The 71,255-nt window shown below is 40.6% G+C and overlaps 3 protein-coding genes and 4 pseudogenes across 10 annotated transcripts in view; 2 read left to right on the top strand and 5 right to left on the bottom strand.

Annotated features, from left to right (window-relative positions):
- The window catches only part of PM20D2 (peptidase M20 domain containing 2), a 10,483-nt gene extending 5,371 nt beyond the window's left edge, over window positions 1-5,112 (bottom strand). For both annotated transcript variants that reach the window (XM_087817505.1, XM_087817506.1), the window contains exons 1-2: window positions 4,610-5,112; window positions 1,906-2,054 (exon numbers count right to left, since the gene is read on the bottom strand). In XM_087817505.1, the coding sequence (XP_087673631.1) occupies window positions 1,906-2,054; window positions 4,610-5,074 (614 nt within the window). In that variant the 5' untranslated portion in view covers window positions 5,075-5,112. The remainder of the gene's footprint in view (window positions 1-1,905; window positions 2,055-4,609) is intronic.
- An 8,295-nt stretch (window positions 5,113-13,407) lies between these two features.
- Window positions 13,408-43,566, top strand: SRSF12 (serine and arginine rich splicing factor 12). Of its 6 annotated transcripts, none has more exons than XM_087817502.1 (6): window positions 13,408-13,518; window positions 22,139-22,245; window positions 23,501-23,602; window positions 23,763-23,904; window positions 30,364-30,752; window positions 42,805-43,566. In XM_087817502.1, the coding sequence occupies exons 1-5, from the start codon at window positions 13,454-13,456 to the stop codon at window positions 30,731-30,733; spliced, it is 786 nt and encodes a 261-aa protein (XP_087673628.1). In that variant the 5' UTR covers window positions 13,408-13,453; the 3' UTR covers window positions 30,734-30,752; window positions 42,805-43,566. The 6 variants fall into 6 exon arrangements, with proteins under 6 accessions (XP_087673628.1, XP_087673627.1, XP_087673626.1 ...); XM_087817501.1 differs by lacking the exon at window positions 42,805-43,566 and adding an exon at window positions 35,138-37,116; XM_087817500.1 differs by lacking the exon at window positions 42,805-43,566 and having other exon boundaries at window positions 30,364-32,111.
- Window positions 40,833-44,874, bottom strand: PNRC1 (proline rich nuclear receptor coactivator 1). Its single transcript, XM_016208122.2, has 2 exons — window positions 44,181-44,874; window positions 40,833-42,200 (listed from the first exon to the last, which is right to left on the bottom strand). Exons 1-2 carry the CDS (start codon window positions 44,718-44,720, stop codon window positions 41,757-41,759), a joined length of 984 nt encoding a protein of 327 aa, XP_016063608.2. The 5' UTR covers window positions 44,721-44,874; the 3' UTR covers window positions 40,833-41,756.
- Window positions 44,875-48,857: 3,983 nt separating this feature from the next.
- On the bottom strand, window positions 48,858-51,606 carry LOC148093089 (ADP-ribosylation factor 1 pseudogene; annotated as a pseudogene).
- A 1,775-nt stretch (window positions 51,607-53,381) lies between these two features.
- Window positions 53,382-56,580, bottom strand: LOC107533436 (ADP-ribosylation factor 1 pseudogene; annotated as a pseudogene). The gene is made up of 2 exons (XR_015714533.1): window positions 56,525-56,580; window positions 53,382-54,711 (listed from the first exon to the last, which is right to left on the bottom strand). The product of XR_015714533.1 is annotated as an ADP-ribosylation factor 1 pseudogene (transcript).
- A 2,235-nt stretch (window positions 56,581-58,815) lies between these two features.
- LOC148093088 (ADP-ribosylation factor 1 pseudogene) lies at window positions 58,816-60,055 on the bottom strand (annotated as a pseudogene).
- Window positions 60,056-62,294: 2,239 nt separating this feature from the next.
- On the top strand, window positions 62,295-64,202 carry LOC107533424 (RNA-binding protein with multiple splicing 2 pseudogene; annotated as a pseudogene).
- The last annotated feature ends 7,053 nt before the right edge of the window (window positions 64,203-71,255 follow it).

Raw genomic sequence — 71,255 nt, 5'->3', positions numbered from 1 at the left:
ACCTCTAAAAATCAGATTATACTCGCATGATAAAATACTCTAGGATCAAGTCAGTTGTTCCTGACCAATATTTTATTAATGTTCCAAAATACCTGTATCACTGATATCTTAAAATTTTAAAAATTGTTATTCCACTTCAAATATTTCTCATACCAGTCTAACTACACAGATACAATTAAAAAAAAAAAAAAAGGTTTAGAGAAAGGATTGCATATTAGTTATTTATAAAGATGACTTGTTTATAAAATATTTTAAAGCCCAACTGATTAAATTTAAATTACAAAATTATAAAAAAGCCACTCAACTTTTTTAAAAATGGGCTAGATTCAGGAGTGTAAGAAATGCTCATGATACTTCCTGACTGATTTCAAACATTTTGTTAGCAAAACAAAAATAAATAAAAGCAACCAAGTATATTTTTAAGATTTTACAATATTTGTTATTTCATATATATATATATATATATATATAATCACCATCAACCTGAAACTGGAATTTTACCGAAACTGTGATAAATTTATAGAATGGAAAAGTATGTCCTTTATGAAAACTCTAGCACCACTTCTACGGTTCAGATCTATGTTCAATTAAAGTACAATGAACTACAAGAAAATAAGTGTCAGTGGTTGTTTTGTATCAGCATTAGTATTTTAGACTTTAAACAAAATGATATGGAATGATTTTCAAGACATGTTGTTTAATTTTATGATCATGGTATCTCTGCTGCCAGGTAGGTATGGGACATATTGCTTAATTTTAAAAAGCAAAAAGCAGGAGACCCAAGATGTGGTGGATTGAGTGGAAGCTACACTGACATTCTCCCAGGAACAAACTGGAATTACAGATAAAATACAGCAAAACCATCCTGAATAACCAACTATAACTGATGATGAGTAGCACAGTACTTCAGGGTAGAAATCCTCCTTTAAAATGTAATTTCTTTTTTTTAATATGTCTTTATTGATTTCAGAGAGAGGGAGATAGAAACATCAATGATGAGAGTCATTGATTGGCTGCCTCCTGCACATCCCCCACCGGGAGTGGAGCCCGCAACCCCGGCATGTGCCCTGACCAGGAATCAAACCTCAATCTTCTGGATCACAGGTGGACGCTCAACCGTTGAGCGACGCCACTTGGGCTAAAATTTAATTTCTACATGTACCTACTTATGTCTATAAATATAACCAAAAGTCTTGGAAGAATACATACCTCTACAGAAGGGACTAGATGTGGGAAAGGTGATCAGTAGGGACATAGTGCTTTATCTTATTTATTGTTAGAGATATTTAGGATGAACACATTAGTAATTCTTTAAATTTTAATTTTTGTTCCTGTTCTCTTTTCCATCTGAAAAGATGGCCAGTGAAAAAATCTAAGAAGTCAGACGGTTAAAAAGAGAACATGTGTCAACATATTCTGTTTGCTATTCTTACGCTTTTTAGGCACTACTTAATAGTCCAATTATGAACACCGTATTAAATCTCAATTAGAAGAGGCTTACCAAATATGATTCAATGGAAACCAAGTAAGGCATCATTATCTTTCAATTTACTTTTTAAATGTATAAATACGGAGTTTCAGTTTCCAGTTAAGACATGAAAATATTCTAGAGACATAAAGGAAAGACAATGTGGAGAGACAGAGAGAGCCATGTGAAGACAGAGACAGAGATGAGAATTAGGCTGCCATAAGCCAGGGAAATGTCTGGTGCTACCAGAAGCTGGAAGAGGCAGGAAGAATCCTCCCCTATAGGTTTCAGAGGGACCTTGGCCCTGTCACCTGATTTCAGACTTCATGTCTCCCGAACTATAAGACAATACATTTCTGTTCTTCTTTAAGAAAAAACATGAAAGTATTCTAATAGTCTGTTTCCACCAAGAAGTTTATTTCAACTTGATTACTTACTCATGCTCAGCCACATCAGGGAGATAAGCAGCATTCTCTTGGGATGGATGGGCCATAAAAACAACATCAAGATTTTTAAAAGCCCCTGCTTCAATTAAATCAATTTTGCCACCACCATCTTCTTCTGCAGGAGTTCCCAGGACAATCACCTAGAAGGAAATACCTCTGTCAAAACAAAATAACAAAAAATCCTAGTAGGAAACCTTCAAACAAGTTCTCTTGCATACATATCCACAATGTACATTAAAATGCTTAAACTATGGAGAGATGTTTTGTTCTCTGACACTTAATAATGCAGTGGGCATAAATCTATGATGCTAATCACCCGTTTTAATTTACATTATTACACCAATTTGGTGTAAAGTATGTACTAAAGCTAGCACAGAAAACTTTTCCTAATTTTACAACTCAATTTTATATAACTAGTGGCAAAGATGGAAAAGATAAATACTATATATAAGTTCCTTAAAATTCTTTAAGACTCCTTTCTTTAAAATCTTTTATTTATTGATTGATTTTAGAGAGAGAGGGAGAGAGAAATATAGATTTGGTGTTCCACTTATTTATGTATTCATTCGTTGATTCTTGTATGTGCCCTGACCGGAGAACAAACCCGCTGATCTACCTGGCCAGGGCCTAAGACTCCTTCCTTCCTTCCTTCCTTCCTTGACTCCTCCCTTCCTCCCTTCCTCCCTCCCTCCCTCTCATTCTCTCTCTCTTTTTTTTTAAATCCTCACCCGAGGATATTTTTTTGCATTGCTTTTCAGAGAGAGAGGAAGGTAGGGAGTGAGAGAAATCAACTCTAATTTGAGAGAGACACATCAATTGGTTGCCTCCTGCACTTGCCCGAGCACCCCAACTGGGGCTTGGGGATCAATCCTGCGAATGAGATACTGCCCTTGGTCAAACTCAAACCCAGGACCCTTCAGTTCAAAGGCTGATGCTCTAACCACTCAGCCAAACCAGCTAGGGCATCATTTCTTACAGCATCTTCTTGACTAAGTCTTTTGGTATAGGTACTTAACTATTCATAAGCACTTTACTTGTAAGGAACTTTCCAGTACTTATTAGTTCTTCTCACAACAACCTTGTGAGGCAAGTGATCGATCTATAACATCATTTTAGGGAGGGTTGTTTTGCCCTAGGTCACAGAGCAAGTCTTCAGGAAGAGCTGGGATTAAATATTCAGGCCTGTTCCTTACTGAGCTACCTCATTCAAAGATCTTAATTCATTAATCCTTTATGAAGAGCATTAAACAAATCTTAAGACCATGGTTAGAAACGGCCAACTATTACACAAACTTACTAATTCGATTCCACCAGTTCAACCAGGCAGATTTATTGGTCACCAAACACCTAATTAAACAAAAAAGAACTTTGCAGAATAAACATTTTACTTTGATATTTCAGTTTAACTTCTTCAAACAATTTTTAAAGCAAAGAAAAATTATCTATAAACAACTAATATACTTTCAAGATCATGTATAAGAACACAATGGAACAAGTTGGAAAAAGTCTTGGCTTGCAAAGGGAATTGACATAAATTTCATTTTCAGGTAGGACAGATAACCTTGCTAAAAAATTCAGCTTACTATTCAAAATCAGAAGTGTATACATTTCCCAAAGTCTAGCTTTCTTTAGAAGTTGTAAAGCACCCAAACTCTTAAATTAAGCTGCTTTAAACTCTTAACCCTTGACTAGTTAAATCTGATGACTTCTCAAGTTACATATTGCTGACTTCTATGAACTTTTCATAAACCTGGTTAAAGCTAACTCTCCAGTGTTGCATGCAATGGCAAAGGATGCCCCACGCAATACAAAACAAAAACCTAGTCAGATGCAAAAACAAGCCCTCAGGGGCAGAAAAGAAAAGGCAGGTAAACAGAAAAAGTCACAAATGATGAAACTGTTAGAGTAAAAGTAAAAGGTTACTGACATTGGAAAAAAAGGACTAAAGACGAAAACATTTGTTTTCCCCTTAACCTGAATGGTGAAGACTGCATCTTAGCTCACAGAATGAAGAATATACCATCTGGAAAAAGAGAGTACACCAGATTAAACTTGCCCTATGACAAACATAAACGACATTTCCCCGACTGAGGAACTCAGATATTTTACTTTAAAACCATGAAATAAACATTTAGACTCCAAGATGAACTACATCTATGCAGTAAATGTTCATTCGCTTCCCAATTTTTTGTATACTTCTACGACTGATAATACCCTAACCAAACACCAGTGACTCAAATCACAACAGCTCCTATGACTGCCACAAACAAAAGACTGGGGGGGGGGGGCTAATGAAGAGGGGCTGTAGGTTTCCCTACAATACCCACTTCCTTCAGAGATGCCGCGACCTTGTCAGCAAATTGAGGTGGCTACTGTTACAAAAAATAAGCCATAACGAAAAGCAGGCTTGGGGCTAAGTTCTTTCGTACGGGGAAATCCACTCAACTCTTTACAACTACGTAAGAGGAAACAAACCCCCCAAATCTGCAAAGTGTCGCTAGGTCGGCAACTCATGAAGTTTTATCCAGCGGTTCTGCCTCGGACCGGGACCAGGCTGGGACGTCTCGCGCCGTCCCTACACCGGCCCCGGGGCGGGAGGACACAGGTGCGCGCGGGAGGCGCCGGGCCCGGCCATTCCCGGCTCGGTACCGGCCGGGGCAGGTGACGGGAGTCCCGCGCCCGGGCCCCACCTCACCTTCACCGGCGGAGGCGGCCCGGGGAGGTCCTCCAGAGCCCCCTTCACGCCCAGCGCCGCAGCCGCCCCGACCTCGGCGATGAGGTTGTGGCCGCAGGCGTGCCCGAGGCCGGGCAGCGCGTCGTACTCGCAGAGAAAGCCCAGGTGCAGCGGGCTGCGCGCCGAGCCGGCCCCCGGCGGCGCCCACTCGGCGCGGAAGGCAGTGGCCAGCTGGTAGTGCGGCTGCACGGCCCACGAGGCGGCCGGCGGCTCGCGCTGGAAGAAGCGCGTGAGCGCGCCGTGGGCGCGGTGCTCCTGGTAGGCCAGCTCGGGCTCGCTCCAGATGGCGCGGCTCAGGGCCCCCAGGCGCTCGGCCGCCTGGTCGATGCGCTCGGCCGCGCGCAGCTTCAGCAGCTCCAGCAGCTCCAGGTCCGGGGCGCCGCCGCGGGCGCCCGCCTCCACAGGGCGCTCCTCTCCGGGTCTCATCGTCCCCGGAGCCGGGCACCGGTCAGCACCCCACTCGAACGCCACCTCGATCGCTCCCTCCGGGGCACCCCGCGCCTGCGCACGCTCCCGGAGTCCGCGAGAACTGGTGCGGCGCGCGCTGCCCGGCCCCGCACGCCGCCGCACACCCGTCCTCAGCCCCTGGGACCCCGCCTCCAGCGCCGCGCGGGACTGGGGTGCGCCCCCCCTGCAGCCGCAGGTGCTCCGCCCCGGGAAGAGCTGGGGGTGGGGGCTCCTCTCCCGTTTCCTTAGCTGTCCTGACAACCGAATCAAGCTCTAAAGTTATTATTACTTTTCCGTTGTTGCTTATTTCCCACAGCAGCGGAATGAGTACGGTTTTACTGGTTGACGGCATCAGAGACAGACCAAGTGGAACAGAGTCCCCTGAAAAACGCCGCTCGCCTTTCTAGAACAGTAATAAAAAAGTTATACAAGGTTTTTAGTTCATAAAACTATACAAAGAACACTGGTTTGTAGACTCTATATACGTTAGTTTTCGGTATTGCTCCCAACTTTCTTCTCCTTGAGGTTGCTGTATTATTGAAAAGCTGCAACTAACTGCTCTATGAAGTATAGTGTTCTCAGAATAAAAAGTTACTAGTATAGCAAGTGTCCAGTATAGCATCTGGAATATAGTAAGCACGCATGTATTGGCTACTGTAGTCTATTTGAGTAGAGTAGAACTAAGAATTTGAAATGAGTTTTTTAAAAGCCCAAACCAGAGAGTTAGTAAAAAGATTTATGGTCATAATTATTCACATTATTTTGTTGATTTGGGTGTTTGTTTTGAATAGCAACAGCTTTGAAAGAACATATGACTAGTTTTGTTTATAACTTTGATGCTGAACTCAGGTAACATGATATGTGCAGCTGGTGTTCACATAACTGGGTTCTAAGTTACCCAATGAAGAAATTCAAGATGCCATACTCTTGTTTTCCTCCAGAGTGAAGCACAAAGTCTGAAAAACTGTCCTTGATGCCATGCCTATTAATAGCACTGCAGAAATGTATATCCTAAGGTGTCCCACATTGTGGAAGAGAGACTGTTCCATTACCACATTCCTGCAGTCTGACCCATGAGCTGGCCCCAGCCCAGAAAGGAGATTTCTTACCACCAACTCTCCAGAGAGACTGTCTGATTGTAATCCATGTTCATTCTGACTTACAAGACCCCCTTCCCCTGCCTCCTGCTAGGTGCTCCTTCCTGGAGCAGGTTGTTGTTCTGACCTGGTTAAGCCCGTAATTTCCATACCCGGTAGCATTTATGCACTAGTATTCGTGACTAGCCCACCTTGTTCTATGTAATTCTCTGGCATATGCTATGACTCTCCTCATATGTAAGTTTCCCTTAATAAGCTCTATTAATTATCAGGCTGGAGTGGCCACCTTTCCCTACTGCTTAAGGAGGCAGATTTTCAGTCCCTAGATTTTTTCTAGGGTCTTCCTGTGCTAACACACACATTAAAAGCTTCCACAAACTTTTCATGTTCTATCTTATTCCTTAATTTGTCACAATTAGGTTAAACGGTATACAATACACTGAGATAAAAAGACAAATGTATTTTTTGAAAATAAGTCTAAAGGAAGTTAACATACATGAGGACTACCTACTATACAGCTTTTAACTACTACGTAAGCTAACAATATCAGAGTAAATGTCACATTCTAAATCTGAAAATACTGTCATTCAGTTAAGACTAATAAAATTCATCGCTAAAGACAGCAAATGTGGTATTAAATCCCTGGGCCCCCTTGTCTATACTTATTAAATCTTTCCTGGTATGCTTCTGACAAAAATAGCCCATACTCAAAAAATAATATTGAAATTTAATACTGTGTTCAGTTAGTTGTCTAAAAAAAAAAAAAAAGACCCATGTGAAGAAAACCAATCGGTATGTGACATTTGTAGAACACTTCCTCTGTGGCAGGCACTTAACATGTGCTAAGTGCTTTACCTGTATTCCCTCATTTAACCCTATGACAACCTATGTAGTTGTTAATGTGATTATTTATCTTCACTTTACAGATGCAGTATCCAAGATCACAGAGTGAGTAAGTAGCACACTCAGTATAGAACAGAAGCCAGTCTGGCTCCAGTGGCCTGCTTTTATTTTTATTGTTATTTTTTTCAATCCTCACCCGAGGATATTTTTCCCATTGCTTTTCAGAGAGAGTGGAAAGGGGAGAAAGAGAGGGAGAGAGAAACCTGAACAATTTCCTCCAGACCCACACCCTGGCACTGCATGATTTTGGGGCTGCCACTGCCAGCACACAGAGCAAGCAAAATACAGCGCCACTTTAGGATACTGTTCGTGCACAACATCCCCCTAGCCTTCCCCCTAAATACTTACAGGTATCTCCAGAGATATATCTCTCTAGCTGATACCATGTACTAGATAGTACATTAAGAAATCACTTCTGGCCCGGCTGGGCATGGCTCAGAGGTTGAGCATCAACCTAGGATCCAGGAGATGGCAGTTAGATTCCCCGTCAGGGCACATGCCAGGATTGCTGGCTCGATCCCCAGTCGGGGGCGTGCAGGAGACAGCTGATCAATGACTCTCTCATCAATGTTTCTGTCTCCCTCTCTCTCTCCCTTCCTCTCTCTGAAATCAATAAAAATATATTAAAAAATAATAATAATAACTTCTAGGCTAAGGTGTTAAAAAAAACTAGCTGTCATTTGTCAGAAAGCAGCAAACTAAGAAAGTAGGTTTGCCAAAAAGTGAATTTTGATCAGGGGTGAAGGGACATAGAAGAATTGTGTACACATTGTTAAGGAATTAAACTTTGTCCAGACAATGGGTATTTTCCAGATGGTATTAAGCCAGGGAGAGGTAAAACCAGGCTTTTTTTTTCTGTAAGAATAACAATGACCACATGGAGGGTGAATCAGAAACCGAGATTCTGGCCTGAGACAATCTAAAAGGTTAAAGGTGGTGACACCCACCCTTTAATAGACTAGAGGCAGTGATAAGGAAAGAGGAGGAGATAAAGAAACTTCGGTTCCACAATATCTACTATATGAATGATTATACCTGGAGGAGAAATAAACCACCCAAGGAGTGAGTGACTAGGGGGAAGAAATTTAAGCTGAGGAAGAAACTCTGGAAAATAAAACAAAGGAGTTGATTTCATTCTTTTTTGTGGCTGAGTAATATTCCATTACATATATATATATATATATATATATATATATATATATATATATATATATATATATATATATGCCACATCTTCTTTATTCATTCATCTATCGATGGATGCTTAGATTGCTTCCATATCTTGTCTATTGTGAGTCAGACAGAGAAAGACAAATACCATATGATTTCAAAATAAACAAACAACAGAAACAAACTCATAGATACAGAGAACTAGTTGACGGTTGCCAGATTGGAGGGGTCAGGGATGGGGTATGGGTAAAAAAGGTGAAAGGGAGCAAGAAGCACAAATTACCAGTTATAAAAATAGTTACAGGGATGCAGAGTACAGCACAGGGAATATAGTCGATAATATTGTAATAACTATGCATGGTGTCAGATGGGTACTAGACTTATCAGGGTGATCACTTCGTAAGTTATATAAATGTCTAATCACTATGTTGTATACTTGAAACTAATATAACATTGTATGTCAACTGTAATTGAAAGATAAATTAAAAAACAAAAACAAAGGGATTGAGCAAAAATGTCTGGCAGAAACTTGTTTCTTTTGGGTAAGGTTTCATTACTAAGTTCTGTTATGGCTATCTCCAAATGGCCCACGAGGTGAAGGCAGCTATTTTGAAGACTGGAATGTCCTGGTACTCAGTTACTTGAGGCTCACTTTGGCTTCCCTCCCTCCTGGCAGTGGGATTAGCTGCTCTGCTGGCCATAGCCATTCCTGGAAATGCAGACAGTGAGGTTCTTGTAGAGGAGAGGCTTCGCCTCTGACCTGATTCCCTAGGGCTTGTATTTTACAACACTGTGAAAATGTAGCCCTGCCTGTGCTGGATGAGAATATTTTTCTCCTAAGGTTATGGTTCAAGAAAATGGAGAGGACTTTCATGGCTCCCCTGCCCTCATTGATACAACATTTAGACCTTGGAACCAATCCCCTGTTTGAGGGTCCTTCAAGAAATTCCTCTCTCAATGTGTACACCTTGACCATGGGAACATCATTATTAACCATGGTTAATAATGACCTTTACTACAGAGTCACTTCTCAAACTTCTTAGTTATTTTGGTGCTACATATTTTTAAGGTTGCTAGCAGGAATGGATGGCATAGTCAGAGGGTGCTTAAAATACTTAAGATGCTTTATAAAAGATGTAGTAATGAAGAGTCATTAATAAATAAAAAATGTGTGGTCTAAAATTAATAAACACCTAGTCATTGGAGGCATGATGGAAGATGAAACAGGAAGCAAACTACAAATTTCCAATAAAACTGATTAGGAAAATACTATTACAATGTTCAGAAGGTCTTGTGCATGAAGTGCCTTTCCTACAAGGTGGAAACAGAAGAAGGAAGGAAGAGACACTGGAGGAAAGTTCTGGCTGTCCAGAAGAGATGGGAGAGCCAAGCCAAGTCTTTCTTACGCGTTAACATTTAAAAATATGTCCTGTTTGTTACTATGACACAAAATAAGTCTCTGACCATTAATTATGTTTAAAATGGAGCAGTGCTAGTTGGTTCAATGGCTGGAGAGAAATGGTCAATGGGTATAAAGTTTCAGTTATGCAAGATGAGTAAGTCCTAGAGATCTACTGTATAGCATAATGCCTACAGTTGATAACATTAAACGATTGCTATGAGAGTAGACCTAATTTTAAGTGTTCTTATCACAAAAATAATAATAATGAGGACTGGACACTTTTGGAGGCAATGGATACAGTATTTGAAGGGGGAATGAAAGGTCCTCTGTATTTCCTGAAAACTGATAGAGCTAGAGCTGTTACCAGCCACATGTGGCTACTGAGGAGTTGAAATGTGACTAGTGTGACTAAGTCATAAACTTTTAAATTTTACTTTAAAGTTAAATAATCCCATGTACAGTGGTACCTCGGTTTTCGAACATCTCAGTTGACGAACATCTCGGTTTATGAACGCCTTAAACCCAGAAGGAAATGCTTCAGTTTTCAAACACGCCTCGGAAGTCGAACATGCCCCGAGGCTCCCGCTCAGGGCAAGACCCTAGAAAAATATTTTTTTAATTTAAAAAAATTTATTTATTGATTTTAGAGAGAGAGAGAAAATCACACACATCCATTTATTGTTCCTCTTATTTATGCATTCATTGGTTGATTCTCAGATGTGTCCTGAGTGGGGATTGAACCTGCAACCTTGGCATACTGGGACAACACTCTAACCAACTGAGCTACCCGGCCAGAGCAAAAAAATCTATTTATACATGAACATGCAGATACATATATTTTAAACTAAATAGTTCATAGTTACATAGAGTCTAATGAATTTTTATGCCACTTAACATGTCAGGGAATGGGTATATTAATAACTTTCACTTCCCACCAAATCAACTCTCTTTCCTCTGCAAAGTCAATGTAGTGGATTGAATGGTGGACGGAGAAAAGATCTGCCCAAGTCCTAACCCCCCCATATCTGACCTTATTTGGAAAAAGGGTCTTTGCAGATAAAATTAAGGATCTGGAGATGAGATTACCCTGGATTACCTGGGTGGGCCCTAAATCCAATGACAAGTGTCCAGTCTCATTTTCCTGTTCTTTAGCTTTATGCTCCTGTTTATCTCCTTTCATGTGAGATAGAGGCAGAGATGAGAGGTATGCAGCCAGAGTCAAAGAATGCCTGGAGGCACCAGAGATGGAAAGAAGTAAGGATGCTCCTCTAGTGACTTCAGAGGGAGTGTGGCCCTGCCAACACCTTGATATCAGACTTCTGGCCTCCAGAACTGTGAAATAAATTTCTATCATTTTAAACCACTGATACTGTGGTAATCTGCTACAACAGCCCTAGCAAGCCAACAGTCAGCGTTCCAGGCTTCCCTGCTATAAACTCAGCCTGCTCTCCAGTCTCCTTTTCCTGTTCTCTAGCTTTATGCTCCTGTGTACCTCCTTTCATTTCCTATACTGCCTTTGCACATCTGTTCCAGTGCATGGATTGCTTTTCTTCTTCAAATCTCTCTCCAAAACTTCTTCAGGGAAAAGTTCAGTGATGCTCTAGCCAGTGATACTGCGTAAGGTTCCCTCTTGTCATAGCTTATCTCTTTACTAGTGGGATTTGATTCTGCCTCCCAGCCAAATTTAAATTCCATGAGAACAGGAACCATGCCCCACCCCCATTATATTCCTGGTCTAGCCCCGTGCCTGCTGTGCCATAGCAATTCCTTTCTGAATGAATGGCCACTCTTCCAGGCGTGTTTGCAGACCTTGGGACTCACAACTTGTGAGTGGACTGTGGGCTAGGTAGGGTGACCACCATATCATTTATCCTACAAAATGGAGCACTTCTTAGAACAAAAGGGGGCACTATTAGTAATTGCAAGTTGCCCCAATTACAGTCCTGGGTAACAGGCTATGACAATCACAGGAGCAAAAGATAACTAGAGAGGGCTGGACTACAACATTTTGGAACAAGGGGGAGACGCTAATTTAAATTTGCTTACTTGCCACTGCATTTTTATTACTTTCTTCTACATCACATATTCATTTGTTCATTCTTTTACTGTCCATCCTTCTTTGAGGGTTGGAGACTTTGACCTGTTTTCTTTGGTGCTATATCCCACACTTAGAACAGTTCCTGGTATATAGTAGATGTTTAATAAACATCTGAATGAATGATACTATTGACTGAATAGCATGCTCTAGGGAATATAGTAGTCGCCCTATCTACGGTTTTGATTTCCACGATTTCGATTACCAACAGTCAACGATGGCCCTACAAATACAGTATTAAATTTCCCCAACCAAGCCCGGCCGGGCGTGGCTCAGCTGTTGAGAGTCAACCTAGGATCCAGGCGATCGGGGTTCGATTCCTGGTCAGGGCGCATGCCCGGTTGCGGGCTCGATCAATGACCCTCTCATTATTTGATGTTTCTGTCTCTCTCTCCCTCTCCTTTCCTCTCTCTGAAATCAATAAAGATATATTTAAAATAAATAAATAAATAAATTTCCCCAACCATCCACATCATCCGCTCCTGACTGCCAATCATGACATCCTCACAGCTTGATGATCCAGGACCCCAGCAGCAGGTGATCCTTGCCCTGACATGGTCAGAAGGTCAACAGCAGCTGTAAGTTACCTCAAGGTAGGCATTTTATCAAAGGGTGATACAGTACAACACGATATTTTGAGAGACCAAATTCACAAAACTTTTATCACAGTATATTATAGTCCATTTTATTAGCTATTGATGTTAATCTTACTGTGCCTAATTTAGAAATTAAACTTTATCATAGGTATACATATATAAGAAAATACAGTATATACAGGGCTTGGTACAACCCCGGCTTCCAGGCAACTGCTGGGGGGGGGGTCTTGGAAGTACCCTCCCCATAAGGGGGGACTCCTATATTGGATGAAGGCTCAGCACACACACACACTCATAGTTTGAGAACATATTAAGGTTCAAGACTGAAGGGACAGAGGCAGAACGACTGTCAAGGTCCAGGCTGAGGGCCCGGGGGGGGGGGGGGGGGGGGGGGGGGGTGACAGCCGCAGCGCCCGGGGCTGCTGCGCGGTCCAGCGCCGCCTTCGCCTCCACCCGCCCCCACCCTGGGTGCTAAGTCTGGCTCCCCCGCCTCAGCACCCAGGACCCCTCTGGCCTCCGCCCCCCGGGGCTCTGACACCCGGGCTGTCCCCACCTCAGGCTCCTCCGGCCAGGCCTCCAGCGCGGCCCCTTCCCGGGAAACGCGCCCCGCGCACCCTGCGGATGCCGCCGGCGCCCCGGACACCAAGGCAGCCCCCAGTCTAGGACCCCTCCTACCCCGGCCTCCTACACCGCCCCCTTCCCAGATGCCCCCGAGCCCCGGGGCCCCGCGCCGCCCCCTTCCCTTCCCCTCCCCTCGACTTGGGCCTCGAGCGCCACCCCCTCCCGCATCCCCACGCACCCTCGGCTGGCGCACTGTCTCCCTGTTAAGATCCCGCGGACTCCGGGACCCCGTGCCCCCCACCCGCATCCCCGCCCAGGGCCCCCGCGCCGCCCCCCGGGATCCCGGCGGCCTCGGGCCCCACCCCGCGCGGTCCGCTCGGCCGGGCTCGCGCCGCCGGCCCCCGCCCGCCTCTGCGGCTGCGCGCTGGCGGGGCCGAGGCCGCGGGGAGGGGGTCGCGCGGGGGGCCGGCGGAGCGGCGGCGGCGGCGAGGACGGCGGCCGCGGGCAGGCCCGGAGGGAACGGAGGAAGCGGACATGTCTCGCTACACGAGGCCCCCCAACACCTCCCTGTTCGTTAGGAACGTCGCGGACGCCACCAGGTGAGCGGCGGCGGCCGCAGGTTGGGGCGCGGGGGAGGGGCGGGGTAACGGCCGCGCCTGGGAGCCCGCCCGCCGCCCGCCGGGTCTGCCTCGCGCCTCTCCCCCGGCCCGGCCGGCGCTTCCCGGGGGGCGGTGTGCGCCCTGCGGCTACGCGGGGCTCGGGTGGGACTCGCGCCTCCGCCCTCCGGGCCTGCGTTCTGCCGGGCGCTGCGCTGACGCGCGTCTGCGCCCCGGTCCCCGCCCCCGGTGGGTGCCCGTCCCCTCCTGGGGAACCCGCGGGGCGCGGGCCGCGTCCTCCCAGGTAGCCCAGGGCCCTTCCGTCTCTGGCCGCGCGTGTTTTGCTCGAGCGGGTCCCTGCGGTTCGGCCCCTTTGTCGCCGAGCCCGATGCGGATGAGGGGGGACTGGGCCGGGAGAGAACGTGCCGCAGGGAAGGCGCGCCTGGGGCCTTCCAGCTCCCCTCTCGGTCCGCTCTACTTACAGGGGTGCTGGTTACATTTTGTTTGTTACTGAGTTTTATATTACACACAAAGGGTAACTTCAGTAATGAGATTTATATGGGTTTCTTTAAAGTTCTGAATACAGTATAAACACACCCACTATAACGGTTTGTATAGACTTCGCTGGTCGATTTTCGATGCTCTCAGTCTACACCCCCCCCCCTTGAGGATTCTGTTCACATAGTGCCTAAACATAGATCCTAAGGAATAACTTCCTCATATAGCACTTTCTCCCTTAATGGGAGCCGGAGGGAATGACTAGGGGGCGGGAGCATGAGGAAACATTTTCATTTCCCTGGGCTTACTTAGTTTACACTCCCCCGCCCCCAGCCTCCATAGGTATGCAGTATTATCTTACTGTTCATAAGGGAAAGCTGAAGCCCAGAGTTTTCATGACTTACCCAGGGCTTCACAGCTACAAATATATTGGAGTCCTTAACTCCAGAACCATCTGTTGTAATCATAATGTTAAGTATTTTTTTATTTGGTCCCTACTTTTATATGTGTCACAACTATAGACTGTGAATTAATATACCTTAGTTAACATCTAAAAGATGCCTGTGTTTACATTTCTTCTCTCAACCTGTTTATCAATTTATTACATAGAAAACAAGCAAAATTTATAATTTGGGTATGGTAAAAAAAAAAAATTCCTACATTTAAACAAAGCACTTGAATACTGAATAAGCATTATGCTTCTCCAGAGAGTGTGTCTACAAAAAATGAGGTTCCCAATTCTAATGGCCACAGGGGCCAGCCAGGGAATAGGAATGAGTGAAGTTGTCAGGTTATAAGGCACAACAGGATGGTAGGGACTGTAGCAAATGGAAGGGAATATGTGCCATCTAATGGGGACAGCAGTTGCTACTAAGCTCCCGCTGATAACTAGTATGCGGACATTTGGACTTGTTGCCATATCTTCCTGATTTTCAAAAGAAGTCAGAAACCTGTATTTTGTGTGTGTGAGTGCTCTGTTTCAAAATGTTAGCATTTATTAAGTTAAATAATGATTCCAATTTTTGTAGATTTAAAAGCTGTAAAATATTGCATTTGAGATCTTGCCTCCTGGCAATTGTTTCCTGTATGGCAGGAAAAAAACTCATAAAAATTCAAAAAATAAAAGCTCTATAATATTGGCAGTTTTGTTTTAACACTTTTTTTTTTTTTAATATATCTTTATTAATTTCAGAGAGAACGAAGGAAGAGGGAGAGAGAGAGAGAGCTAGAAACATTAATGATAAGAGAGTCATTGATCTACTGCAGCCTGCAACCCGGGCATGTGCCCTGACCGGGAATCGAACCCCCATCTCCTGGATCCTAGGTCAATGCTCAACCGCTGAGCCACGCCCGGCTGGGCAACACTTTTTTTTTATGTTTAAACATTGTGCAGGCGAAATTAAACACATGATACAGGTGACACACGACCTGCAGGTGACACATGACCTCTAACCTAGGTAATCCACCTCTGAGTAATCAAGACTGGTAATTGAGGTTTATTGATTTCCATTTTTTACCACGTACACTGTATGTGGCATACAGTGTGTAAGTTAACTAGCAGTATGGCAACTAGACATTAAAATTAGCTTTAACATTTAGGATGCTTATAAAAAAATCATTGGGGTAAATGTGAAAACAAAACAAACAGGGTATAAAATGATACATACTGTATGATTTCAATTACCTAACAATGAAGCAAGGAAAAACCAAACAGCGGTACCTCGGTTTTCGAATGTGATCCGTTCTGGAAGACCGTTTGAGTTCTGAAACTTCGAAAACCGAGGGATCAACAGCCTACAGCTAGGCCTCAGGATCTTGCCCTCAGCGGAGGCCATGTGGCATGTTCGACTTCTGAGGCATGTTCGAAAACCCAAGCATTTCCTTCCAGGTTTAGGGCATTCGTAAACTGAAATGTTCGTCAGTGGAGACGTTCGAAAACCGGGGCACCACTGTATAAAATTGAGCCTGGAAAGAAATCCATTTGAGTGATTTTCCTGTTTTCAAATTCCCTGGCCAGTTTGGCTCAGTGGTTGGGGCATCGACCTGTGGACTGAAGTTTAAAGTCGTGGGTTTGATTCTGGCCAAGGGCGAGTTAACCTGGGTTGCAGGCTCGATCCCCAGCCCTGGTCAGGGTGTGTATGGGAGGCAGCCAATTGATGTCTCTCTCACATTGATGTTTCTCTCCCTCTCTCTCTCCCCCCCATTCTCTTGAAAAGCAATTGGGAGGGGGGAGAGAAAGACTTAAAAATACATCTCACAATTTTGTTAGGTTTCTTTTCACTAGTAAAACAAGAGGTAGATCAGGAAGAATATTAATTTTAATATCTTTGCTTTTTTACTGTGTAGAAGGGTAATTTAAAAAAAACAACAACTCAGTTTTCTAATGGAACGAAGTAATGTCCAAATCCCAAATATAACATTTCTGTTTTGATGCATATCATATTAGGTTGGAGAGCAAGGATGAGTACCTCTCTTAGACATACTTAGTAATAGTCTTTGGTTACAGTGTATATGAGACTATATTGATGTTAACATTGATGGTGATGTAAAAAAAGCATTAAAATTCAACAAGACTTCATTAATTCAACAAGTCTCAGCAAACTAGGATTAGATGGGGACTTCCTCAGCCTATGAAAAAGTTAACGCTAACACCATACTTAATGGTAAAAACTAAATGCCTTCTTCCGAATATCAGAACAAGACAAGGATGCCCACACTCACAACCTCAATTCAGCATTTTATTGCAGGTCCTAACCAGTGCAACAAGGCAAGAAAAATAAAAGGCATACAAATTATAAAAGTGCAAGTAAAACCTGTCCCTATTCTTAGGTGACGTGTTTGTTTACATAAAACTCTGGTAGTAACTTATCAGGATACAAGGTAAACTTAATGAAATTCTATTTCTATATATTAACAGCAAACAATTGAAAATAATAAAATATTTTTAAAATTCCATTTACCTTAATATCGGAAACATACTTAAGAATAATTTAACAACAACAAAAAACCAAAATGTTAAAACCTTTCCACTGAGCCCTGGCCAGGTAGCTAGGTTGGTTAGAACATGTCTCCATACACCAACTTGTGGGGTCCATCCCCAGTTGGGGCACTTACCTAGGTTGTATGTTCAATTCTGGTCTGGCTCCTAGACCCACTGATGTCTCCCTCCCTCCCTCCCTCCCTCCCTCCCTCCCTCCCTGTCTCTCTCTCTCTCTCTCTCTCTCTCTCTCTCTCTCTCTCTCTCTCTCTCTCTCTCTCTCTCTCTCTCACACACACACACACACACACACACACACACACACACACACACACACACACAGAGAAATCAATAAAAAACACATCCTCTGGCCCGGCCAGGTGTGGCTCAGCGGTTGAGCATCAACCTAGGATCCAGGAGATCACAGTTCGATTCCTGGTCAGGGCACATGCCTGGGTTGTGGGCTCAATACACAGTGGGGGACGTTCAGGAGGCAGCTGATCAATGAGTTTCATTATTGATGTTTCTTTCTCTCTTCTCTCCCTTCCTCTCTCTCTGAAATCAATAAAGATACATAAAAAAAGTTAAAATAATAAAAAAACACAAAAAAAACATATCCTCTGGTGAGGATAAAAAAAAAAAAATCAACCAATGAATGTGTAAATAAGTACATAAGTAGAACAACAGATCCGTGTTTCTCTCAAAATCAATAAATAAAAATTAAAAAACAAAAACCTTTGCACTGAAAACCACAACATATTGCCAAGAGAAACTTAAAAAACAACAACATAAGCCCTGGCTGGATAGCCAAAGTGGTGGGTTCAACCCCTGGTCAGGGCACATATAAGAAGCAACCAGTGAATACATAAATGAGTGGAACGCAAATTGATGTTTGTCTTCCTTCTTCTCTCAAATAAAATCAATAAATAAAAATTAAAAAAAAGAAAAAGACTAACATAAATTGATAGCTATATCATGTTCTTGGATTGGAAGACAAAATAATTAAGTTTTCAATTTCTCTCCCAAACTGATTATATTATAGGTTCAAAGCATTCCTGATCAAAGGCTTTTTAAAAATAGAAACTAACAGGTTAATTCTAAAAATGTAAGGATCTAGAATAGTCAAAAGAGTCTTGAAAAAGATTACTAAAGCTGGAAGACTTGTACTACCTGACTTAAAGACTTACTAAAAGGATACAGTAATTAAGAAAGTGGCTTGAGGATATACAAGTAGATCAATAGAACTGAATAGAGAGTCCATAAATAATCCACACTTACAGAGTCAATTGACTTTGACAAAGTCACCAAAGCAATTTAGTGGACAAAGGAAAGTCTTTTCAACAAATGATGCCATGACAACTGGATATCAATATATGGAAAAAACCTAACTTCTAGCTCATATCATAATTTGAGCTGGATTATCTATCAGTTGAAATATAAAGAGAAAACTATAAAGCTTTTAGAAGAAAACATAGGAGAATATTTCATGACCTGGGAATGGGAAAAGATTTCTTACAGGACAGAGAAAGCAGTTACCATAAAAGAAAAAGGAATCTTGATAAATTAGGTTTCACCAAAATTAAACTTTCTGTTCATTAAAAGATACCATTAAGAAAGTAAATAGTCAAGCCACAGAATGAGAGGAAATAGTCACAAAGCATATAGCTGACAAAGGACTTTTTTCAGAATATATAAAAGATTTTTTTACTCAATAGTTGAATAAAAAGAAATATTATTAAAATGGGCAAAAAGCACAGATGCTTCACAACAAAAAATATGAGTGACCAACTAGCAAATGAAAAGGTTCTCAGCATAATTTGTCACTAGGGAAATCCAAATTAAAACTGTAGTGAGATTCCACTTGAACACTCACGTGAATGGCTAAAATTAGACATAAATCCAATTGCTGACAAAAATTGACACAGCTGAAACTCTTATACATTATTGGTGAGTATAAAATGGCACAACCATTTAGAGAACTGTTTAGCAGTTTAATAAAAGTTAAACATATACATCCTCTTTAATCCAGAGATTCTACTTGTAGGTATTAACGCAAAATTAATGACCCATAAGCATGAAGAGATGTTGCACCTCTCTGGTCATTAGGTAAATTAAAATCAAAACAACAGTGAGGTACCCATTCACTTTAATATCCTTCAAAATGGCAACAATTAAAAGTTGTTAATAAGGAGGTAGAGCAGCAGGAATTCATATGCATGTTTTGAGGAGTATAAGTTGATTTGGCCACTTCAGAGAACATGTAGTGAAGCTGAGGATATGCAAGAGAATTCTAGCAGAGCTCTAGGAAGCACATGTATCATAATGTACACTGCAGCACAATTTGCAATTTTTAAAAAAGGAAGCGTCCTGTTGGCTATATTTGTGGCTATGTTCTTGCACAGAAAGATGGATGAATAAATTGTGGTTTATTCATAACAATATCTATACAAAGTTAAAATGAGTGAAGTAGAGCTACATGGAGAAATCTCAAGGGAAGAAAAGGCAAGGTGCAAAATTATACAAAGAGTCTGATACCGTTTATATAAAATTTGATACATATAAAAACATGTACTTATGGATATATGCATTTGCAGTAAAAATATAAAGAGGAATGGTGAACACCTATAATTGCTTCTAATAAGGATATAATGTCTCCAAAAAATACTAAAAATTATGGCAAATAGAGCAAGTATTCAGATATGATAAATCTTGGTGGATACATGGGTGCTTGCTTCATTCCCTACACTTTTATGTGTCAAAATAGATTACAGCCAATGCAAGAATAAATGAAAACAAATCAATAGCCAGCAGGTGAGGTTGTGGAGACTATGCATGGGAGCCAGCTCTTTTGATATTTGTTCCTTCAGACTTCTGTCACCTTAGATTCTGGAACTCTAAGCCTCTGTGGTACACGTTGCTCCAACCTCCTTTGTAAGATCGAGGATCCTTTTCCTATCAGTCAGTCACATTTGGTTGGTGGGATTACTTGCCTTAGGTGACGTTAGTTTGAATTCTAGTTTTGCTATTGGCTATGTGTACCTGTGGGCAAGGTAACTTCTCTTACTTACTGTCAGTCTCCTTGACTATTAAATGGTAACAATGATGTATTCTTCACTCATTAATACAACAAATATATATTGAGCGCCTACTGTGTGCCAAGTAACTATGCTAGGTACTGAGAGACTACACTGGTGAAGACACCTGCTTTAGAAGTGATTCTCAACTCTGAGTTGTAGAATTGTCTATAAAGCCCTTTAAAAATTTAGTAGTAATGGGGACTCATAGGAAGCACTAATGAGGTCCAGGGTTAATGCAGGAGGCTGGAGAGACTGTTTCTATAACGTCCTTTTCACAAATGATTCCAATATTCAGGAATGGTTGAGAAGTTTTACCCTATTTTCTATGTTTTATGGGAGCAGGAATTGTGTTTTCCTTGTTCTCCACCATACCTTAGAGCCTGGCCCATAGTGCTCAATAAGTATGTGTTGAATGAGTAAATGAAAAAAAAAGACATTGTCACAGTTCCCTAAAGCAAGTAGTCTCTCAGGCAAGGCAGACAAATATGTTAAAATGAGTACTGAATGAAATAAAAATACTCTCTCCCTTCTACTGTCTCTGAAAAGCAATGAAAAAAATATCCTTGGGTGAGGACTTAAAAAAATTATAATAAATAAACCTGAAAGCTACTTTTGCCTCCCTCTTCCCTCTTACTCTCTTTTCCAGCTATCTAATTTTTGCCACTGATACCATCTTTCTTCCATTTGCCCCAGCTAGGACCTTTGCAGTCATCTTTTAGTCTTTTTTCTGTACAATGTTTTGAAGTACTCTTATTTCTTCTGAGCCATGTTTTGTGCCCATGGCTTGATGCTGAATCTCTTAAGATCTCCATGAAGCAGTACACTGTAGTGGTAAAGAACACAGACTAGCCCTGGTTGGTTAGCTCAGTTGGTTAGAGTGTCATCCCTGTATGTCAAGTTTGCAAGTTCGATCCCTGGTCAGGGCACATACAAGAACCAGTCAATGAGTGCATAAGTAAATGGAACAACAAATTGGTCTTTCTCTCCCACTCTCTCTGTCTCTCTCTCACACACCAATACATTTTTAAAAAATTGAAAAACAGAACACGGACTAGTGTCAGACTGTGGGAGTTTGATTCTAGGCCTGTCACTTGCTGGCTCAGTGACCTTAGTGAGTTCATCTGTCTGTGCCCTCATCTGTAAGCAACCATAGAGCTGTTGTGAGAATTAAGTGGCCTTAAGGTGAGCAGAGGCTAGCATATAAATGCATTGTAACTGTCAGCTATCAATGCTAAGTATTTTGTCTCTTCAGTTAAACTGTAGCTCTATGAAGACAAATATGCTATGTATTTCTTTAGTATCCCTTCTTTAATACCTATCACAGTAGAAGGCATATAGGAGGCCCAAAAATACTTGTCAAATTTGAGAATATAGTAGTTATTTTGCTTTATGTTTAATAGTAAAATATTTATTTTTCTTTAAAGCCTTAGAAATGATTTTAGGACTTCTTTAAAATCTAATTCTTGTGCTCTGAAAACAAAATTAACATAAACATAAACATGAAATTATAGTGAAGCAAATGAATGGGTTCCTAATGAAATAATAGTTATAACTTTATATGACAATTGAAAAATCTTGTAATAGGAATAATTTTCAAGGGTGAATGTGGGTCAGTGTTTCCCCAACCTAATTAGGCATAACAGCCATTTGGAGTGCTTGTAAAAATATAGGTTCCCAGCCCCAATCCAGACTTTTTGAACCAGAATCTCCAAAAGACTATATGTATTACTATACATAGTATAAACTATACATGTATAGTTTACCAGAAGTTTAAAATGATGAAGTTTATGTAATACATATAAAATGAACATTTTATATATAAAAAAATCAAAGTAGATGTAATATTGTACCTAAAGCCACACTGTCTTAACATACTGAATATCCAGTGGTCTTGGTAGAATTTTTCTTCTTTTTTCCCCCCTTCATCAACCCTAGGTAGTCTTATGAGAGAGAATTTTAGATGAAGCTAGTCTAGATAATGTACTTTCTTTGAGGGTTTCAACGAGATTTCAGTAGGCATATTTTAATCCAGCTATTCATATTTCTTTGCCTTATTTCTAAAACAATTCAGGCCTGAGGACTTGCGTCGTGAGTTTGGTCGGTATGGCCCTATAGTAGACGTTTACATTCCACTTGACTTCTACACTCGCCGCCCAAGAGGATTTGCTTATGTTCAATATCCTTTATTTTACTGTGTGCATGTGAATATACCACATACATGTGCATATTACATATATGTATTCAGAAACATATGTTATGAGATTAATATTGCCTAATTAAATGTGTTTATTTCTTTATCTCAGAAAATCTAAAGCAGTCCACAGTAGCTGGCAAGAGCCCCCCAGTTTGAACCAACCTGTTAGCTAGAATCCAAGCATAAACCGAGCAGGCGAGACAAAAGGCACCTAAAGTTCAAGCATCAAGGAGTAAAGAGGGAGGGTGGACACAGATATAAAGACCTGGAAGAGGGGAAGTCTTTATCAAGCAAAAGACAAAGCCAACAACAGGTTGAGACTTCGGCTTTCCTACATTTACTCAGAGTTCCAGAGTCAAAGCCAAGTCTGATTTTGTTGGTTCTTCATCTCTTATAAAGTCCATCTTGCAAGCCTTAAAGCGTAAAGGTCAAGGTTCAAGATCAAGTGACATTGAGGTAATTGCCAAAGTCTCATTTTGTATTGCATTTCTTGAGCTTTTTCTGTTTTCTATTTAAAAAAAAATTAAACCAGTGAATAACCTCCTAAAATACAGCTATTCATTTTATATAGCTTATTTCTATTTTAGTTAGGTTTAATATATAATTTCATAGATAAGGGAGTTTAGTGGGTTATTACAAACAAATATATGTAATTCCAAATGTTTATAAGTTGCTTTTATGTTTTTTTATACCCCAAGTAATAAAAGCATAAAGATATTTTAAAGCAGTAGGTTCAAAGGTAAATATGACAATTTTTAAAGGACTAAATCAGTTTTGAAAATATGTTTTAGTTCAGTTATGTGTGTGCATTTTGTTTATAAGTAATTGCTCCAAAATGTCATAATTACTCTTTTACTGAAAGAGTAATTTAAATTTCAGAATACAGGCTTCTGCATGCTGATTTTTTTCAGTGAAAAACCTGATGAATTTTTTTACCTGAAAGAAGGGTATTTTTTTCCTCATGATATGTTTGAAATTATACATGCATACTGCAACTACATTAATGTATACATTAAGAGTATAGTTGCATGTTTGTTTCTTTTTAGATTCACGCTTAAATCGTAATGGGTGTGTGTTTTCATAATAAAAGTGAATTTTCTGATTATTCATATTGTAGATGTGAGCTTAATAACTAGAACTTGTTTTTTCTATTAATTTCCTGTTACATAAATAATTCTTTTAAAATAACATTTTTACTTGATAACCGATATTCAAAGTGTCCTTAACAGCTACTCATATTTGAAGATGTTCGCGATGCTGAAGATGCTCTTTATAACCTCAATAGAAAGTGGGTATGTGGCCGTCAAATTGAAATACAGTTTGCACAAGGTGATCGCAAAAGTAAGTGTGACTAAACGTTAGATCTTGTTTATTCAGCAGAATGAGTTTTAGCAATGACAGATTTTTTAGTTTAAAATTCTTTCAGAAAATAATACTATTTAAGTGGCTGTGACTGAGGATTTCAGGTAATAAATTATTAGTCTTGCACTTCATATTCTAGCACCAGGCCAAATGAAATCAAAAGAACGTCACCCTTGTTCTCCAAGTGATCATAGGAGGTCAAGAAGCCCCAGCCAACGTAGAACTCGAAGTAGAAGTTCTTCATGGGGAAGAAATAGGAGGCGGTCTGATAGCCTTAAAGAGTGAGTACAAAATACAAGAGGATTGAAAACTTAATTTTCTACTTTTTCTGGAAAACATTTTAAAGAGCTTTGAAAAACAGGTCATCATTTTGTTTAATATTCATAAAGAATCATCTTTTGTAGAAAGATTGACTTAAGTTTACTGAATACCTTCCAGTGTTTTTATTTCATGACAGACTTAAGCTTTTTATTTATTTTTTCTTCTGTTTCTTCTTGGGACTTAACCTTTTTTAATGGAAAGATAATATATACTGAAAAAAAGCAACTTTTTAAAAAATGTATACTTGACAAATAAAAGTGAGGAATGTTAAATAAGTAAAAATTTCCAAAATGAACCCAACAATTAAGAATGTTGACTTCTGCCTCCCCAGTGTAGCTCAGGGGTTGAGCATCGACCTATGTATGATCCAGGAGATCGTAGTTCAATTCTGGATCAGGGAACATGCCCCAGTTGCAGGCTTGATTCCCAGTAGGGGGCGTGCAGGAGGCAGCTGATCAGTGACTCTCATCCTTGATGTTTCTATCTCCCTCTCTCCCTCTCCCTTCTTCCCTCTGAAATCAATAAAGACATATTTTTTTTAAAAAAAAAAAGAATGTTGAGTTCTGCCGTGACGGATGTGGCTCAGTTTGTTTGGCATTGTCCCTTGGACCAAAGATTTGCCCTTTAGATTCCCAGTCAGGGCACATGCCTGGGTTATGGGCTTGATCCCTGGTAGGGGGCATGCAGGAGGCAGCCAATTGACGTTACCCTCTTACATCAACGTTTCTCTCTCTCCCTCTCCCTTCTAAAAATCAATAAAAATATTTTTTAATGTGATTCAAAGAATGTTGAGTTTTGGTGATTAAAAGCTCATAGAAGGGAAGGTGGTTGACACTAAAATTAATGTAAATCAATATATTTATAAAAAGTGCTCAGCCAGGCATGGCTCAGCAGTTGAGCATTGACCTAGGATCCAGGAGATCGCAGTTCGATTCCCGGTCAGGGCACATGCCCCGCTTGTGGGCTTGATCCCCATTTGGGAGTATGCAGGAGGCAGCCGATCAATGACAATTCTCTCATCATTGATGATTCTATCTCCCTCTCCCTCTCCCTTCCTCTCTCTGAAATCAATAAAGATATATTAAAAATAAATAAATACAAATTTAAAAATTAAAAAATAAATAAAAAGTGAGTTATTTTCAAAAATAAATTCCAAGTATGGTAGTAATATAGGAAAAAGACATAAAAATAGTAAAAATTTCAGAAAAAGATATTTGCAAGTTACCTATTTTGCTAGCTAGGAGTTTGTTTCTGTTAGGATAATAGTAAATCACAATGGAAATTAATTACTTGATGAAGTTGTTTAAATAATAACAAATTGCATTAGAATGCCTAAGTTCTTAAACATTTGTACAATTGTTGTTGTTGTTGTTAATCCTCACCTGAGGATATTTTTGCATTGCTTTCAGAGTGTGGAAGTAGGGTGGGGGGAGAGAGGGAAAGAAACATCAGTGTGAGGGAATTCAAGAATCCTAATTGCTAGAAAATGGGACTGGCCTACTCAGAGCCCTCCCTGCATGCCAGATTCAGATTCTTACATGTCAGATCTGTACCTTTCCTTGGGTACGAACCAAATGCTTTGATTTTGGCCCATCTTTATAGAGAGGCATCAAGATGGGAGGACGTCTTAAGCTCTTTTTTAAAAAGCCAGGAGAACCCAGGTCAGGATTGACCGTTACTCAGATTGGTGAAGAAATAGTTAGAAACAGTCATATTCTGGAACTTAATCCTTTTTATCTTACTTTTTCTGATAGTATAAGAATATAAACTTCCCTTGCACCTATAGAGAATAATCTAGCTTATCCCATGGCTAAGGAATTTTCCCATTGATTGATATTTGAGATTTAGATTGATATATAATTTCCATATTCAAATACAAAATTATATTTATAGACCTTAAAACATAATGAGAGCAAATTAAGATTTAAAAAGTTTCACATGCCTGTGCATAGGAAATCAACATCAATACCATTGGTACTGCTTCTGGCTTCACAGAGGACATGAATGGTGTAAGGGAGTGTTGTTCAACAGTTCATTCACATTGCTATGAGTTTTATATCTCTCTCAATGCTATTATATATACTATACATGTATAGACTGTATGTATTACTATGTATAGTTTACCAGAAGTTTAAAATGATGAAGTTTATGTAGTACATATAAAATGAACATTTTATATATAAAAAATCAAAGTAGATAGAATATTGTACCTAAAGCAGCACTGTCTTAACATACTGAATATCCAGTGGTCTTGGTAGAAAGATTTAGTTCACAAAAGAAAAAAGAAAAAGAAATTGCCTATTTGATTCATTAAGAATATAAATTGTTGCCCAACCAGGCGTGGCTCAGTGGTTGAGTGTCGACCTAGGATCCAGGCGATCAGGATTCGATTCCCGGTCAGGGCACATGCCCGGGTTGTGGGCTGCAGCCGATCAATGACTCTCTCTCATCATTGATGTTTCAATCTCTCTCTCTCCCTCTCCCTTCCTTTCTCTGAAATCAATAAAGATATATTTAAAAGAAAAAAAAAAGAATATAAATTGTTGCCCAGCCAGGCATGGCTCAGCAGTTGAGCATCGACCTAGGATCCAGGAAATCGCAGTTTGATTTCCAGTCGGCACATGCCGAGGTTGCGGGCTCGATCCCCATTCGGAGCTGTGCAGGAGGCAGCCGATCAATGACTCATCATTGATGTTTCTCTCTCTCTCTCCCTTCCTCTCTCTGAAATCAATAAAGATATATTAAAAAAGAAACAAACAATATAAGTTGTTTCCAAATGCATTAGAGCCTTAGTTAACCAGTTTTTTTCCTGATTGATCTAAAAAAGGTGATTATTTACACCATTTTCTGCCTTCTAGAGCTGGAGAAAAAACAAAAAATTGACTATTTTTCCAAATCATGATGGAGTAGCAGGAACAGAAAGAACCACATATTTTTGCAAGACAATGTTGTTTTGATCATTGCTTAACCTCACTGACCTCAGTTTTTTAATCTGTAAAATTATAGAGAACGTAGATCTTACCTAGCTCTCAAGGTATTCATGAGGATCAGATTTTCCGTGTGCGTGCATGCGCACAAGAGAGAATGCATATAAGCTTAATGTGCAGTGAACTTATGTACTGTCTCTTGCCCTGGCTCGTATGGTTCAGTGGTTAGAGCATTGGCCCCTTGGGTTCAGTTCCCAGTCAAGAGCACGTACCGGGGTTGCAGGTTCAATCCCTGGCCCCATGCGGGAGGCAACCAATTGATGTTTCTCTCTCACATCGATGTGTCTGTCTCTGTCTCCTCCCCTTCCTCCCTTCCACTCTCTCTAAAAATAGAAAAAAAGAAGAAAAAAAGAGGTCTCTTATTTTGCCTTCAGTAGATGTGGAAAAAAGACTAGTTTATTGCTCTCAGTAGACTATGAGCTCTTTGAGGAGCAAGGACTTTTGTCTTATTCATGCTTATATCCCTAGCACTTAGCAGTAGTCCCTAGCTCAAGATTGTTAAAATAGCATCCTTTTTTTTTCCATGTTAGAATTTTTTTTCAAGGGCAATATTCTATTTTTTCCCCCCTGTAACTACCACTGGAGTGAAATTTTATAATTTCTAAAAGACTATTTTTATTCCAGAATATATTCTAGATCAATATATTCATATTTTTCAGTGCTCTTCACTCTTGCCTCTAGTTCCATGCTTTTATTTGGGCTTATTTTCCTTCAGTCTAAAATATTTTTAGTATATCTTACATTTAGTACAGGTCTGTTGGCAATGAATTCTTTCAGTTTTTGCTTCTCTGAAACATCTTCATTTTATATTCATTTTTGAAGGATATTTTTGCTGGGGATAGATTTCTAGGTTGTTAGGGACTTTTCCCCCTTTCTTTTTAAATAATATCATTCCATCGTTTTTCTGATATCCATAGTCAGCTAGAAATCTTAATGTTGCTTCTTTGAAGGTAATGTCTTTTATTCTTTAGCAGATTTTCATATTTTTCTCTTTGACTTTGGTTTTCAGCAGTTTCATTGTGATACACCTTGTGTAGTTTTCTTTGTACTTAATTCTACCTGGGGTTTACTGAGCTTTTCAAAATTGTGAGTTGATGCCTTTCATTAGTTTTGGAAAATTCTAGGATATTATCTCTTCATATACTGCTTTTGCCTTACTCAGTTTTTCCTCTTGGCCATGTGACTATGTTCCAAATATCTCTTATGCTCTGTTCTGAATTTCTTAAAATTCCTCTTCTCTTACTGTGTTTCAGTATGTTTTTCTTTTTTAAAAAAATACGTTTTATTGATTTCAAAGAGAGGAAGGGAGAGGGAGAGAGAGATAGAAACATCAATGATAAGAGAGTCATTGATCGGCTGCCTCCTACATGCGCCATACTGAGGATCAAGCCTGCAACCTGGGCATGTGCCCTGACCAGGAATCAAACTGTCACCTTCTGGGTTCATAGGTCGGCGCTCAACCATTGAGCCATGCCAGCCCAGCTATGTTTTTCTAATAATCTGTTTTTCAGTTTAGTTCACTATTTCTTCGGTTGTTAAATCCATTTAGTGACTTTAATTTCAGATATACATAATTTAGTTCTAAAATGTCCATTTGTTTCTTTTTATAGATTCTAAAATTCTTTTGAAATTCTCCATCTTTTTCGTCTTTTTCTCATATTTTTTTAAAACATACTAGTCATAGTGCTGTGGCCAGTGTAGCTCAGTGATTAGAACATCAGCCTACACACTGAAGGATTCCAGGTTCAATTCCCAGTCAAGGGTACATACCTGGGTTGTAGGTTCGATCCCTAGCTCTGGTCAGGGCTCTTGTAGGAGGCAACCAATCGATGTGTGTCTCTCACATTGGTGTTTCTCTCTGTCTCCCTCCCTCCCTCCCTCCCTCCCTCCCTCTCTGTCTGAAAAAGCAATGGGAAAAAAGTATCCTCGGGTGAGAATTAACAAAAAACTAATTTTAAAAAGCCAACGTATTAGTCATAGTAACTTTTTTAAGTCATGCCTGAATAAAACTAATACCCAAATTATTTTGAGTCTAGTTATTTTGTCTTTTTTTTTTAGTTTTTAGTAATTTTAATTTATTTTTCACATACCTTATAGTTTTTTTATTGGATGTTGGACATTGTTGATGAAAAATTATAGAAGCTTTCAATGCTACCATCCTCCAAAGAAAGTTGTTTTCTTCTAGCAAGGCAGAGCATTGGCAGATCACCTTGACCCTTTCAAGGCTTAGTCTGAGGCATTGTTAAGGCTGATTTATTTAGCTTTACATTTATTCCTAGGGCATGGCTCTTAACTGTAGGATACCACCCTTCCAGGTTCTTAATTGGAAGCTTAGGTTCTTTCTTAAGACTCCTTGACCTTTTTGGGGTGCTTGAACTCCAGCCTCTATCCCCAGTACTATGTGTCTGATAAAATTTCAGCTCAGTTTTTGAATCTTCCAGCTGGCAGTTTTTTGCTGCCCTCTTGGGAGTCTCATCCTGTGTATGCACAGCTAAAAGATGGCCAGTGACTTGAGAATTTATATGCAGATTTTAGTTTTTTGTTGGTGGTTTTAATTTTTTTCTTTTTTTTGGTCTGCAATTCTCTTATCTTTGGGATTTTGCCTCTCAAGTCTCAGGCACTTTGGTAGCCCTGAACTCTAACCTCTGTCTCTTCAGCTTAGTCAAAAAGCCATTTTCTTGGTAGGTTCAATTTCCCATGCTGTCATTAAGAAAATGGTCTGAGTAAAAGGGGCACGGCTTCTAACCCCTCAATTTCTGCTTGTTTTGGTTATTCTCCAATGCCTTCACAGAGTTGTTTTATAAATGTCTAGCTTCTTTTTAAAATCTTTTTTTAAATTGAATTTATTGGAGTGACATTGGTTAATAAAACTATAGGTTTCAGGTGTACAAGTCTGTAATACATCATCTGTATATTGCATTGTTTGTTCACCACCCCAAGTCAAGTCTTCTTCCATCACCATTTGTCTGTCTTTTTTATGTAGCTATTTTCTATGGGAAGATTAATCTAGTACAAGCTGTTTTATCATGGTAGAATTCAGAAGTCCTACATCTAGGTTTTTGTTGTTATAAGCATTATTTGATAAACTTTAAATATTTTCTTTCCCTTTCTCTCATTTTTCCTTTCAGATTTTCATATCTCTTAGGAGTTGTATAACCCAGACTAAATATGCAGGACATTTTTCAGAACTGACACATGTCATAAGATATATCTAGCAAAGTAAAAACTTTTGGTTATATATCTAGTGTTACAAATATTACAAACTTGTTATATTTGAACCAAAAGCATGCATAATAAAATTAGAATTATTTTAACTTAGCCAATAAAAACATCCAGTATTGTATAAAGTATATAATTTCCTGCAAGTGTTTTTTCTAATCTGTTAAATGTTTTTGTGTGAAATATATACTCTAATATTGTGGATGTTTGCAGGTCTCGACACAGGCGGTTTTCTTATAGCCAATCTAAATCTCGCTCCAAATCACTACCAAGGCGGTCTACCTCAGCAAGGCAGTCAAGAACTCCAAGAAGGAATTCTGGTTCTAGAGGACGGTCAAGGTCCAAGTCCTTAGAAAAAAGGTCTAAGTCAATAGGAAAATCACAATCAAATTCACCTCAAAAGCAGACTAGCTCAGGAACAAAATCAAGATCACATGGAAGACATTCTGACTCCATAGCAAGATCCCCTTGCAAATCTCCTAAAGGGTATACCAATTCTGAAACTAAAGCACAAACAGCAAAACGCTCTCATTTTCGATCACATTCCAGATCTCGGAGTTACCGTCACAAAAACAGTTGGTGAACAACAAGAAGAGTGCTAGGTAATCCTTAATATAAGTTATTAAACCTCTCGTTATGTTAAATAAAAATTCTTTAAGGCTTACAGAAAATGTGAGTTGATAGTAGTTACTTTGGGCATGTGCAAGAAATAAAACCTCTCTAGCTTTGGGTTAATAAAGATTTGGTCTCAATTTAAAGGCCCACACCACAAATTATGATGTGTCTAATGTCGCCATTTTATGGACCATTTTCGTTTATATTGTGGCAGAGGGGTACTTTTCAAAGAAAATGGGTAAAATGGAACTAATTTAGAAAATTCTACTTGGATATAAGTGCAGTAGTTCCCCCCTTATCCATGGGGATATGTTCAAAACCCTCCTGGTTCAATGCCTGAAACCACAGATTGTACCAAACTCTATGTATACTATGTTTTTTCCTATACATACATATGTATGATCATGATTAATTTATAGATTAGGCACAGTAAGAGATAACAATAAAATAGAACACTTAAAATAATATACTATAATAAAAGTTATGTAAATGTAATTTCTCAAAATATTGTACTGTCCTCACCCTTCTTGTGATGATGTGAGATGATTACAATGCCTTCATGATGAGATGAAGTGAGGTACTCAGAACTGCATGCAATTTAAAACTTACGAATTGTTTATTTCTGGAATTTTCCATTTAATATTTTTGGGTCATAGTTGATCATGTGTAACCGAAACTGCAGAAAGCAAAACTACGGATAAGGGGGGGACTACTGTATTAGTAATATTAATAATACCTTATACAAAAATATTTTTTACTTTAAAGCACTTTCATGTAAAAAGTAATGACTTTATAAGTGTATAGGGCAGACTTAAACGATTTGACACCTATGTCTCTTTTGTGTCTTGTGTTTAAACTTGGGCCAAGTCCTGGTGGATATTAGTTCATATTATAAAATTCTGACATTCCTAAAAGTTGAATTTATATAGAGATCAAGCATTCAAAAGATAGATTCTCTTCCAAGCTCAAAAAAGGTTTTATTTTTATTGGGTGGAAAAGCATAGGTAAGTTGACATTAAATGGCATCCTGTACTATGTTCATTTGCTTCAGAAATAGCAAAACATTTTTTTAAATACTGAATCTTGAGTGGTTTGAGACTACTCTAAATTGTGTGCAACACTCAGTCCAAAAATATTCATATTAAGCCTTATCTATTTAAAGAGTGGTACATTTTGTATAAAAATCATATTTTGTACCATTATTTCTACATACCTACTTTTCATCTGCTGAATTTTTTTCTTTCTCGAGCTCTAAGTTAAGACTTTAAATTGTATAGAATGTGTCTTACTACTTTTGAAAGTGTTTAGTACCTTGTATTAAGAAACTCAAGACTGCCTGGCCGGGCGTGGCTCAGCAATTGAGTATCGACCTAGGATCCAGGAGATCGCAGTTTGATTCCCAGTCAGGGTACATGCCCGGGTTGCAGGCTCAATCCCCAATTGGGGGCGTGCAGGAGGCAGCTGATCAATGACTCATCATTGAAGTTTCTCTCTCTCTCTCTCCCTCTCCCTTCTCTCTGGAATCAATAAAGATATATTTAAAAAAAAAAAAAAAGAAGCTCAAGACTGCATCCTCAGAAAACAACTTTGCAGTATTCGGATTTACATTACACTGCCTTTCATTTTTTAAACCAAATAACTTTATTGCTATTAATTACTTTTGTAGTTGTTAAAAATGAAAATTTCTTTAAAATGTGTTTGTAGTTTACGTTTTTCAGAGGGTTTTGGTAGTATTTGTGATAAATATTATTATAGGGGATATATTTATAGAGTTCTACTTGTGTACCTTGTTAAATTATATTGAAAATTAAAAAGTTTTCAGCCCATACAATTAATATTTGTATCTAGAGTGCTTAAGAGAAAATCTGTCTTACAGTTTTACCATATAGGAGCCAGTGTTGCTTCTATTTGTTTTGAATACAAATTCATTTTAGATCCTATGTATAAGAAACAACTTTACAAAATAATTTATATACTTGTAATATTTGGGCAAGCACCACAAATTCATGTATACTGTACTTCCTCAATAGAATTTCTCTATTTAATCATAGCAAAAGTTATTTCAAAACTACAACTCTTTGAAGTGTTCATTGGTAATAAAATTTAGTTACAAAATTATGTGGCACTATTGAAAATTTAAAAGGTAGCCTAAAGAAAGCAAGACAATTATTAATAGTAATTTTTTATATTTTCTAAATAAGTGTTTGGGTTTACACAGACATTTATGTAATCATTCAAGATACTAACTAGGATTTGATTATAGTTACTTTACTCTGCATTTAATCATTATTTTAGTAATAAGTTGATAAGGCAAATTTTCTGAACATGCTTAATCCTTAGATTTACCTCTCATTTGGTTTTCCATTATGATCCCTAGGCTGTTTAGGAGGATACTAGTTGGTATGGTGAAACACTGGCATGGTAGTAGTTGAGACATTTTGAGCATATAACTGAGTGCTTGCCACTGCTCTGGAAGTTTTACATTATTCACTCATCAGCGTAACAGCTTTATGAGGTAAATACCACTGCAGATACAGAAAGTGAGATGCAGAGAGGTTAAATGGCATATACAAGGTCAACAACTATTAGACTTTGAAGCTGGGGGGTGGCAGGGGCTGGGCTACAGACTGCCTCTCCCTGATGACTGTACTTTGCCTTTTTTGAAACAGAATAGTCCTTGACAGATATATGCTAAACTAAGGTAATGTTTAGAGGGAAAAGAGAATAGAATTAGGAAAAGAAATGATTATAGGCTTAATTGAAAATAGGTTTGGTGACTGAGTAGAAATTGATTGGAAATTGTGCAACTGGGCTAATTTATTTTTAAAACGTAAATTATCATTTCAGGACTTAAATATTATTTATAGTGTTTCCTTGAATATAACTATTCTAAGACATACTGTTGTATTACAAATTAAGAATTTCTGCCTTTATTCTAATCCCATTGCTAGAAGCAAAATTAGTCAAAGTTTAAAGGAATAAGTATTTGAAATATTTTTATAATTCTTCTAAACTACATTAAAATTGTGATTTCTTAGAGTAAAAAAATTAAATTTATTTTCTAAACAGGGTGGTAGCATATTTGAGGTCTTACATATTTAAATGTATGCTACTTCTGGTGCAGACGATAGTAACCTGTCATGGAACTAAAAGCTTCAGACCTAGCCTGTAGATTTTCAAACAAGTCAATGACTCCCAAGAGTTTAAGGACCAGTGGTTCAGTGAGAATGTATTGTTTTGAGTCAGAACTCGTATATATTTGATTAGGAAACATTTTCAAGTGATAAAGGAAGATTATGCACCTTAGCTTTCTAAATCACTCCCTTGATAACAAGTAGAGTATTTAGGATCATTGCATTAACTCTGGCATCGGCCAGGTTGATTTAGGCCCTCTGGAAAATTTATCTTGTATATATTTTAAAAGATATTCACAAAGTAAGTATAAAAATAATGGAGTCAAAAACCTTTTTAGAAATATAATATTCCCTGCCTGGCCAGCATGGCTTAGAGGTTGAGCACCGACCTATGATCCAGGAGATCGAGGTTCGATTCCCAGTCAGGGCACATACCTGGGTTGTGGGCTCGATCACCAGAAGGGGACAAGCAGGAGGCAGCCGATCAATGACTATTGATATTTCTATCTCCCTCTCCCTTCCTCTCTCTCTGAAGTCAGTAAAAACATATTTAATTAAAAGGAATATTCCCTGCCCTAGCCAGTTTGGCTTAGTGGTTAGAGCGTTGGCCTGCGGACTGAAGGGTCCCGGGTTTAATTATGGCCAAGGGCATATACCTCAGTTGCAGACTTAATCCCCAGCCCATCCAGGCATGTGTGGGAGGCAACCAATCAGTGTGTCTCTTGCACATTGATGTTTCTCTCTCTCTCTTCCACTCTCTCTGAAAAGCAATGGGAAAAAATATCCTTGGGTGAGGATTAAAAAAAAAATATATATATATATAATATTCCCTGATAGAGTAGAGGTGTTAAGATATTGTTGATTCAACTTCTCTCAAAACAGTACTTTGATAGTAGTAGTGTCCCTGAATCCTGTTTTGTGGAAATGGTTAGGTTAGTTTTTCTTGAATGTATATTCTAGGAATATACTGCAGCTTAAACTTATGAAAATATCAATTTGTGGAGGTAGATGGATGCTCAGTGAGTTGATGGTTACCATTTTTTAAAAGTGTGGTTTAAGTGTATATTTGGTTCACATAATTCAAAACAATATTTAACCTACATCTGCTAGGTTATAAATTAAAGCTTCTTCAAGCATTAACATTTATATTAACATTAAATGTCCACTGTGGTATTTCCCAAATAAGCCAATGCTTAAATACATTATCCTTTCTCTGAAATTTCATTTCTTATTTACAGTGGCTTTGCTGTTTAAGTCATTGACCAGAGTTCTGTTGTTTTGGAAGTGGTACAACTACCCAGCCTATCTGAAAGTGCAAAGAAAAACATTCAAGAGATTCAAAATTTACAACCTCAAAAGATTAATGTATGTGCTGTATGCTATATGTAAGCTTATTAATTTATTGGCAAATATTTGTGTAATGTTGCAGTGATCTAGTAAGGTACCCTTCATTTCCCCCATTCTATTAACACTGTTGTCTTTAGTAACAAAAATAATTGTATAGTGAACACCTATATACCCACTATCTGGATTTTGCAACTAACAGTAAATTATACTTTATTTCACAAATATACACCCATCTATTCCTTCCCCAGTTATTTTGACTTTAACACGTAGTAAATTTTTGAAAACTGGAATGTTCATAATGGGGTATTCCAGTTAACTGAAGAACAATCAGAAAACACTGAATATCTTTCATAAACAATTCTATTTTCTTAGTTTTGAAATTCAGGATCTCGTCTTCAGCGTCAGATGATAGAGGAACTTTAAATAGACTCCAATGGCTAAAGAGACTGGACTGAACGCAGTAACCAAGGGCCCTTGGAAGGCTGGTGGAAAAGGGCAAACCAGTCTTTGATAGTAATCCTTTCATTATAAAATTTGAGTACTGAATGCCTGATCACTTAAAGAGTAAGGGTAATTTCAACTTTGGAAGGGACCATTTGAGAGCCTTTCTTTTATAGCAAGAAGATAACCCAAATTGTAGATCTCCAAAGAACCAAAGCCTTCTATGATTCCTTGTGGCAAAGTACAGTGTCATTTTCCTGTTTAAAAATCTTACTTAAGAAGGCAATTTTGAGTTCAAAATAAATCGAACATCTACATGTTGGGAGTAATCAAGCCATCCAAATATCTTCCACCTGCCATCCATCCCCTCCCCCAAGACTCTAGATTGCCAAAAACACATTTGTAATTTGGTTTTGACAGCTAACCAGGTTAATCTCTAATCTTAGAATAAAGGAACTATTTGTAATAATGTAGGAATAGCTATGTATATATGACCAAGCTATTTGGAGGAATTCGGTTACTATTAACTTTACAACCAGATACCAAATAGCACACATTTTTCTGTCACTTGGAAAAATTACTTAACTTTCCTGAATCCTTTCTTACAAATGCATGAAAGTTGTGTGAATGACTAGAAAAATGAAGTATTTTCATTGTTTAAGAGTATCGTTTCATCTTTTAAACTGTTATACGTTCAAGATACATGGTCTCTTCTAATTAAATGGAGCTTGAATATGTAACCCCCCCCCCTTGACAAATGTGCATCTGATTTTCCATGAGTATCAATGTAGGTGGCTTCTGCCAATCCTCCCATTTTGTCCCTTTATATCATTGTTTTATTCACAGACTAATTAACGCTTCCATAAGCTCTTCCTCTAACAAGGGAACTTTTAAATTTGTGTCACCAGTTCTACACTAAGGAAGCATTTATACACTCTGCTTAGAAAATAGAAGAATTCTAAGATCTCAACAATGAACCTTCAGTAAATGCAACACCTTTTATAAATCTTTTTAAATTTTTAAAAATATATCTTTATTGATTTCAGAGAGAGGAAAGGCGAGGGAGAGAGAGAGGTAGAAACATCAATGATGAGTCATTGATCGAGCCCGCTACCCGGGCATGTGCCCTGACCAGGAATCAAACCGATTGCCTGGATCCTAGGTTGATGCTCAACCACTGAGCCACGCCTGGCTGGGCAATATAAATCTTAAATTGTAATTCAGTTTGGAGCTTTTACAAGTTTTAAGTTTGGCAAATATAATTCCTGGGTGTTCAAAGTATACACATTTTAGTGTATTTAATTTAGAACTCCAAACAGGAGAATTGCAAAGGATATGAAAATCTGAAAACTGTCAAAGATTAATTGAAGACAGTCTCATACAAGAGATTTAAAGGGTTTAGTTCAAGCGTAAAATAGATTATTTCTAACTCTTACAAAACTCCATCCGCCCCATACCTTTAGAGAATTCTAAAATTTTCAAGAAAGCTTCAAAGATTAACTTTGTTTATAAATAGCATTCTGTAAAATGTACTCTCTAATTTCCTTTCAGATTTAAAAACAAGTAGTTACATGACTTGTTCTTATACAATTTTGCCTCAGACATACTCTCCCCATTTGAAAACTTGTATTTGGAAGTTTTTGAAAGATTTATGGATTCAGGAAAGTAAGAAATGAAGTACAAAAAACTTGGAGTTAGCTCAGGAATCAGGTGCTCAGCAAGGCAGGCCTGTGATTTTAAAATGTATTTAGTTCAGCAATATCCTTTAAAATTTTATATGTAGGAGGAGGATGAGACTATCAGCCTTTTATACTCAAGTGTAAGAATGTTTGATTCCTTCAACCTGAAGCACCTACCAATTGCATAGAGGACGTGGGAGTTGGAGGGCCTTCCACCCTCTAAATAAAGGGTATGATGGATGGGTGGGTCATTAAGACGGGAGATGTACAAAAGCAATTATGAGTTTTGCCTGCTTTCAAATCTTGGACTAAGAAAAGGGAAGGAAGCTTTATACCTCCTTTCGACCAACTGGGCCCCTGCTATCAGAATTCAGAACTTAAATTATAACTGTCCACTAACAGACTTTTAAGATAAGTAGAGCACCAACCACCATTTAACAGTTTCACAGGAAATACTTTCTAATTCAAGAACTAACTATCACAGATGATGTTGAGTCCATAGGAGGCAGAAAGAATGAGGTGACAAGTACTGGTAAATGTGTTAAGCCTTATGAGGGGAAAAACGGGACCATGTAGGAAGACAGTATTTCAGTTCCATTAGTGCTTCTGTGCACTATTAACAAAGCTGTACCTCTAGGCCTGACTTACCTTCTACTTGCCATGTCTTTCCAAGTAGATATCTTACATGCACCTCAAAGTTCAACATGCAAATCAAAATTATCTTCCTCTATAATTATGGCCCCCTTCCCGAGTTCCCTAGTTGAGTTTTACCTTCCTAACTGCTCAGTTTAAAAACTCTATCCTCCATTCAGTTGCTTAATTCTTAATTCTACCTCCAGAACACCTCCCAAAGTCCATACCTGTGTTCCCCATGATGTCATTTAGGCTCTTTTAAACTAGTGAAATATCAAGTGGTTGTCTTGTCTCAAGCTTTCCCTTTCCAAGCTGTTTACTGGGTGGGGCAAAAGTAGGTTTACAGTTGTTTGTATGGCAAACTATACAATTAAATTTTCGAGCACTCACAACTGTAAACCTACTTTTGCCCCACCCTGTTTCCACATTTTCTTTTGAAAAAGGAATCTCATTCCCTTGCTCAAACCTTTGATGGCTATGCCATGCTTACAGAATAAAGTTGAAACTCTTCAGCATGACATGACATTCAAGGCCCTTCATGTTATTACCCTCACACCTTTTAATACACTGTATCTTCTTTGTACTTCTCTTGAGCTACTAGATAGGCCACATCTTTTCACACCATGTCTGCTCATACTTTTTTCTCTGACAATTCTTTCCCTTCTCTTTGCATGTCAAATACTACTGAATATTTTAAGGCCCAACTCAGTGCTACTTCTAGTCAGATTCCCAACTAGACAATCCTTAACCAGAATTAGTCATTACCTTCTAGGAGAGAAAATTACTTTTGATTTTACCTCTTCAGGCATTTTGTTGTGGATAAGGGGGATAGGGCTTGTACTTTATAATTGTCATTTCTTGCCCACCCACCTATACTGTTAAATTTCAGCTCATTCAATTCCTACATTTGTATAACATAATAGCTTTCTACTAAAATATTGTGATGAGGTGATTACATAACACTATGCGTAAAAATCTAAATGCTGGTCCTGAGCAAGTGTAGATTACTTGCCTAATACATTCTAATCTTTCTACAAACCACCTTTAAGTTTGAAGAGAATGGCTCCTGTAAACCTTTTAATAGTATAATTTATTACTTTTCCTTTATCTGCTTACAAGACTCTAATACTTAGCACCAAGATTAATGTAAATACAAGCAGCTCTTTCTAGTGTCACTTCATCAGTGGCATGAGTTGAATAAACTTGGTATCAAATTGCACAGATTTTTCTTAAAAACTTCAGTATAAAATACTAAACACCTATTGATACCTGTGCTCTAGTGAAGTGACACTTCATGTAACAATGTTTTCTACTCACATACTCCACTTATAAACCTGTTTACAAGCTTCCTTTCAGGCCACTAAAATTTAGGCCTGGAGCTGGTGACTCCAAACACAATATGTGCTTTATACACCACAAAACCAAACCAATATAATTACAGGAACATTGGAAAGAAAGTTCTACAAGAGACTCCAATGGGAGAAAAATAAAGGTGGCTGAGTAGTAATTAGGTTGCACTATGGTCTGAATTAACAGTGAAACCTAACCCCAAGGTGATATATATTAGGAAGTGAAGCTTTTGGGAAGTGATTAGGACACAAGCAAACCCCTCATGAATGGCATTAGTGCACGTACAAAATGAGCCCCTCAAAACTCCCTCACTGTTCTACCGTGTGGATGCAATGAAAAGACATGTTAAGTGAGCTCTCACCCGACACTAAATCTGAACTTCCCAGCCTACAGAACTGTGAGAAATAAATGTTTCTAAGCTACCCAGTCTCTAGTATTTTGTTACAGCAGCTTGAAGGGACTAAGGCTGCTAAATAGTATTTTACTGTAATACCCAAACTAGTCAACTTTTGTTAAAACATTTTCACTAAACATTACCTATAGTCCAATTCAATCAATTTTGTTCACTCTTCAAACTATAAAACCTATAATATTTATTTACTTTATGTCCTGCCTTTAAGAATTTTAGCCGTTCTTTTTACCAGTTAACACTTCCCTTAGAAAGTCCTTTACAAGGCTGAAAGCTCACCTATTAGGAAAGAATGGTTTTTAAGTTTCTTCTCTAAATGCATTTTTAAGCTAGCTATGTGCTGTGTGTGTGTACACACACACACACACACGTAATAATGAAATATACTTTCTCTACACACACATAAGAACAACATATGTTGTATAGCCAGTGCTAAATGGTTGGCTGAGTTGCATATGACCTACATCTACAAGACAGCAAATCTAATTAGGACTTTGTGGCAGCTGTGACACAAGTTATACTCCTCGTACTGCTCATCAAGTCAGTAGTGATTCTAAGTAAGGTGCCCACACCACAGCCAACCTTTGTACAGCCAGGAAGTTAAATGTCTTCCCTCCCCTCCCACGTGAACCAAATGGCAAAGGAAGGTAAGACCCAAGACTCTCCCTTTTATTTTTTTCTGGTAAGGATGGCAGCAGCTTTAACCTATTCTACCTCAGAGAATCCTATATATACCCTAATACCCTTTTCCTTTTCATGTCTAAATACTGCCCAAAAAACTTCCCTTTTTGAGATAAACTTTAGCTTTTTACAGCAACTACATAGAGAAAATTGTGTTTTAGAATTTAGTACTGGAATAGGCCTTACATATATACTACAGAGTAAAAGAACAATGTTTCAATTTTAAAAATACGTAAGCTGCCATATTTATCTTCAAGCAAGCTGTAGAATCTAAATCTCCATCTATTCAACATCAATTATGCTTGCTTTGGTTCAAGTACCACCATTCATTGCCAACATAAACTCAGCAAACCAAACAAGTGTAATTTCTTTCACTAAAAATGTAAGATATGGTCAAGTCAAATAGTACTTTATGAAACCATACATATATTCTAAGTTATAAACGAATCAGATTTACTTTTGACCACAACCATTTCTGTTTGTAAGATGGGGAGTTCCTCCCCTAAGAGGTACTAGTGTGAAATTATTGGTCCCTCTAAACTCCAGATGGAGGATGGACAATTAGTATAAAGCTAAAGACATTTAGCTAGTAAAGTGAAAGTGAAAATCCACCTCCTAGTCACACATTCAAACATGGAACACAGGCACACACACAGAGTCAAGACTAGTTTAAAAAGTGGGGGAGGAGGCCAAATTATTATTTGAAAATTTGATTACAACCGATTTTGTTGGCATTAAAATTAGAGGTCTTTTAAATTTGGATATGGTTATAAACCAAAAACCAGAAATTAAGTTTGTTAAAAGTGAGAATAGGAGTTTTGCAGTAATTACAGATTAGAAGGCAGAAATCAATTTAAAGAGAAAGGCAAACCCCTGTTTACAATGATTGTGCCACAGATTTAAATTTCAGTAGTGCATTAGTAAACTGTTCACATTTAGATCTTCACCTTGAGATTCGCCAGCTGTTTCTTGAAAAATCTCTCGGTACCTTGTGCAAATAAATTGGTCTTCCATGTGCCTTAGCACACACTTAAAATTTCTCATTGTATATATACAAAACACCTACCATTTGGGCAGGGCAAAATACATACTTTCATAACAAAACTATAATGTACCTCTCAAGTATCAACAATATACACATAATACATGGTATACAGTATTTACAAAATATAAAATATAATACAAGCTGTTTGTAATTTTTAAAACTCATCTTTTGCCCTTGTAGGTTACAAGGCATATTTCCATTTCTGTACCAACTTTCAAGAATCCAGGGATTTTGGAAAAACTATGTTTTACATACATACTGAAACTTGAGATCTAAGTTTGAACTTTTAGGAGAGTTTTTAAATGTACTGCCATCAATTCCCTATTTTGGTTGGAATTTTCAATAGTGCTTCCCATCCAGTGACTAGGCGGCTTTGGAAGAACACTAGGAGAAGGTGGATCGCTAAACTTTGCCCCAGCATAATTTTCCTTTTGGCTCACTTCAGTTAGAAGCGCTGATTTCTTCAAATGCTTTTTTTTAATGTTCTCAGTATTTTTAAAAGGCTTTTTTTCCTGCTTTTGAATTATATCAGATGAAACAGAATCCTGCCAAAAGTTGTTTTCATTTCTTTTTGCAGAGGTGATCTTGGTTAGTGGTAAGTTATATTTGCTTTTCTGTCTGTTTATCTTTGGCTGTTCACATAAGTGCATACCATGAACAAGCTGCCCATGGGGAACGGTGATTTTCTCCGATTTTCCCATGTTTGATTTTAAAACCTACAAAGACAAGGAACACAAAAGTGAATAGTCTCATGATAAAAACCAGTCACAAGCCTCACATACATGTTTGCTGCACTTACCACTGGATGCTCAAACACGCACATACCTAATTTTGCATACCACTAAAAACAGTTAATCACCACTGTTACCAATATGCAACGTATAAGCCAGTTCTAAAGTAGCCCCAAGTCCATCTTTCTATAACTGTAAGGAAGAGTAATGCCAACTGCTTTGTAACAAGGGTCAGGGTTTTTACAATAGAATGTTGCCAACAGACATTTTCTAATACTTCCATTTTGGTTGGTTGAGTCTGATTAAAAATAAAAACTATGGCCTGGTCGGGCATGGCTCAGTGGTTGAGCATCAACTTAAGATCCAAGAGATTGTAGTTTGACTCCGTCAGGGCACAAGCTGGATCCCCAGTTGGGTGTGAAGGAGGCAGCTGATCACTCACGACTCTCATCATGGACTCTCTAATCATCGATGTTTCTACCTCTCTCCCCCTCTCCCTTCCTCTCTCTCTGAAATCAATAAAGTCATATTTTAAATACTAAAATAAAAACCCAAATACTAAAATACCACTTTTTATCATCTTTTCTAGTTGTAACAAGTCAGAAAAAAAGTTTCCGGCCTGCCCCCTACTTTCTGGTTTCACAAGTGCTTCAAGAATGCTGCCACACTAACCCTTGAAATATGGTGGGGAAGAGGACACAACTCTAGAACCCAAGTTAACATAGCCCATGTCAAGGGAAACTGCTAACAGAGCTCCCTGGTTTAAATACCATTCTGGAAGAAAAAGGAATCTTACTGACCAGGAATCAAGAAGTACAAAAACTTGCTTTTAGATACATTACCACTAATATTTCAGAATTTTAAAAATTGAAAGGAATCTAAGAAAATAATTTAAGGAATTACGATGAACAAACTTAATTTTTCCAAGGGCACAGCTAGAGAAGCTGCAAATCTCTCAGTGCAACTGCCTTTCAACAAATGGCAGTAACTTTTCATATTATGAAAGAGTAAGTTTGAAATTAAGTCAACAAAACGTTTTATTTTGATAGGTTAATTTCAAACCATTTTAAGCGATTTAATCCTATTGAAGTTTTGTATCAATTTTATCCTAGTCCAATAGCATGGCAGCTGGGCGGAATAAAGTCGATTCAATTGATAACTCTTCTTTCGAAAATTTCAGTTTGGACGCAATAAAACCGCCTTCCACTAAGTTCGGTACAGTATACAGTGGAAACTGTTAAATTCCATTCATCTGATAGACTAGCACGCAAAATATATCGCTTCCAAGAAGAACTCGGCCGCCGCTCCTGCCAACTTTGAAAAATTAAAAAGCACAGCTAAGTAGGTCGGCCCGGCGAGGGGCAGAGCCCCGGTTGGATCGGCGCCCTCACAGCTCGGCAAAAAGCAAGCCAAAAGGAATCGAGCCAAAGGCGCCCACTCCCAATCCCGCACCAGGGCGGCGTGAGTGTGTACGCACATCGCCGCCTACTCTTGGAGGTACCCACCTTCAGGAAGCCGAAAAAGCTGGCCCCCACCCCTTCCCTTACCTCGCCCCCCCCGACCAGGCCTCCTTCATCGGGGCTAGGGAGCTCAGCACGTAGCGCGCGCTGACGTCACCCCCCTCGGGCCCCTTCCCTCCCCACCCAACCGCGCGCCCAGAACACTGAAACCCCCTGGAACGCTGCCAGACTTCTAAATCGGGGCTGTTGCTGGGGCGCAGCTGCTCCTCTCATTGGCTGTTCCTCGGGAGCCAATCAGCAACGCCACCGCATGCCTTCCCCTCCCCCTCTTCCCCACCGCAAGAACGGAGCAGGCGTCACGGAAACTTCCCTCCCGAGTAAACAGCCGCCCCTGATCCCGGCCCCCCTTCGTGCAGAGCCCCAGACCCCAAACCCCAGAGCCTGGCTGTGACCGTCTAAGGACCAGGCTTCCCCAACGGTCCCCATGCCCCAATGCGACACTCACCTCTTTTCTAAACGAGGGCTGGCCAGGCGTCGCGGGAGGCAGCGGAACACGGAAAAGGTTCTCTTCCTCAGTTGGGGTTGCAGTTGCAGGACCCGGGGCCGCGGCGGCGGCCTGGTTCGGGACTTCCTGCGCTCCGCTCCGGCCCGTTGAGGGGCTCCGCCCGCTCTCCAGGCTCGGCCGGTGCTGCTGGTACTGGTGGAAGCGACTGGGCAGCTGCCCCGCCGGGCTGGCCCGCACCTTCTTCTTTCGCCGCTTCTTTGGTGCGGCCCGAGGGGTGCCCCCCGCCGGGGCGAGACTGCAGTTGGGCAAAGGTGCTGGGGCGCGAGGCTGAGGGGTCAGACACGGACCGTCCCCGCTTAGGAAGTGAGGGAGGAAGAGGGTGGGGGGAAGTGCCCGGGGGTCCGGAATCCGAGGTAGAGGCGGCGGAGCCGAGGTTACCATCGGGAGGGCCCCGAAGTAACCGCGGGCGGAAAAGCCTAGGGGCCCGAGGCGGCCGCCCAGGACCAGCGGCTCCCGCTGCGGGACGGAGACGACGGTCATAGCGCTAGGAGGAAAGTGGTTCAGCAGGAAGAGAAGGAGCAAGCGAAGCCAGAGATGAAAGGCGGCGAGGGCTGCTGCTAAGAGCCCGAGAAGAGCGCAGACTAGGACTCGGGCGGTGGCGGCGCAGCAACAAACAGCCTCAGCTCCAGCTCGGAGTGTTGTTATCGGAAGCTCCGCCCTATAACCACCCACCTCCCTGCGAAAACCCAATCAGAATTCGACAGGGCATGCCACGCCCGCGGCTCCGCCTCCATCGCCCTGAAAGACACACACAAACAACTAGCTTGCTGCAGCGGGGCACAAAGAGCGCGCACTGCGCAGGCGCTGCCAACCGGCTCTTTTGGGAAGAGTCGGCCGCGGGAACAATGAGGTCCCGGTTCAGCCGCACCTCCCCCGCCCTTCTCCTCCCTCGCCCCCGCACCTTGTCTTCCAGGCAGAGGTCGGACAGAATTTGGGAATGGGGTGGCAGGGCCGGAGGAAGGGGGAAAGAATCCGGAAGCATCAAGGCCGTTGACCTTGGGGAAGTAATCTGTTTTAGTTGAAGCCCAATATTATAGCATTATCGGTTTTGTTTTTTCAGGATTTCAAAGTACATTATGGGAATTTCTTCCTAGCAATCGTGAAGAAAATCAGTCCACATTTGTATTTGATGTGGCTCACGTTTTTTTCCTTTACTCGGCTGAGCAACGCTGCTCATTAGCCATGGTAATCGGAGTAAGAATTAAGGGAATGACATTAAGTGGTTGAAATTTGCGCCTTAATATATAAAAAGTTCATAAATCCGTAATTGGGCGTCAGAAATGTTACTGCCATCATACTTGAAGACCTGTGAGACTTTGGGATCGCAAAGCGGCGCCTGATGCTGAATGGGAAGCAATGGAGGCTTGCGTCTCTGAGAAAGTGAAACAGCTCTGCACCGTGCTGTATTTTGGTAGCTGTGTGCTGATAGAAATCTCACTCTCCTTGTGTATCTGGACTGGGCTCACACGGATAAAAAAGAACTGTGGCTACTTAAAAAGGACTTATGTGCCAGGAATTGTTATTTACATAAATTATCTCGTATGAACCTCACTACAGTCCTAAGGAACGGGTAGGTCCTCATTTCAAAGGACAGGAAACAGGCTTAGAGAGGCAAAAAGTCCTTGACAAACATGATACGGTAATATCAGAATTTGAACTCCAGCCCAGCTTTAACTTCCACACTGCCTGCCACACTAGATTGTAGGTTTTTAGAACACAATAATCGTATACTTCTCTGTATCCTCAGTCTCTAACCAATATTTTTCACCTTTGTAGTGCTTAATAAGTGTTTCATAATTAATGACAAGGTTTGACAGAGGTAATATGGAGAATAATGATTCTCAATAACTTTACATAAACTTTTAATACTATTTTCCATCATTAGCGATTGTTGTTTTTTATCATATTTGCTGGGTTTTACTCATTTTTTGTGTTACCAACACTTAATACATAGTAAGTGCTCCTGTTCATTGGATGAACAGAAATCATATACTTCCAGAGCTCTAGTAGATCTTAGAGAACATTTAATTCAAATTTTCAGGTCTGCAAATTGAAGTTGGGTTTAGGATCTGGTGAGGAGAACCGCCTGAGGGTAGTTGGTGAAGAGCAGACAAAGATTATGAAATCTTTGGAATGAGTTAATTTGTTCTTTTGTTTTTAAAAAAGTTTCTACTTTTTCAAGGCACTCTTCATCTGTTCTCTATTTTCTAATCCTTTAAAGGAATACTATAATCCTATAAAATAGATTGAGATAGGTTCTTTGCAAAGTACATGTGATGTTTAAAAAACCTCTAGCCCTAACTGGTTTGGCTCAGTGGTTCCAGAAAGTACCTCGGTTGCAGGCTCCATCCCCACCCTGGTTGGGGAGGCAACCAATCCATGTGTCTCAAGTGGATGTTTCTTTCTCCCTCTGTCTCTCTCTCTTTCCTTCCTTCCACTCTCTCTGAAAAGCAATGGAAAAAATATCCTCCAGTGAGGATTAAAAATAATATTTAAATAAAAAGCCTCTAAAGATAAAGTAAGTTGTCTAAGGGTTACATGATGAAGTCAGGGACTAAATGACTAGTCCTAATGCCTAGTCCAGTGCTTTTTTTACTATAGCCCAAGGCCTAAGGTTTGACTTTATCTAAGGGTAAGGTCTCACTGTCCTGAGGCATAATTTATCTTTCTGGGGGCTGCTAATTGGCAGTCAGTTCAGTGAGGCCCTTGATCAAGGACACCTATTATTGTTTGTGAGTTATTGTGTATGGTACTTAGTTTATCCTTTTGAGGCCTGTATGGTAGGCTTCCTGTCAGACCCTGAATTTTGTACTTTAAGAAAGGTCGCTTTTCGAGAGCATTTGAAATCTTGCTTCCTGGAATATGTCTTGGTTTGGCTCAAATAAACGTTTATTAAAAAAAAAAAAAAAAGGAAAGAAAGAAAGGTAATTTTGCAGCTGTGACCACCTGGGTGAATGGTGGCCATCACTGAGACTGAGCTGGAATGGACTACCAGAAGAGAGTGATCCAGGTTTTATGAATCAGATAATTGGATTTTGTATGTAATTCCTATAGGCCCTTAGTCTTTAGTAAAGTATAATTTTAATACTCAAACCTGGTTTCATCTGTGCTATAAGATGTAAAGGAAAAGATCAAATGCTGTTGTCTGGGCCCAAAGGGCTAATCATGGAGGTGGCAAGATATTCCAAGGGTAAAGTAAATCTTGGGCAGTCTCTGAGGGTTCTTGAAGCCTTTGGTACCAGAGCATGCCTTGGTTTTATTTTTGTTAATTCAACAGTTTCTTTAGAGGAGTTTTGTGTGTGTGTGTGTGTGTGTGTGTTTTAAAATAAACAATTGAAAAGTAAACCAGGCATTGAAGAGCGGGGAAAAGAGGTAAAGGCACCTGAGGACTCGGGCTAATATATTCAGAGGAAATGGAATAAAAGCCTGAGATCTGGTGACTGACAACATGAGAGTAGTGGAGAGACCAGATAGGGTAGAAGTACGATGGTGAGGATAAGAAGAAGGGAGAGTAAAAGAGATGCCTCCAGACTTTCAGTCTGGTTCATTTGGAGAGAAATGATAGCCTTGACAGGAATATGAAAATCCAAAAGGGGCAATTTGAAGAGACAGTATTATTTCCGTGGTTTAGTAAGGTTTTGTTTTTGCTGTTCTTAATTTTAAAGTCAAATTAATTAAAAGTTTTGTTTTGTCTCTCAAAAAGAAAAGAACCCCCAAATAATTATGTTGGTTTTTTTTTTAATACTGTATATCTTGATTGATTTTGGTGAGAGGAAGGGAGAGGGGGAGAGAGAGAGAGAAACATCAATGATGAGAGAGTTGTCATTGATCGGCTACCTCCTGCACACCCCCTGCTGGGGATCGAGCCCTCAACCCAGGCGTGTGCCCTGACTGACTGGTAATTGAACAGTGATTTCCTGGATCCTAGGTTAATGCTCAACTGCTGAGCCATGCCCAGCCGGGCAATTATGTTGTTTTTTTTACTTTCCTATGAACCTCTGATAGCAAAAGTCTTCCTCTTGTTCAGTATGAAAACATGGAAAACTGTTTGCCTCCGTGGAAATCAGTGCCTCCAATCAATCTGTTTACCTTTGGCTATTTCATTTGACATTTTTAGAAAATAAGTCTTAAACTACTTCCAAGAAATTTAAAATAAATTAAGGAAAATGGATTGAAACATAGTGTCAAATCTTTATTTTTCAGGTCCCAGTACAGTCGATTTAATCCTGTCATCCTAGTCAGCTAAAATTCCATGAGAAAAAATAGCATATTTCATTTTTATAAAATACTGCAATCCTCCAATTTTTTAGAGAGAGAAAGAGAGAGAGAGAGAGAAACATTGATGTGAGAGAAAAACATCAGTTGGCTGATCAGCTGCCTCCTGTTGCATAATATTGCAGAGCAGTACCAAAAACTGCCTCATTGGAAACAAGAGCTTCTTTACATTAAATAAAAACCCGGTTGCAGGCTGCCTTCTGTACATGTATAGCGTGATGAAACACACTGGGACCGACCATGGAGACAACTTCTGGCACTCACACCACAAGGAACAAGTCTGCCACATGATAGGAAAGCAAGGGTGAAGGAGTACAGGGCTGGAGAATGGGCAGAGAGGAGTAAGTGCGGCTCAGTTCTGGTTCTGGAGCTGATCGCACAGCCAGTCCAGTCCCTCATAGAGCCCGACCCCAGTGATGGCGGAGGTGGCCTGAAGGTACCAGATCCTGTGGTTCAGAGAGTGCAGGCCCAGCTTGTCCGTGAGCTCAGCTGCATTCATGGCATTGGGGAGGTCCTGCTTATTTGCGAGCACAAGAAGAACAACATCCTTGAGCTCGTCCATCATCCGCATGATCTCCTCTCCAGCCAAACTCATGCGCTCTAGGTCAGTGCTGTCGACCACAAAGATGAGAGCTTGTCTGTCGGGGCAGTAGTTGCGCCACAGAATTCGGTTCCTCTCCTGGCTGCCCGCATCCCACACAGTTAAGCTGATGTTCTTATGTTCCACAGTCTCCACATTGAAACCTATGGTGGGGATGCTCTGCACCACCTCACCCAGCTTCAATTTGTACAGGATCGTGGTCTTCCCAGCACCGTCCAGGCCCACCATGAGAATGGGTATTTCTTTTTTGCCAAAAAGGTTCTTGAACAGGTTTGCAAAGATATTCCCCATGCTGTCGAGTGCAGAGGCACTGGCCAGAGAAATCCTCGCCAGCACAGTGCTGCTGCTGCTGCTCCCAGCCGGGCGTTGATTCTATTTGGTGATTCTTTAGCAGGTGTTTATTGATCCTTACTCTAATGCTCTGTTATTGCTGTGACTCAACCACTCTGTTTCCAGTCAACTCACTGTTTAAAGTTCAAAGTCCAGAGTGAGAGTAGCTGACTGGTGCAGCTTGATTGGTCTAGATCAGATGACTAATCACCATCATCCTGGTTCAACAGAGCTGTCTTACTAGATACTCCTGGGTGGTGGCTGGCTAGGGTGGTGAGCCAGGGTGGAGAGGCACCTGTGTATAAGGAGTTACTGAGGACCACTTCAGGGACCACTTTGAGAAGTTTGGCCAACCCAGTACATTGCATAACCTATCTTCCAGGCACAAAGCGTCCTTCTTTTTGCACCTGCAATTTCAGGAATCCAAAGGAAGTGAGAACTCTGGGGCTTCCTCCTGTTTCATACTGGGGATGAGCCCGAAACTTGGGAATGTGCACTGACCGGGAATGGAACTGGTGACCTTTTGGTGCATGGGAAAACACTCAACCAACTGAGCCACACCGACCAAGGAAAACCAGTGCCCCAGGTTTTACAGTATTTAGACTTAGAGTGGTATGATAAAGTAGAATTTCAGACACTAGAGCTCTTTCTACTGTGTGTTGCTAAAAGGTTACAAAACCAATACTTGTTTTTGAGAAATGATTATGATTTTCAAGCCTAAGTAAAATTGTGTGCAGATTTTTTTGTAATTTGAAACCCCAGAACATAAGAAAAACATAAGATTTGACCAGTGATTTTCTGTTAACTATTATTAGAACAGCCCGGCCGGGCATGGCTCAGCAGTTGAGCATCGACCTAGGATCCAGGCAATCGGGGTTCGATTCCCGGTCAGGGCGCATGCCTGGGTTGCGGGCTTGATCAATGACTCTCATCATTGATGTTTCTATCTCTCTCTCCCTCTCCTTTCCTCTCTCTGAAATCAATAAAGGTATATTAAAAAAGAAAGAAAAAACATTTCCTTGCCTGGCTGGTGTTGCTCAGTACTTGAGCACCAACCCATGCACCAAGAAGTTGCCGGTTCAGTTCTTGCTCCCCAAAGGGGGCATGCAGGAGGCAGCCAATTGATGTTGATATTTCTGCTGGATATTTCTTTTTCTCTCTCTCTCCCTCTCCGTTCCTCCCTCTCTCAAGTCAAAAAACATATTTTTTTAAAAAGAAAACATTTCCATGCCCTTATAACATCCAGAAACATTTAGGATTTGTACAAAACAATCAAATCAACATTGCTTGAGTTATCTTTACTGTGTCCTTATTTTATCTTTAAAAATTTAAGATTTGTACAAGAAGATAAAACTGACATTCCCTGAATTATGTCATTTTTAAATATTCCTGGACACACAGAGAAAGACCAAAAGAATGTTTAGAATGCACAGCTGAAGAACAACCACAACCACCTTTGCAGAGAAGCGCAGAATGAAGTTGTGATGTTGATATTTTGTCATATTTTCTCTGAGATATTATGACTTGCAGCCAAATATGACTCATCGCTATAAATGTTATATCTAAAATGATGTAATTAGCTTCTTGAGTTTCAGGGGAGAAAAGAAGTGATATTTTGGCTTAATTAGTAAGTTAACATGTTATAGTTATTCTTTACATGTACAAGTGCATTTAATGTGATTAAGTTAAATACGGACATCAGGGGTTGTTTAAAGATATAGCTCAGCAGATCATGCAATATTAATGCCCACTAGCCAATAACACATGCCATGCACACAGAGCTTTTTATTGCTATACTCTAAAGTGTACACAGTCAAGCCAGGAGCACGCAATTTTTGAGGAATAAAAAAAAAAGGAATAAAAAGAATCTGCAGGACACAGAGACAGAATGGAAGGTTTTAAACAGTCCTCCTAATTAATAGCTTTACGGTGTTAGGAGTGTAGTACATTCATGAAAAAAATCAAGATGCTATAAAAAAAAAAAAGAATATAAAAAAGGCTATTGAAAAGTTAAAGTATTGCCCTAGTTGGTTTGGCTCAGTGGTTAGGGCATTGGCCTGAAGACTCAAGGGTCCCTGTTTTGATTCTGGCCAAGGGCACTTACCTTGGTTGCAGGCTCGATCCTGTGTGCAGGAGACAGCCAACTGATATGAATCAATGTGTCTCTCTAACATCACATATTGATGGGGTGTTTTTTCTCTCTTCCACTCTATGAAAAGCAATGGAAAAAATATCCTTGGGTGAGGATTAAAAGTAATAATTAAATAAATAAAAAGCCTCTAAAGATAAAGTAAGTTGTCTAAGGGTTACATGATGAAGTCAAGGACTAAATGACTTTAACTCCTAATGCCTAGTCCAGTGCTTTTTTTACTATAGCCCAAGGCCTAAGGTTTGACTTTATCTAACGGTAAGGTCTCACTGTCCTGAGGCATAATTTATCTTTCTGGGGGCTGCTAATTGGCAGTCAGTTCAGTGAGGCCCTTGATCAAGGACACCTATTATTGTTTGTGAGTTATTGTGTGTGGTACTTAGTTTATCCTTTTGAGGCCTGTATGGTAGGCTTCCTGTCAGACCCTGAATTTTGTACTTTAAGAAAGGTCGCTTTTCGAGAGCATTTGAAATCTTGCTTCCTGGAATATGTCTTGGTTTGGCTCAAATAAACGTTTATTAAAAAAAAAAAAAAAAAGAAAGAAAGAAAGGTAATTTTGCAGCTGTGACCATCTGGGTGAATGGTGGCCATCACTGAGACTGAGCTGGAATGGACTACCAGAAGAGAGTGATCCAGGTTTTATGAATCAGATAATTGGATTTTGTATGTAATTCCTATAGGCCCTTAGTCTTTAGTAAAGTATAATTTTAATATTCAAACCTGGTTTCATCTGTGCTATAAGATGTAAAGGAAAAGATCAAATGCTGTTGTCTGGGCCCAAAGGGCTAATCATGGAGGTGGCAAGATATTCCAAGGGTAAAGTAAATCTTGGGCAGTCTCTGAGGGTTCTTGAAGCCTTTGGTACCAGAGCATGCCTTGGTTTTGTTTTTCTTAATTCGTTTCTTTAGAGGAGTTTTGTGTGTGTGTGTGTGTTTTAAAATAAACAATTGAAAAGTAAACCAGGCATTGAAGAGCGGGGAAAAGAGGTAAAGGCACCTGAGGACTTGGGCTAATATATTCAGAGGAAATGGAATAAAAGCCTGAGATCTGGTGACTGACAACATGAGAGTAGTGGAGAGACCAGATAGGGTAGAAGTACGATGGTGAGGATAAGAAGAAGGGAGAGTAAAAGAGATGCCTCCAGACTTTCAGTCTGGTTCATTTGGAGAGAAATGATAGCCTTGACAGGAATATGAAAATCCAAAAGGGGCAATTTGAAGAGACAGTATTATTTCCGTGGTTTAGTAAGGTTTTGTTTTTGCTGTTCTTAATTTTAAAGTCAAATTAATTAAAAGTTTTGTTTTGTCTCTCAAAAAGAAAAGAACCCCCAAATAATTATGTTGGTTTTTTTTTTTAATACTGTATATCTTGATTGATTTTGGTGAGAGGAAGGGAGAGGGGGAGAGAGAGAGAGAAACATCAATGATGAGAGAGTTGTCATTGATCGGCTACCTCCTGCACACCCCCTGCTGGGGATCGAGCCCTCAACCCAGGCGTGTGCCCTGACTGACTGGTAATTGAACAGTGATTTCCTGGATCCTAGGTTAATGCTCAACTGCTGAGCCATGCCCAGCCGGGCAATTATGTTGTTTTTTTTACTTTCCTATGAACCTCTGATAGCAAAAGTCTTCCTCTTGTTCAGTATGAAAACATGGAAAACTGTTTGCCTCCGTGGAAATCAGTGCCTCCAATCAATCTGTTTACCTTTGGCTATTTCATTTGACATTTTTAGAAAATAAGTCTTAAACTACTTCCAAGAAATTTAAAATAAATTAAGGAAAATGGATTGAAACATAGTGTCAAATCTTTATTTTTCAGGTCCCAGTACAGTCAATTTAATCCTGTCATCCTAGTCAGCTAAAATTCCATGAGAAAAAATAGCATATTTCATTTTTATAAAATACTGCAATCCTCCAATTTTTTAGAGAGAGAAAGAGAGAGAGAGAGAGAAACATTGATGTGAGAGAAAAACATCAGTTGGCTGATCAGCTGCCTCCTGTTGCATAATATTGCAGAGCAGTACCAAAAACTGCCTCATTGGAAACAAGAGCTTCTTTACATTAAATAAAAACCCGGTTGCAGGCTGCCTTCTGTACATGTATAGCGTGATGAAACACACTGGGACCGACCATGGAGACAACTTCTGGCACTCACACCACAAGGAACAAGTCTGCCACATGATAGGAAAGCAAGGGTGAAGGAGTACAGGGCTGGGGAATGGGTAGAGAGGAGTAAGTGCGGCTCAGTTCTGGTTCTGGAGCTGATCGCACAGCCAGTCCAGTCCCTCATAGAGCCCGACCCCAGTGATGGCGGAGGTGGCCTGAAGGTACCAGATCCTGTGGTTCAGAGAGTGCAGGCCCAGCTTGTCCGTGAGCTCAGCTGCATTCATGGCATTGGGGAGGTCCTGCTTATTTGCGAGCACAAGAAGAACAACATCCTTGAGCTCGTCCATCATCCGCATGATCTCCTCTCCAGCCAAACTCATGCGCTCTAGGTCAGTGCTGTCGACCACAAAGATGAGAGCTTGTCTGTCGGGGCAGTAGTGGCGCCACAGAATTCGGCTCCTCTCCTGGCTGCCCGCATCCCACACAGTTAAGCTGATGTTCTTATGTTCCACAGTCTCCACATTGAAACCTATGGTGGGGATGCTCTGCACCACCTCACCCAGCTTCAATTTGTACAGGATCGTGGTCTTCCCAGCACCGTCCAGGCCCACCATGAGAATGGGTATTTCTTTTTTGCCAAAAAGGTTCTTGAACAGGTTTGCAAAGATATTCCCCATGCTGTCGAGTGCAGAGGCACTGGCCAGAGAAATCCTCGCCAGCACAGTGCTGCTGCTGCTGCTCCCAGCCGGGCGTTGATTCTATTTGGTGATTCTTTAGCAGGTGTTTATTGATCCTTACTCTAATGCTCTGTTATTGCTGTGACTCAACCACTCTGTTTCCAGTCAACTCACTGTTTAAAGTTCAAAGTCCAGAGTGAGAGTAGCTGACTGGTGCAGCTTGATTGGTCTAGATCAGATGACTAATCACCATCATCCTGGTTCAACAGAGCTGTCTTACTAGATACTCCTGGGTGGTGGCTGGCTAGGGTGGTGAGCCAGGGTGGAGAGGCACCTGTGTATAAGGAGTTACTGAGGACCACTTCAGGGACCACTTTGAGAAGTTTGGCCAACCCAGTACATTGCATAACCTATCTTCCAGGCACAAAGCGTCCTTCTTTTTGCACCTGCAATTTCAGGAATCCAAAGGAAGTGAGAACTCTGGGGCTTCCTCCTGTTTCATACTGGGGATGAGCCCGAAACTTGGGAATGTGCACTGACCGGGAATGGAACTGGTGACCTTTTGGTGCATGGGAAAACACTCAACCAACTGAGCCACACCGACCAAGGAAAACCAGTGCCCCAGGTTTTACAGTATTTAGACTTAGAGTGGTATGATAAAGTAGAATTTCAGACACTAGAGCTCTTTCTACTGTGTGTTGCTAAAAGGTTACAAAACCAATACTTGTTTTAGAGAAATGATTATGATTTTCAAGCCTAAGTAAAATTGTGTGCAGATTTTTTTGTAATTTGAAACCCCAGAACATAAGAAAAACATAAGATTTGACCAGTGATTTTCTGTTAACTATTATTAGAACAGCCCGGCCGGGCATGGCTCAGCAGTTGAGCATCGACCTAGGATCCAGGCAATCGGGGTTCGATTCCCGGTCAGGGCGCATGCCTGGGTTGCGGGCTTGATCAATGACTCTCACCATTGATGTTTCTATCTCTCTCTCCCTCTCCTTTCCTCTCTCTGAAATCAATAAAGGTATATTAAAAAAGAAAGAAAAAACATTTCCTTGCCTGGCTGGTGTTGCTCAGTACTTGAGCACCAACCCATGCACCAAGAAGTTGCCGGTTCAGTTCTTGCTCCCCAAAGGGGGCATGCAGCAGGCAGCCAATTGATGTTGATATTTCTTTCTCATGGATATTTCTTTTTCTCTCTCTCTCCCTCTCCGTTCCTCCCTCTCTCAAGTCAATAAAAACATATTTTTTAAAAAAGAAAACATTTCCATGCCCTTGTAACATCCAGAAACATTTAGGATTTGTACAAAACAATCAAATCAACATTGCTTGAGTTATCTTTACTGTGTCCTTATTTTATCTTTAAAAATTTAAGATTTGTACAAGAAGATAAAACTGACATTCCCTGAATTATGTCATTTTTAAATATTCCTGGACACACAGAGAAAGACCAAAAGAATGTTTAGAATGCACAGCTGAAGAACAACCACAACCACCTTCGCAAAGAAGCGCAGAATGAAGTTGTGATGTTGATATTTTGTCATATTTTCTCTGAGATATTATGACTTGCAGCCAAATATGACTCATCGCTATAAATGTTATATCTAAAATGATGTAATTAGCTTCTTGAGTTTCAGGGGAGAAAAGAAGTGATATTTTGGCTTAATTAGTAAGTTAACATGTTATAGTTATTCTTTACATGTACAAGTGCATTTAATGTGATTAAGTTAAATACGGACATCAGGGGTTGTTTAAAGATATAGCTCAGCAGATCATGCAATATTGATGCCCACTAGCCAATAACACATGCCATGCACACAGAGCTTTTTATTGCTATACTCTAAAGTGTACACAGTCAAGCCAGGAGCACGCAATTTTTGAGGAATAAAAAAAAAAGGAATAAAAAGAATCTGCAGGACACAGAGACAGAATGGAAGGTTTTAAACAGTCCTCCTAATTAATAGCTTTACGGTGTTAGGAGTGTAGTACATTCATGAAAAAAATCAAGATGCTATAAAAAAAAAAGAATATAAAAAAGGCTATTGAAAAGTTAAAGTATTGCCCTAGTTGGTTTGGCTCAGTGGTTAGGGCATTGGCCTGAAGACTCAAGGGTCCCTGTTTTGATTCTGGCCAAGGGCACTTACCTTGGTTGCAGGCTCGATCCTGTGTGCAGGAGACAGCCAACTGATATGAATCAATGTGTCTCTCTAACATCACATATTGATGGGGTGTTTTTTCTCTCTTCCACTCTATGAAAAGCAATGGAAAAAATATCCTTGGGTGAGGATTAAAAGTAATAATTAAATAAATAAAAAGCCTCTAAAGATAAAGTAAGTTGTCTAAGGGTTACATGATGAAGTCAAGGACTAAATGACTTTAACTCCTAATGCCTAGTCCAGTGCTTTTTTTACTATAGCCCAAGGCCTAAGGTTTGACTTTATCTAAGGGTAAGGTCTCACTGTCCTGAGGCATAATTTATCTTTCTGGGGGCTGCTAATTGGCAGTCAGTTCAGTGAGGCCCTTGATCAAGGACACCTATTATTGTTTGTGAGTTATTGTGTGTGGTACTTAGTTTATCCTTTTGAGGCCTGTATGGTAGGCTTCCTGTCAGACCCTGAATTTTGTACTTTAAGAAAGGTCGCTTTTCGAGAGCATTTGAAATCTTGCTTCCTGGAATATGTCTTGGTTTGGCTCAAATAAACGTTTATTAAAAAAAAAAAAAAAAGAAAGAAAGAAAGAAAGGTAATTTTGCAGCTGTGACCATCTGGGTGAATGGTGGCCATCACTGAGACTGAGCTGGAATGGACTACCAGAAGAGAGTGATCCAGGTTTTATGAATCAGATAATTGGATTTTGCATGTAATTCCTATAGGCCCTTAGTCTTTAGTAAAGTATAATTTTAATATTCAAACCTGGTTTCATCTGTGCTATAAGATGTAAAGGAAAAGAGCAAATGCTGTTGTCTGGGCCCAAAGGGCTAATCATGGAGGTGGCAAGATATTCCAAGGGTAAAGTAAATCTTGGGCAGTCTCTGAGGGTTCTTGAAGCCTTTGGTACCAGAGCATGCCTTGGTTTTGTTTTTCTTAATTCGTTTCTTTAGAGGAGTTTTGTGTGTGTGTGTGTGTGTGTGTGTGTGTTTTAAAATAAACAATTGAAAAGTAAACCAGGCATTGAAGAGCGGGGAAAAGAGGTAAAGGCACCTGAGGACTCGGGCTAATATATTCAGAGGAAATGGAATAAAAGCCTGAGATCTGGTGACTGACAACATGAGAGTAGTGGAGAGACCAGATAGGGTAGAAGTACGATGGTGAGGATAAGAAGAAGGGAGAGTAAAAGAGATGCCTCCAGACTTTCAGTCTGGTTCATTTGGAGAGAAATGATAGCCTTGACAGGAATATGAAAATCCAAAAGGGGCAATTTGAAGAGACAGTATTATTTCCGTGGTTTAGTAAGGTTTTGTTTTTGCTGTTCTTAATTTTAAAGTCAAATTAATTAAAAGTTTTGTTTTGTCTCTCAAAAAGAAAAGAACCCCCAAATAATTATGTTGGTTTTTTTTTTAATACTGTATATCTTGATTGATTTTGGTGAGAGGAAGGGAGAGGGGGAGAGAGAGAGAGAAACATCAATGATGAGAGAGTTGTCATTGATCGGCTACCTCCTGCACACCCCCTGCTGGGGATCGAGCCCTCAACCCAGGCATGTGTCCTGACTGACTGGTAATTGAACAGTGATTTCCTGGATCCTAGGTTAATGCTCAACTGCTGAGCCATGCCCAGCCGGGCAATTATGTTGTTTTTTTTACTTTCCTATGAACCTCTGATAGCAAAAGTCTTCCTCTTGTTCAGTATGAAAACATGGAAAACTGTTTGCCTCCATGGAAATCAGTGCCTCCAATCAATCTGTTTACCTTTGGCTATTTCATTTGACATTTTTAGAAAATAAGTCTTAAACTACTTCCAAGAAATTTAAAATAAATTAAGGAAAATGGATTGAAACATAGTGTCAAATCTTTATTTTTCAGGTCCCAGTACAGTCAATTTAATCCTGTCATCCTAGTCAGCTAAAATTCCATGAGAAAAAATAGCATATTTCATTTTTATAAAATACTGCAATCCTCCAATTTTTTAGAGAGAGAAAGAGAGAGAGAGAGAGAAACATTGATGTGAGAGAAAAACATCAGTTGGCTGATCAGCTGCCTCCTGTTGCATAATATTGCAGAGCAGTACCAAAAACTGCCTCATTGGAAACAAGAGCTTCTTTACATTAAATAAAAACCCGGTTGCAGGCTGCCTTCTGTACATGTATAGCGTGATGAAACACACTGGGACCGACCATGGAGACAACTTCTGGCACTCACACCACAAGGAACAAGTCTGCCACATGATAGGAAAGCAAGGGTGAAGGAGTACAGGGCTGGAGAATGGGTAGAGAGGAGTAAGTGCGGCTCAGTTCTGGTTCTGGAGCTGATCGCACAGCCAGTCCAGTCCCTCATAGAGCCCGACCCCAGTGATGGCGGAGGTGGCCTGAAGGTACCAGATCCTGTGGTTCAGAGAGTGCAGGCCCAGCTTGTCCGTGAGCTCAGCTGCATTCATGGCATTGGGGAGGTCCTGCTTATTTGCGAGCACAAGAAGAACAACATCCTTGAGCTCGTCCATCATCCGCATGATCTCCTCTCCAGCCAAACTCATGCGCTCTAGGTCAGTGCTGTCGACCACAAAGATGAGAGCTTGTCTGTCGGGGCAGTAGTGGCGCCACAGAATTCGGATCTTGTCCTGGCTGCCCGCATCCCACACAGTTAAGCTGATGTTCTTATGTTCCACAGTCTCCACATTGAAACCTATGGTGGGGATGCTCTGCACCACCTCACCCAGCTTCAATTTGTACAGGATCGTGGTCTTCCCAGCACCGTCCAGGCCCACCATGAGAATGGGTATTTCTTTTTTGCCAAAAAGGTTCTTGAACAGGTTTGCAAAGATATTCCCCATGCTGTCGAGTGCAGAGGCACTGGCCAGAGAAATCCTCGCCAGCACAGTGCTGCTGCTGCTGCTCCCAGCCGGGCGTTGATTCTATTTGGTGATTCTTTAGCAGGTGTTTATTGATCCTTACTCTAATGCTCTGTTATTGCTGTGACTCAACCACTCTGTTTCCAGTCAACTCACTGTTTAAAGTTCAAAGTCCAGAGTGAGAGTAGCTGACTGGTGCAGCTTGATTGGTCTAGATCAGATGACTAATCACCATCATCCTGGTTCAACAGAGCTGTCTTACTAGATACTCCTGGGTGGTGGCTGGCTAGGGTGGTGAGCCAGGGTGGAGAGGCACCTGTGTATAAGGAGTTACTGAGGACCACTTCAGGGACCACTTTGAGAAGTTTGGCCAACCCAGTACATTGCATAACCTATCTTCCAGGCACAAAGCGTCCTTCTTTTTGCACCTGCAATTTCAGGAATCCAAAGGAAGTGAGAACTCTGGGGCTTCCTCCTGTTTCATACTGGGGATGAGCCCGAAACTTGGGAATGTGCACTGACCGGGAATGGAACTGGTGACCTTTTGGTGCATGGGAAAACACTCAACCAACTGAGCCACACCGACCAAGGAAAACCAGTGCCCCAGGTTTTACAGTATTTAGACTTAGAGTGGTATGATAAAGTAGAATTTCAGACACTAGAGCTCTTTCTACTGTGTGTTGCTAAAAGGTTACAAAACCAATACTTGTTTTAGAGAAATGATTATGATTTTCAAGCCTAAGTAAAATTGTGTGCAGATTTTTTTGTAATTTGAAACCCCAGAACATAAGAAAAACATAAGATTTGACCAGTGATTTTCTGTTAACTATTATTAGAACAGCCCGGCCGGGCATGGCTCAGCAGTTGAGCATCGACCTAGGATCCAGGCAATCGGGGTTCGATTCCCGGTCAGGGCGCATGCCTGGGTTGCGGGCTTGATCAATGACTCTCATCATTGATGTTTCTATCTCTCTCTCCCTCTCCTTTCCTCTCTCTGAAATCAATAAAGATATATTAAAAAAGAAAGAAAGAAAGAAAGAAAGAAAGAAAGAAAGAAAGAAAGAAAGAAAGAAAGAAAGAAAGAAAGAAAGAAAGAAAGAAGAAGAAAGAAAAAGAAGGAAGGAAGGAAGGAGGGAGGGAGGGAGGGAGGGAGGGAGGGAGGGAAGGAAGGAAGGAAGGAAGGAAGGAAGGAAGGAAGGAAGGAAGGAAGGAAGGAAGGAAGGAAGGAAGGAAGGAAGGACATTTCCTTCCCTGACTGGTGTTGCTCAGTACTTGAGCATCGACCTATGCACCAAAAGTTGCCAGTTCAGTTCTTGCTCCCCAAAGGGGGCATGCAGCAGGCAGCCAATTGATGTTGATATTTCTTTCTCATGGATATTTCTTTTTCTCTCTCCCTCTCCCTTCCTCTCTCTCAAGTCAATAAAAACATATTTTTTAAAAAAGAAAACATTTCCATGCCCTTATAACATCCAGAAACATTTAGGATTTGTACAAAACAATCAAATCAACATTGCTTGAGTTATCTTTACTGTGTCCTTATTTTATCTTTAAAAATTTAAGATTTGTACAAGAAGATAAAACTGACATTCCCTGAATTATGTCATTTTTAAATATTCCTGGACACACAGAGAAAGACCAAAAGAATGTTTAGAATGCACAGCTGAAGAACAACCACAACCACCTTTGCAGAGAAGCGCAGAATGAAGTTGGGATGTTGATATTTTGTCGTATTTTCATTGAGATATTATGACTTGCAGCCAAATATGACTCATCGCTATAAATGTTATATCTAAAATGATGTAATTAGCTTCTTGAGTTTCAGGGGAGAAAAGAAGTGATATTTTGGCTTAGTTAGTAAGTTAACATGTTATAGTTATTCTTTACATGTACAAGTGCATTTAATGTGATTAAGTTAAATACGGACATCAGGGGTTGTTTAAAGATATAGCTCAGCAGATCATGCAATATTGATGCCCACTAGCCAATAACACATGCCATGCACACAGAGCTTTTTATTGCTATACTCTAAAGTGTACACAGTCAAGGCAGGAGGACCCAATTTTTGAGGATAAAAAAAAAAAAAAAGGAATAAAAAGAATCTGCAGGACACAGAGACAGAGAATGGAAGGTTTTAAACAGTCCTTCTAATTAATACCCTTACAGTGTTAGGAGTGTAGTACATTCATGAAAAAAATCAAGATGCTATAAAAAAAAAAAAAGAATATAAAAAAGGCTATTGAAAAGTTAAAGTATTGCCCTAGTTGGTTTGGCTCAGTGGTTAGGGCATTGGCCTGAAGACTCAAGGGTCCCTGTTTTGATTCTGGCCAAGGGCACTTACCTTGGTTGCAGGCTCGATCCTGTGTGCTGGAGAAAGCCAATTGATATGAATCAATGTGTCCCTCTAACATCACACATTGATGAGGTTTTTCTCTCTCTCTCTCCTACCCTATGAAAAGCAATGGAAAAAATATCCTCACGTGAGGATTAAAAAAACAGAGAAAAAAAAGAAAGAAAAAGAAAATTTAAAGTATTATGGCATAAAACAAACCAAGGTTTTGTTTTGTACACATTAACCACAGGTTAAAACACACACACACACACACACACACACACACACACACACACACACACACATATTTAGTATGTCTTTATTGATTTCAGAGAGAGGAAGGAAGAGGGGGAGAGAGAGAGAGAAACATTGATGATGAGAGAGAGTCATCGATCAGGTGCATCCTTCAGGTCCCAGCTGGGGATCGAGCCCACAGCCCCCCCGCATGTGCCCTGACCGGGAATAGAACTGTGACCTCCTAGATCAATTGTGGATGCTCAACTGCTGAGCCACACCAGATGGGCCAAAACCCATCTTTTAAATAAACATCTAAGAATATCCCATAGTCCTTCCTAATGATTCATGAGTCGTGGCCGTAGAGGTGGTACTTCTCATCTTCCGTCCTCTCAAATTCATCTTGGGGTGCCCCAGACAATCAATGCCATGTTTGTTTTCACTTCTGCATCATTTCAGGTAATTCTGAAATTTCCTTATTATTTTGGCTGTTTTTTTTCCCCCCTTTTAACTGTTTTATGGCTATACTTCAACTTCCTGTTTTTAACTATCCATGTTTGGTGTATAAAATTTAGTTTTTCAAAATTGTACTCTGAGAAGTATATTTTAAAAATGATTCTAGCGTCGGCTCCGATTCCCAGCGCCTCCCCCGCCGCACCCCCTCCCCGCCTCCCGCACCCGCCAAACTTGAAGTGACCCCAGCGGGACGCGGCGGCCGCCCCTCTCACCGCCCCGTGCGCCCCGCCCCGCCCCGCCCCGCCCCGCGCCCCGGGAGCGCCCCGCCCCGCGCCCCCTCCCACCTCCCCGCCCGGCCGGCGCCGCGCTCGCCCTCCGCCTTCCCCTCCTCCCGCCCCTCCCCCGCTCCCTGAGCGGCCTGAAGCCCGACCGCGCGCAGCCCCGGCCGCACCCTGGAGGAGGAGGTCCGGACGCGGTTCGTCAGCGGCCTTCCTGTGGACATTAAACCCAGAGAACTTGACCAGCTCTTCAGGCCGTTCGGGGGGTACGAAGGACCCCTCATCGGGCTCACTGCAGACAGCCTGTTGGTTTTGTGATCTCCGACAGCCCGGAGCAGCAGAAGCAGCAAGAATGCGCTGACCGGTATTCGCTCTGATCCCGGGAACCCGCAGGCCCTGAGGCTCGAGTTCGCCAGAGCCAACGCCAAGACGGCCAAGAACCGGCTAATGGCTGCAGCAGCCCCACAGCGCTCACGCCGCCCTAGGAGCACACTTCATTGCGCGGGACCCCTATGACCCGATGGGGGCTGCCCTGATCCGCACCTCCCCAGAGGCCTGGGCCCCTGCCCCCTGCACGCAGAGCTGAGCCCCGCTCTCTCGCGCGCGGCGTTCCCCCACCCCGCCGCCCCCGCCGCCCTGCGTGCTCAGGGGCGCGGGGACCCTTCCTCTGACCCCACCCAGCAAGGGTGGGAGTACCTCAGTCCTGTTAGTTCCTCAGCCCTGGTACCACAGCCTGAAGCCCCTGCTCCCGCTGGGGAGGAAGCTGCCCCGAGCTTCCACTGTCCCCGAGCGGCCTGTGGAGCTGCTGCTTTCCTCCAAAGACTGAGTTTTAGGCCTTACCCAGGGGACTGCTTCCTGTTTCCTCTCTCTCCTCGTCCTCAGCGCTGTCCTGCGCCAGAGCCCTTCGCCAAGGCTCCCGGGAGGAGCCGGGGGCCTTCTCGCCTTCTCGCCGGGACACCCACACCCGGCTCGCAGGCCTCACCGGGACCGAGCAAGGCCCCACCTCCGGCCCAGACGTGCTTCTGTAGCTTCGCCTCAGAGAAACAAGGCGTTTGATTTTGCATGTTTTCTGGCATGAATGAAGACACTTAAACTTGGGTATGTGTGAGTGTACAGTTTGTTCTCACATTGTGTCGCCATAGCAACAGGTCCTGGCCTTTAATGGTTCATCATTCCTGGTCCGGCTCTCCACACCCCTCCCCTGCACCCACCCTGCTTCGGGGAGGCCGGAGCCCTGCAGCCAGTTCCCGCCCCACACACTTCCCAGCTGAACAGCAGCGACCCCCAACAAAGAGAGTTTCCTTTTTTACCTTGAATCAGGGTCCTCCGCCCCTGCCTCAGATGGGCCAACAAGGGGTGTTCAGAACACCCCTTCTCTGCCCGTTTTGCTCACCTCTCCACAGCACACCCCACCCATGCCATTGCTCGTCTTTCTTTCCAAGCTGAAACCAACCAAAAAGTGAAAGTATTTTTGTACCCTGTGTAACAAAATATTTATGCATCATAAAGGATTTTTCATGTGTGTGTGCAATTAATTATTGAAGAGACCTTGTTCGCCCTGTCCGATGAGTTTAATGTTTAGTTTGGGGCACGAAGAAGAAAAGGGTTTCCATTCGCCAACAATGAGCCTTTGTGTCAGGCGTTAGTTTAAGAAAAATGAAAGGAAAATTGTGCAATTTTTTTGTTTCGTGAGCACATCAGCGCTTTGCCTTTTGCCACATCTGTGGCTGTCTTGCCGTTTTCAGATTTGGGAGACGAGGTGGCAGTTGTAATTGCTGATCCTGTGAGAATGTGAAACTGGATGATAAATGAAATGCAAAATAAAAAATCACCCAAAGTAAAAACAAAACAAAACAAAACAAAAAACCAAATAAACAAACAAAAAATGATACTAGCAATAAAGAAAACCATGATCGTATTTTCAGGGAACTGACCATGATAGGGAGTGAAACTTAATGCAATCTAGTAAATAAAATAAATATAAAATAAATGAATAATGGCAGCAGTAAGTTAAGCTCATTTGTGTGAGTTAATGATTTTTTAAGTGATCAAAAGTTAAAAGCCATTAAATAACTTTTTAAAAAAGCTTTTGACAGCTCAGCTCACAAGCTCCAGTGATCAGGCATAATTTATCTTTCTAAAGTCCACTCTCCCAGATTACTTTCACACACTGCAATACCATTGCCACCTAGTTCTAAAAATGTCAAAATTTCTATTCGCTCAGCACAGTTTCTTCCTCTGTACTTTCACACATGGAAAAGCAAGATTCTGCTTACCCTAAAATCTTTAAATAATACTGGCATTTTAAAAGGTGAACTACATGAATCTTTGGTGTCTTCTACTCCTGGGCTGCAGATGCCTGCTCCCAATGTATATGCACCCTAATTTGTAAATCCTGGAATCTTTTGAACCCATCCCATTTTCCAGATGATGAAAGTGAAATGATTTGCCAAGATTTAGAGTTAAGGATAGAACCCAATGCACTGAGTGGAAAAATTATGTGTGAATTATATATCTGAAAAGAGACTTATATCCAGAATATATGAAGAACTCTTAACAGCCATATGATAAAGAGACATACCTTTTAAAACTATAAAATATGTCTCTTAGAAGGATTTGAGGAACATTCCCATAAGATAGGTTGACATAGGGTGCTGTGTAGAATGTCTAAAAATAACCACACACATACATCTCCTGCTTTCAAAAAGCTTATATACCATCTTGGGAAGATAAGCATTACATGAACAGTTTAATTAAATGGTATAATGTATGAAAAGCACATACTTTTGATACACATTAAATAAGACCACCAGAATCCATTCACTTAACTTTCATTCACTAAAATCTTTGAAAGTGCTTTCTAGGTACCAAATGCTATTTGAAACTTGGAGATTACTATGCTAAACGAGATAGTGGTCCCAGGCCACCTAAATAGCAATGCAGAAAAATAATACAAAAGATGTCACAAGTCACTAAGTGTGGTAGAAATGGTAAGGTTATTCCTTAGTATTCAAGAAACAGCATTAGAAAATTCCAAGTACAAAGTTTGGACTTGTTATCTGTTTATTAAAAGACTTTGGGGTGTAGCTCTTGCCTCTAGTTAGAGCAGCACACAGTCCACTCAAGACTGTACAGTCACTGATGACCATACAGTCACTCATGTCTATATACACACACACCTTTTCAGGCAGAGCTGGGCCACTTGTGATGAAAGATGAGTGGTATCTGGGGCCAGGCCAGGGCTACTGACAGTTGGCTGGCTGCCTGTACCTTCCCTCTATAAAGCAAGTAAGTGAGGTACACAGCGAAGCTGTTAGTGGTGCTGGCCCATGGTGAAGGGTTTCTAAACAGGTGTTTACCTGAAGTCTTCCCACTCCAACGTGCTGAGAATTTACAAGTCTTTGAGCTGTACCTGGTAAATTCTGCTATCTTTCCATCAGTTTCTCAATGTTGACAAAGCTGTGACCCTGCCAGTTAGGACAGAGGAGAAACAGAGGTAGAAATATAATTATTTGCACCAACTCCTCCCCTTCTGAGAACCAGCCCTTGGAATACACACCCAGCAGTTTGAGCTTCAGTGTTTGCTTCCTTTTTGCAGCTCAGGCACTGAGACATATTTGTTCATAAATGTGCCTGAACTTCATAGCCTCTTCTCCTTACTGAAAACGGGTAATGTGTTTTCTTTCCCTCAACCCCTTTCTAGGATGTCTAGTCCACTGTCTTCTACGCAAGACCAGCACACTCCCTCAGAATCTTACACCTTACCTATTTTTTCCTGCTCAGGGCTACCAACTGTTTTACACATTATTGAACAGTTGTGCAATCCTAAGCAGAGAGGCTGGAGGTAGAAGGGTGAGAAACAAGAATCCTGCTCTAATATCAGGGCCTGGGATCTCTGGAGGGCCAGGGGCTCCGAACTGTTGCTGTAGGACAGCAGTTTTCAGAACATGTTCAGAGAACCTTTTTTCCCCTTTTGGTCAGAGTACATTTTGAGTCTCCAAGATCCTCCTTTTTTCAAATACATGTCTGTGTGAGACTAGATTTCAACCAAAACATATCTCAACAGAGTGCAGAAGTAGATATGATGCAAGAGATTTGCAGAAAAAGCAAGTGCCACTACTCACGTTAACTTTTGTTTTGGAAAACACAGCTATGTTTTAAATAAAAATGTTACTTATGCTAACATTAATGTATTTTTTGTGGTTAATTTTTTTTTTAAGCCTCACCCAAAGATATTTTTCCCATTGCTTTTCAGAGAGAGTGGAAGGGACAGAGAAAGAGAGAGAAAGACAGAGAGAGAGAGAAACATCAATGTGAGAGACACACATCAATTGGTTGCCTCCCGACTGGGGCCAGGGAGAGAGCTTGCAACCGAGGTATGTGCCCTTGGCCGGAATCGAACCCGGGACCCTTCAGTCCGTGGGTCGATGCTCTAACCACAGAGTCAAACAGGCTAGGGCTTTTGTTATTAATTTTAAGTAAATTAATGTTTTTAAAGGTTTGTTTTAATTTTAATGAAGTAAATATTGACATACTCATATAAAGAGAGCTTCCTGGAGTTCTCAACAATTTTTAAAGTGTAAAGGGTTCTGATATTTAAAAGTTTGAGAACCACTGCTCTAGGTGTGCTCTTGGTCCCCATTTGTTCTCTATCTTGCTCTTCCCGAGATACCACACCAAGATCCATCGCTTCAACCACCGCCTCCAAGCTGGTGATTGCTGAGGGCAGCACCTGAGCTTCTATGGGCTGCTCTGCAAGAACCTGGAGGTAAGGGAAACAAGGTTTCCTCTGAGAGCTGAACATAAATCCCTGCACTGCAGATGTGATCAGCCATTCACTCATTCAACAAATATTTATTGGGCACCTACCCTGTGCCATGTACTATTGTAGACACTGGGGTTATAGCAGTAAGCAAAACAAAATTCTTGAACATTCTACTGGAGTATGTTGAGAGGGTATAAAAGAGTATAATGGAAAATAAAGCCATATGTAGAAGTATAAGAAGTTATCTGTAAGAGTTTGACTTTAGGAAGTATTTGGGATAACCCCAAATTCCAGGTTTCTTTCCTCACAAGATTCCCAAAGGTGATATTTAGACAATGGACAATGATAAAGGAAAGCAAAGTAATGTGACAAAGATTGTGTGTGTGTGTATGTGTGTGTTTTTCTTTATCCTAGAAATTATGTTGTCCATTAGCCATTCTGCTAGTAGGCCTCTGGGAAGTAGGTGTTTACAAATTTCATCTTGGTAAGGAGACAGATATGATGCAAGAAAAGTTCCTGTGAACCACAGGAGTGGGGGAGGAAGAGAGCCAGGAGAGCACTCCTTGGGATGGGCAGCTCAAGAACAAGACCATACTAGTATACTTGCAGCACAGGTTTGTGACAATCCAGAAAAGAGCATGGGCTCTGAGCCACTATGAGGTCACCTAAGCACCACCCTCCAGACATCATCTTGAGGAGAAAAAGGAAGAGAAATAGCTCTAATATGGAGTTATTACCTGGAAGGAGACTATCTTAAGTAAGGAGAGTGAGATACTTTAATTGGTCATTTTGAGTTTCATCTCCAACATTTTCTTTGCACATCTGTGATGTGGTGTGATAAAATTTTAAACTGGCTGCATTAACATTTATTGTTGTTGGGCTTGTGTGTGAAACCCTTGAGACAGGGAACTCTGGAAAGAATGACTCAATTAAACTCTTCTTTCTAAACATAAATGATACTAGCAGTTGGTCAAATGGAGACAGGAGGCGAAAGAAAAGAGATGCCAGAAGGCAAAGAGAACAAGATGGACAAATTTACTTTATTAATTTGTTCTTTAATAATTTTATGAGAAAGATGTCACTATATTATAAAGCTGCAATAATCAAAACAGTATGGCACTGGCATAAAAACAGGTTTGTAGCTCAATGGAAGAGAATAGAGTCCAGAAATAAATCCTTGCTTATATGGTCAATTGATATATGTCAAAGGAGGCTAAGATATATAATGTAAAGATAGTTTCTTTAATGAGTGGTGTTAGGAAAACTGGACAGATATATGCCAAACAATGAAATCAGAACACTTTCTTACACCTTATACAAAAATAAACTCAAAATGTAAGACCTGAAACCATAAAAATTCTAGGAGAAAAGATAGGCAGTAAACTCTTTGACAACATTCTTAGCAATATCTTTTTGGTTATGTCTCCTCAGACAAGGGAAACAAAAAAAAAATAAACTAATGGGACTACATCAAAATGAAAAGTTTTTGGATAGTCAAGGAAACAATCAACAAAACAAAAAGACAACCTACTGAATGGGAGAAGATAGTCACAAATAATACATTTGAAAAGGGGATAATATTGAAAATATGTAAGGAACTCATACAACTTAACCCAAAAAAACAAAAAAAAACCCCAAAACCCCACAAAAACCAACGAAACAAACAACCCCACACCAAAAATCAAACAATTCAACCAAAAAATGGGCAGAGGACCTGAATACACATTTCTCCAAAGAGGACATACAGATGGTCAACAGACATATGAAAAGATACTCAACACCACTTTTTCTTTAAAAAGATAGAACCCAATGTAAAAAAACCCCAGAACTAACAAAGGAATATAACTCATTTTGTTACCAGGGAGACAGAGTGACTATGAGACTTTGGTTCTTGTTTTCTTGAGGGAAAGATTTCAATCAAGAGACAAAGTGTAGCCAATCTGGGCGTGGCTCAGCAGTTGAGCATCAACCTAGGATCCAGGAGATCACGATTTGATTCCTGGTCAGGGCACATGCCCGGGTTGATCCCCAACAGGGGGCGTGCAGTAGGCAGCAGATCAATGACTCATCATTGATGTTTCTCTCTCTCTCTTCCTCTCCCTTCCTCTCTCTCCGAAATCAATAAAGATATATATTTTTAAAAAAGAGACAAAGTTTACATGTGAATATTAAAGTAGATTTATCTGTCTTGTAAAAAAAAAAAGAGACAAAGTGTAGAAAAGCAAGCAAGAATTTATTGGCAGCAGCAAAAATATACTTAGAAAGGTGCACAGAAGAAGCAACAGGAGAGCCTAGGCTGGGCTGTGTTGGTTCACTGAGAAGTCAGAGAGAGAGAAGGGGGCCTTGGAAACAGGTTCAGGGGGTAAGCTCGGAACAGCTACTGCTCCCCATTGCTCCCCTGGTTGCAAGTCTCATGGGGTCCCTGGGAGAAGGAAATTGCTTTGGCGTACTCACCAACGGGGGGAGAGCATGAGGTGGGTCCTTCATTTTCAGGGGTTTTATTTATTTATTTTTCCAGGGGTTTTAAAGGCTGTGCATTTAGGGGCAAGGTCTTAGGAGCAGATCAATAGAATATTCATCAGCTTTATGCTGATATACCAACATGAGGTTTATTCTCTTAATTTGTCTGTTCTTAGGTGTGGTTGGCAAATGGCACCAATTGGATTTCTGTTATCTGACTCCCTGAGTAGTGTGATTTAAGTTATTTACCCTTTGTCAGGGGAGAAGTGCAAACCAATTACCCTTAAGTATCCTTGGTTTAGGAAAGATACGATTTACTAGATGGCCACAAGCTGCTCTTTAACTATTTGTCTCCGTTTCCATATTTTGCTTGTGCTAGAATTTTTCTAGCTTCATACTATACTATAACAATTTAATTTTCCATATGTGATTCTGAACATTTCCCTTCTATTATTATTAATATAATCAGTGTTCAAAATCTTTCTAAAAAGAGTATGTCTGACTGCAATCTAGACCTTAAATATGTATTTTAGAGAAAGTCAACATTCACTTTGTAACATTTTCAGATACGATGACCTTGTGGGAGTTTCCAAAAAGAAAAAAGGATTTCTTTCAAGGACATGTTAACCAATCTAACTATGTACACACACTACCCTGGTACCAATTTGTACAACTTGTATAGTGGTCTCTGTGGTTCTGTGGGTGTTACCCTGGCACTTTGTAACATTGTTTTCTAGTAAAAGTCCTGGAGCATTAGCTCCTTCCTCAGCCTCAGGGCCTTGTCCCCTGCCTTTTCTGAGAAGAAGTGACCCACCAGCCCAAAGCATATGTACATTTCAAAACCGCCTCAGGGTTCAGAGGCTGTGGTTTATTTTTAAGGAATAGCCTTCTCTCACGCAGATGGGGGATGCAAACTACCTCAGACTGGAAAGGGGATTTCCACCAAGAAGCAAGATCTAAAAACCACTGTTTTAGAACGGTATACTTTTGAGTACAAATGTATAGTTTTGCTCCAGAATGTACACTTTTGAGCACAAATGCTAAACCTTCTCCCCCTGCTGGTTCTGAACGTCTCTCTCCCATGTCCAAAACTCTTCCATGACTTGGTGTCACCTTCTTTTTAGAGCCACCTTCTCAGATAGGGTGGTTTTAGAGGTGGGAAATCAGATATGCCAAGGGTAGACTATCTTGAGTGCAGCCTCGCACAGTTGCAGTGTGGTGGAAGTGCACTGGCCCGGACACCAAATGATCTAGTTTCTAATTCCAGTCCCACTGGACTGGACCTTCAGGGCTGCCAATCAGCACATCATGTGTCCATCTAGGGCTTCAATGTCCCCGTGTGAAAAACGT

Source organism: Miniopterus natalensis, chromosome 5 (assembly GCF_054644295.1).
Source record: "Miniopterus natalensis isolate mMinNat1 chromosome 5, mMinNat1.hap1, whole genome shotgun sequence".
NCBI lineage: Eukaryota > Metazoa > Chordata > Mammalia > Chiroptera > Miniopteridae > Miniopterus > Miniopterus natalensis.
The sequence above is the reverse complement of the archived record's forward strand: the minus strand, read 5'-3'. Positions and strand labels throughout refer to the sequence as shown.

What these genes read in the sequence shown, in the direction of transcription:
- PNRC1 (XM_016208122.2), bottom strand. Translation starts at nt 44,720, where the DNA reads ATGACCGTCGTCTCCGTCCCGCAGCGGGAGCCGCTGGTCCTGGGCGGC. An exon ending in AGCCCTCGTTTAGAAAAGAG is followed by an intron (nt 42,201 to 44,180) that starts GTGAGTGTCGCA and finishes TTGTCTTTGTAG; the next exon opens with GTTTTAAAATCAAACATGGG.
- SRSF12 (XM_087817502.1), top strand. Translation starts at nt 13,454, where the DNA reads ATGTCTCGCTACACGAGGCCCCCCAACACCTCCCTGTTCGTTAGGAAC. An exon ending in AACGTCGCGGACGCCACCAG is followed by an intron (nt 13,519 to 22,138) that starts GTGAGCGGCGGC and finishes AAAACAATTCAG; the next exon opens with GCCTGAGGACTTGCGTCGTG. An exon ending in CGGTCTGATAGCCTTAAAGA is followed by an intron (nt 23,905 to 30,363) that starts GTGAGTACAAAA and finishes GGATGTTTGCAG; the next exon opens with GTCTCGACACAGGCGGTTTT.